General features: G+C 32.7%; 2 protein-coding genes and 2 long non-coding RNA genes across 4 annotated transcripts in view; 3 read left to right on the top strand and 1 right to left on the bottom strand.

Moving 5' to 3' along the window:
* Positions 1-966: 966 nt before the first annotated feature.
* LOC140043834 (uncharacterized) lies at positions 967-2,490 on the top strand. Its single transcript, XR_011844419.1, has 3 exons — positions 967-1,435; positions 1,770-1,935; positions 2,061-2,490. It is a non-coding gene; the product is annotated as an uncharacterized lncRNA (long non-coding RNA).
* Positions 2,491-16,647: 14,157 nt separating this feature from the next.
* On the bottom strand, positions 16,648-17,850 carry LOC140044292 (uncharacterized). Its single transcript, XM_072088770.1, has 3 exons — positions 17,598-17,850; positions 17,181-17,516; positions 16,648-17,069 (listed from the first exon to the last, which is right to left on the bottom strand). The coding sequence occupies exons 1-3, from the start codon at positions 17,848-17,850 to the stop codon at positions 16,648-16,650; spliced, it is 1,011 nt and encodes a 336-aa protein (XP_071944871.1).
* A 4,186-nt stretch (positions 17,851-22,036) lies between these two features.
* Positions 22,037-28,613, top strand: LOC140043833 (uncharacterized). The gene is made up of 3 exons (XR_011844418.1): positions 22,037-22,584; positions 23,074-23,119; positions 28,562-28,613. It is a non-coding gene; the product is annotated as an uncharacterized lncRNA (long non-coding RNA).
* A 20,833-nt stretch (positions 28,614-49,446) lies between these two features.
* LOC140043832 (carbohydrate sulfotransferase 11-like) overlaps positions 49,447-60,948 on the top strand; it is an 11,729-nt gene continuing 227 nt past the window's right edge. The window contains exons 1-3 of the mRNA XM_072088303.1: positions 49,447-49,713; positions 55,452-55,516; positions 59,749-60,948. The exon at positions 59,749-60,948 is cut by the window's right edge and continues 227 nt beyond it. Coding sequence (XP_071944404.1) covers positions 49,614-49,713; positions 55,452-55,516; positions 59,749-60,609 — 1,026 coding nt within the window. The 5' untranslated portion in view covers positions 49,447-49,613 and the 3' untranslated portion in view covers positions 60,610-60,948. The remainder of the gene's footprint in view (positions 49,714-55,451; positions 55,517-59,748) is intronic.

The following is a 60,948-nucleotide window of genomic DNA, read 5'->3' as shown; positions in this document are numbered from 1 at the left end:
GAAAAAAGCTAGTAGGCCTACAATTTATGAAAAGTCTGATAATGATGCTGCCGATAGCGATAACAACCAATCTACAACTCTTAAAACGAAGAAAAAATCAGGTATGGAACGGAAAAAATTAATAGCATAATAATATTTGGAATATTGTTCAGCACTTTTTCGAGGTTACATAGTAAGGTTAAAATACAAAACTATATATTAATATGGGCAATATTTTGCTTTTTAATCAAATTCACCACAGATCTCTTTAATTATATATTTAAATCGTTATTATCAGCAAAATAATAATAATGGATAGGGTATAGCAAATTTAGCTTCAAAGCTTATCACCATCTAATTAAAAAAATACAAGACATGCTTTCATTAAAATTAAGAATTAACAATCTTTAATTAAAACAAATGAAATAAAATTAATAAATTGATTTACGGTAACTAATTTGAAGTGTTACCTATCAAGTAAGGGTCGGTGGGGAATATCATGATTGCATTGTTGATTATTGTCTTTATTATAGTATCTTCTTCAAAAACAACTCGCAAAAGAAAGAAGCCAAAGACCTCAGAAGATACTAACTCAGGTTAAAATGTTTATCTTTAAAATAATGACACAGTTATTATATTATGTTCTAACTGTTTAAGTACGCCTACGTTTTAACTAAGTCAAAAAAAAAATTACAGTGACCTGTACTGATCACATTGTTTGTTGTAAGCATTCAGTTTTAAATAAATTGTCTATAGCAGCTGCTGCTGTGGCAAAGGGGAAGTATAATACGATCATGTTAGTATATTCAAAATGGTACAGCGACCGCGGGTAGCTAGATATGCTTATGTGTGTTCAGGGATCTATTGCTAAAACAGCAATGGATCAGATACAGACATTGCATAGTGCTGGACATTGGAGCCCAAACAATTTAACAATCACGTTTGAATTACACGAGGTTGTCCTGACAATGGTATTCCCTAAAGGCCTGTGCACACCAAACGCGAAGCCGCGAATTTCGCGTTAAAAAGTGACGCACGCGGCAGGCGACGGACGCTTCCAGTGTGAACATACAAGCGAACAGTGTACGATAGTCGAATTTCAACTTCAACGCGTTGAAAACGACAGCAGCGAAGGCTTCGCACGCGAATTTTCAAAAGTTGAACCTTGGTCAACTTTTTGAGGCGTCGCGAGCGCGGTTTGCGTTCGTCAACCAATCAGAAGTCAGGAATATCTCTCATTTCATCGACGACGACACCGACGGCAAAAAAATGGTGGCTGTCGAGCGAGGTCTTTATGGAAATACTTACCCTTCTTGTCTTTACGATAAGGGAAGTAAGTCATACACAGACAGAAACATAAGGATTAATGCATGAAGACAATAATTTCAGACAAACATCTGTGTAGAAGAATGCCAGAAAAACTAGGCCTAAAACGCGTCAGAGATCAATTTGTAAAGTGAGTTGACAAGCCTATTTCTAGCCTAGGCCTACCTAGGTTTAGGCAATAGGGCCTAGCTAGGCCTACCTAGCCTAGGCTACATATAACCTAGTAGGCTAGGCCATGCCAAGTAGTACTTATAGGCCTACATAATACTTACTAATCCCTACTAGTCTACTATGTGCTAGGCCAGGCCTAGCCTAGGTTAAGCCTACTACTAAATATGAGTACAGTACTACTATAGCCTACTTATTATTATTAATTAATATTTAGTTGATTTAGTGTTGTAAGGCTAGGATAGGCCTAGTAGTAGTAATATTAATACATAAATACTGTTGTTTTTTTTTTTTAGGTCAATTAGATGAACATTGATAAATGGAATCCTTCAGGCTATTACCAGCGTTACAAACTCCACCAATGACCAAGCTAGTAGTTTAAGCGGCCAGTATATTATTGCCATGGAATTAAGAGCAATTGCTCCTCAAAAACGTGGACTGGCAATTATGAGGCTGATACAGGTTTGTATAGACTTTTTTCAAATGGGTATGTCAGTTGGTGACATACATTGGCCAGAAAAAAATGATTTGAGCAATATGCCTTACTATAGCAATTTTTTAATACTTGTTTCATTTTTTTTTAATAGAAAATGGAAGAGATTAAGGAGGAGTTGGACTGTAACTAGTATTTATTAAGTGGTTATAGAAGGAAAGCTGAACTGAATGTCTTTTTTTAGCAATAGAGAACACATGGAAATATATGTATATGTTTTGTTATACTCCAATACTAAAAAAAATAGTCAAATTGGCTGCCAGCTAATGGAATTTTTTTCATTTTATAAGTGAAAACATAAGTTTTTTGGGGTTTTTTTTCTATGTGAGTTATTAACTTTGTTAAAACTACAAAATGTCCTATTCAAATTTGATTTTAATCATCTTCATTTTTCATGATTCTACGGGACAATACATCTTTAAGTTTAGTGTCATTTTTTGGACAAGATATATTGTCTTCCTGAAAATATAATTTAAAACATTTTTGTTGTGTGTAATACAGTATAACACTTTAGGGTTAGTTATTCACTTTTAACAATAATAATATTTCTTCAATTTTCATTTTTTTGGGGATGATACATTTTAAATTTATTATTTTGATATTATTTTGCGAAAGTATTCAGGAGTAGTAAAAAAGAAAATCTGGTTGATATTTAATGATACCTTTAAAAACAATGATTCACTATTTCAATAAGTGTATTTATGTGAAGTCATAAGTCATAAGATAATATACAGTGTAAATATGAGTTTGAGATATTTATTACATTTAATCAAATGAGAAAAAAACTGTATGTTTTGTCATGAATAATATAATATTTAATAATAATTAGAAAATGAATGTGAAAACTTTACATTAATATTAGGCCTAGGCCTATAGTTTATATTTGAAAGTGACAAACCCAGGAAGATTCCCAGTTCGTGTTTATATATGAAATGTTTTATATGGTTATAATAACCTCTGTTGAAAGATATTTGTAACACCACTAATAAATACAGTCAGCAGATCACATGTACGTGTGATCAACATGCAATAAATGCTTTAATGATTGTAACTGTATTGATATTGGATACATCTTCTTCTGTTCTTGTGATATATACATACAATCATGCACATTTCAGGCTTTGGAAAAGGATAACATTTTCCCACCAAAACCAAACACTGTGATTGGTGTAACCAGGGAAGAGTTAAATTACATTTTAATTTAACTCTTCTCTGGTTAAACTTACATAGGAAATACTTCAGTCATCTTATTTTAAATGTAGCATTGTATTGGCCAACCCACTATCTCCTAGGCCTAGCAATCGCGACGAATCAGCACATCGTGACGCGTTTAGTGGGAACCGACAAGAAAAACTAATAGACGCATGACAATTCAACTTCCAAAGCGATCCGTCAAATGACGCGTGGCGCATGACGCTTCGCTGCTTCGCGTTCGGTGTGCACAGGCCTTTACTTTCTCTCTCGCGCGTCCCATGTTATAATTTATGGTCTACTCGTCTATTTTATTTATTTATTATTATTATTTTTTTATTTATTTATTTATTTATTTATTCTTTTTAATGTATCTTAATTAATGTAACTAGTTTTAGTGGGCCTCCTATCACAAGCTCCTTAGGGTTTCTTGGAGGTCCCTTTCATCGTTTAAAACATGTTTTACTCCTCACTTGTTTTTGTTTGTTTATGAGATGAATAAAGAGATTTATGAGAGTGACCTGGATGATATTGATCAATACTTTAATAATCCTGTCAAAAAAACAATATTCAAATTGCTAGAGTATGATAGTTGAATTGAATTGAATTGAAATTTATATTTATACTGGGTAACCTCTTCAGTCAAAGACTGGTCTCCCAGAGGGCCCAGTTGGTGATCAGTGGCTGTGATGTACTAATGCACCGGGGTAACCCCCTACTCGTCACGAAAGATGTACTAGGTTCTTTAAAGTGCACACGAGCTAGATGTGTACACTGGACCTACGGTTTATAGTCCTTATCCGAGAAGACTCGTTCTACCACCAGACCCATGGAGCGAGTGAGCCTCGAATCCTTGCCGATGTTATGGCTACGTAATTACGGTTCCACTGTCTTAACCGCTCGGCCACTCACTCACTCCAGTGAGACAGCAGACAAAAAATAGAAAAGAGAATATTGAACACATTTATAGAAGAACTAAAAGAAATTGGAATCGATTGTATCACAGAAACCTCGGGTAACAAAAAACATTCATCTTCTCTGTTATTTCAAGTGTCGTTTTACTATTTCTGGGTTAATCTTTTTGGATTGAGCATAATTACTTGTGTTCATTATTTCATAGAATGAAAATATTTACCTTTAAAATGCACGATCACATTTTTCCAAAGGAGAAACATTATTTCTTTACAATTATGTGTAGTCCAATCTATTGTTCAATTTTAAAATTCCTTTACTATTGTGTACTGTCATGTTTACAGATAAATATTCTGAATGCAAATATCAAATGGCTTGTTAGAAGGCAGCTAAAACTATTTTAAAAATACTTTGCAAATATATAACAATTGAAATTAGTTATGCTTTAACATTTAGAATACAATCAGATTTTTAAAGTAAACTCTGTGGTATAATGACTGGTTTTAACATAGTTATATTCCGAATTTTTCTTTTAGAATTGACTTTAAAAAGAACATTGAACATGGAAGAGAGAAAAGGTAAAGGTTTAACATCAATATCTACTATTTTTTATGAAGATATCCTAGCAAATGGGCGGTTTAGATTTTTTTTCTGTGCTTTTGATGTTTATATCCAAAGAAAAATGGCTGAAAAAATGACAATGCTGTGGTTACCATTGGTTGGAATACATTGTTTAGAGTAATGAATGGCATCACATTCCTAATACTTTTTGAAAACGTGTTTAAAAAAAAACCAGTTATCATTAATTGCTTTGTTTGACTCAAGAGACGCCCTAACAGGCGAATAATGTTTGCTTTTAGTCAGAAATATATTTCAAAACTGCTTTCTAATGTACCACGAGACCTGATTTATTTTATTATATTTATTTATTCATTTAGCATCCAGTCAACAATACATTTCAAATGCATAAACAAAGAATAAATACAAAATGCGTACCTATCGTAAATGACTTCGAATCGAAATTGAACAGTTTAAAATTATACTATTTGAACTATAATCAAAATAAAGCGATGTCAAATAGGCCAAACTAATTGTCACAAATTTCCTCATCTTATCGTTTCAAATTAATTAATTAAATTTCACTATATCACCTGGCTGTTTGAAATTTGTTCTGTGCCTGTAATGTTTATATATAAAAAAGTATCTCTTTGGAGATTCCGATTCGTGAATAGAATACTGAAAGATGAGGGCGTACCAATGTGATCTCTGGCAGAGCCATATATATATAAAGAGTTGCGACTTTGAATGGAGTAGAAGCCATTTTTGTATCCAACTATTCCTATGTAGAGTATGGAGTTGAATCTTTTGTTTTAAAAATGTATAACGTTCAAAGGGCTTTAAATATCGAATTTAATATCAAAACAATCAATTAGTTTAAAGGTTTTTATTAAAATAATAATACAATTATAAAGTTACTGCGATTTTAAACAAAATACAAAAATAGCAATTTCGAAACGGCTGTGGATGTGCGCTTCATGCACGCTCTACGCGTGTGCGTTTAGTTTGTACAGCGATTCTCATAGTTTATGCATTGTTTTTACATTTTGTTGTTTAAAATCATGTTCGCAGTAACTTTATGATTCCGTTATTATAACAAAAGCCTTTAAACAAATTGATTGTTTTGATATTAAATTCGATATTTAAAGCCTTGTGAATGTTATTCATTTTTTAAGCAAATGACTTGACTCCATACTCTACATAGGAATAGTTTTTTTTTTCTCTTTTGTGGCGCAAACACCACTTTTATTCACATTCATATTATCTCATATTGCATAAAATCGTATTATTTAACTTGTAAATGTCGTTACAGTTCATAAGTAACATTTTTACATATATGAATTCTGTATTACTCCTTTTTTCATTAATTTTCTTATATTTTGTTATACACTTGGCAGGATCATCATTATCATCTATCCCTTTTTAAAATAGTTCACACATTTTCATTTGTTTGTTTTCATTTTACAACCCGGATTATACAATATATGTATATACATGATCTCTTGTGCGCGTGCGTACAATTGAGGAACTAGTGTTGTTCAGCCATACCACGCCGAGAATGTTAAAAGAGTTTGCTATCCAATCGAGTTTGAATAATACTCCAATGGTCTACTGAGTATATAATTATATCTCTTGTGTATGTATATATAAATCCAAAGGCAAATTACTGAAAAAAATGACAATGCTGTGGGTATCAGTGGCTGGATCTCAATGGAGATGCAAAAATGAAAAGGGAAAAGCTAAATCAAAACGATAAAGTAAACAGCCAGAAAAGATAGCAGAGCTTTCGGGCAACACTAGCCCTTCATCAGTGCAAGTGAAGGAATTTGGATAACGTCATAGTATATATGTATATGTAGATTTATATATATATATATATATATATATATATATATATATATATATATATATATATATATATATAATCAATGATGTTGCGTAGCACTGTGTAAATTATATATAAATCATACTGTAAATTATAGAAACAGTGCTCATATTCGGAACATGATCTCATAATCGCGTCGAGCATAGCTCATTGGCGAAAGTTCCGTATTTTTTAGTTGTGGCTCTTTATAACATTTAATCTCAGAGTTTATGAAAACATTTTTTTTTAAATTTTAGATCACTGGTGTAAAGTATTAATACTCGGTATTATTATCATCATAGTCAGTGTATTCTTGATAGTTAAGTTTGATAAGACAGTTAAAATAGTTGGTGGTGTCGGTCTAGTCCTTGGTTGTTTCGTAGCTCTCATTACTTTATATGAAAAAGTGTCAAAACACGTTTTTAACCATGAAATTAGCGACTAATAATTCAATCTAAATATTACATTAATATACAACAATCACTTGTTTACTAACATTAGTGCCCATATTCCGATCTTAAATAAAAATCATTACCCTATGGTAAACTTGCACCAACATTTCATTCAAGGGAATTAAGTAAAATTAAACAAAACAAGGCTTGCGGACCAGATCCGGTTCATTATAAAAATGTTTTCATGTGAGTTTAGTAAGCCACTTTTTGAAATTCTTATCTGTTTATTACTGATTTGATTTTACAGAATATTAGTTCTAAAATTGATTTTAACAAATTTGGAAATGTTAAGGGTCTGCCTCCTGCCCAATATCTGAAGCTGATAATAAGCAGAATGTTGGTACTATATTGTTCTCAATGACCATACACTGTCCTTGTTAAAAACATCATTGATATTGGTGTCAGAAGATCAATAGTTCAATGGTTGTGTGATTTTTTTTATATGAAATGTGTTAAATACAATGGTTATCTTATTCTTACTTAAAAGGCCGGTGTCCCACTTAGAACCAAATTAGGCCAGGTCATGATCAATGATGCTTGATTAAACTCTAAAACCAGATCCTGTTTTTCTAATTTCAAGACAACCTCAAATAGGATTATCATGATACTGTACTATCATTACTGAAGGTACTAGGAAGCTTTTTCTTTTACAATCATTAAGCAATTTGGCTTTGAAGAGCTTAGATCGACAATTTGTGGATTAGTGTGACATCTTGTCTTGACCAGTGATAATATTAAAGAGAAGATTTCCTAATATTAAAAGTGTGCAAAAGCGGGCCGATGCCGACATTTATTAGGTAATTGTTACTTTTCTTTCACATTGATTTTTCAAAACTTAAAACGTTGGCTCACAATAGGGTAGAGCATTGTCGGAAGTTCTCTGAGGGTCTTTCCAAAATTAAACAGACCTCTGATCATATTCCACCCACTTGGCTGTCATGGTAGGAATTAGTTATTAAAACAACTAGATTTGCTAACAGTTTAATTTCATTCTACATCAAATCAATAAGTTCATAATAATCTTCCATGCTGACTTGCAACTGCGTGTTTTACTTGATGTTTATAATGATTTGTTTTTGTATTGATGTATAAACTATTTTATAAGATGTCATTACATTTTATATCCTGTGTAGATTTTTATACATACATATTTACATATTTTATGCGATACTGTGTAGTTTCTTTGTTGACAGGTTATTTATATGCAATTGCAAACCTATTTGTATAGTACTCGAAAATGTAAACAAAGATATTCAATCAACCATTGATTAATAATTTATAGTATTTTCGCTTGTAAATAGTTTTAATAGAAAATAGAGTTAGTTTATTTTATCCCGTTTTTTCTTTTTTCCATCAATAGTTTTATGTCTATTGTAGGTCTACTATGTAATATGCTAAGACTATAGATAAAGCAGGGCTATTTTTTTATACTGTAATTAAATTGACCTGATCTTCCACCATTGTTGTTTACTCTATTGTCTATTACCGTATTGGGTATAGTCAAATGATGCATGTTCGCTGGCATCAAAACTGATTTGTAGCAGCCAGAGAATCAACAATCTATAATACTGTATGTTAGACAAGTTTTGATAGGAAGTAATTTAACGATTATAATTAAAAGATTTTAGTTTAGTATTTTTTCCAATTACTGTATCATTTTGAGTCAGATATAATTTACATTATAGTTATGTGTAGGTGTATCAAATCTTGTTTAATAGAAGAAATTGATAAAATGATTTATCCGTAGTATTAGTATTGTGTAGAGTGTTCTTATAGTAACTGTAGTGCCTTGCACTGTGTATATTAAATCTGATATTGCATGAATAAGATTGATTTCGGGGCACAAAGTGGAGAAAATGGAAAAAAGTACCAACCTGATTAGACATGAATAAAAATAATTGAAATGAACTTTCACGTTGCTTAGCTTTTCTTCCCTAGTTTAAAATGTTACTTGCTTCATGTAAACATTGATTGATGTTCCTAAATAATGCTACAGTATGTAAGGATGTACAATCTAAATACTTTTCTAAAGCGTGTTGAATTTTAATTGATTTTGACAAAATAAATTAATATAACAAAACTTTGATCAATGAAAATGTAATGTATCAGCAGTATTACAAAATGGAGAGTTTGTAATCAGCTTTTGCAGAACGAATGTTTTTCGGTCGTATCTTATCTCTTTCTCTGCGTTTCACATGAAGAGCTGGTAAAATGTTTCAGCATTTTCAATGAACCAATATGGATTCCTACGTGAAAACTGTCCAAAAGCACTACGAGAACTAGCTGGTGATAAACGAAGCCGGGGCCAAGTTTATATGGACTACTAGGCCTAGTTTTTACAAAGTGACCATTAAAAGGTTTTGAAACTTGTCGATGTTTAGTTGTATTTTTATAGAAGCAACACAAATTGTAGGAATATGTTTGATTTGGGAATGTGATATCTCTTTGGTGAAATTATAAGTTTTCATCTCACAAGGAAGAGCATGGTCAAAGTTGCAGTCAGCAGACGTTAAGCTACGGCAATGGATTACCTCACATAGCTGACGACGTCTCACAATAATATGGTCGAGTTGATGCCAGCGGCGAGAACGAAGATGCATCCAAGTTGTTTTGGTACAAAATGTACCTTCATTGTGTTGGAAACACAGAGACTGAGGTCAGCACATAATTCAAGAATACGTTGCACGTTCTCATTTACTCTACCAACCATATTATGATGTACAATCACATTATACCAATAGTTATAATCATAGCCAATTCTAGCGTTGAAGTGCTAAGTTGTCACCAGATAGAGTTTTGAGAATGGTTTCACGAAGAGTTTGATAGAAAACATCTTTTGATTAAGAATTGTCTATTATTGTTGGAGCATAAGCAGATATTATGGTGATGTAACCGTTTTCAGACACATACGCATATTCATGAGACGGGGTGATATTGCAATGGGTTGCTAAATGCAAGAAAGTCGCTTGTTATAAAAAGCAAAACCAACTCCGTGCTTAGGTCTCATGCTATCAGAATAACCACACCAGTAGAAGGTATAGTTTGCTTCCCGAATAGAGCCGTTTTCCGTAAGCCATGTTTCGTATAAACGTGACAGTTGGGATAGATAGAAGTTGCCCCGCAGTAAAACAATTTTATAACCGCCAGCCGTTGTCTAAATGAGATCATCCGCCTGTCGATTTGCTGTAGACCTACAAGCCAGAGAATAAAAAAGTAACTTCCTGCCTAAGTTACAGCTATCAACCCCTGTCGCTGAGCTGACATGTACTATTAACTCATAGGTGGACCTATTTACCCATAGGTGGGCCTACTTACTCATATGTGGGATAGGAATTAGTATACGACCAGAGCATATCCACACGCCGGTGGGCCTTGCACCAGATACCTTCTACGGGGTTCCTGTTCCTCCGTAGCCCTTTCCACATCAGTTTCACCAGTTTCAAAACTAGTTAGTCACGGCGAGTACCAACATGACGGTTGTTGAATAGGACTTCGTAAAAAGAGAGGCTATAAATTTCCAACGGACTTACAATAATATATCCGCCATATACCAGTACAGGAAAATAAGGGATTGTAAGAGAGTGAATGATGAAATGGGAACTGGTGGGAACCCAAGGCTAGGCCTCGTAACGCATAATTAAACTTCCTCATTATAAACTTGTGAAGTGAAGTAACTGATTAAACAATAGACAACAAAATATATTGACTAAACTAATGTTCACTCGTTCTTTCGTTCATTCCTTCATTTAATCTTTTATTTCGGAATTTCTGGTTCATAGAAACTACTACACAAATTAATTGTACTGACTGATTACAAGACGACGCGCTCTCAGCTCAGGTTGACATTCCACCCGGGGAGCCTTTTTGACTTATATAAGGCATTACTAAGATTATCGTTTTACATTTCACTTGAATTAAGTCTACATATCACGTCCACTACTAGCACTACAACCTTTATAACTTACAAACAACCACATTAAATAAGTTCAACTTTATGACAATTGAAAACTCAAATAAACTTAGATAACATAATACAAATCTATTATATATGGAACGAATTGGTATATAATTCAAACTAATTGTCGAACATTTTAACACCACTTGATTCAGATCTTTTAAAGCAAAGAATGAAGTTACCAAAAATAGTTCTACTGGAAATTTTAAAAGGAATAAATAGAAAATACAAAAACTAAATTTAGCTTATTACTCAGTTGTTCATATTGTATGGATCATTACATTTATTGTTGTTGACTGATAACGCTGATGCTACTGAGCTTAACGCGGTGTATCAGTTAGTTAGAGATACAGGTTTTCTAGAATTCACCATCTTGACAAAAGCAGTTTTGATGTTTTTACCAGAGAGAATTAAATAAATGCATATCGTGAGTATGCCTTATTTTACACGTTTTTATTTGACTAATACTGTATTAGGCTAAATACGGTAGTATCATGAAGTGTGTGTTAAAATAAATGAAATACAGCCGAACTAAAACTATTATGTTGTTCTGTACTGTACATCTAATTCTGTACACAATGCTAAAGTCAATAAAAGCTGTACTTCAGAATTCGATAAGAAATAATATTTAAAAAAAATTCAAAAAATAATTATTTAGACTTTCCAGTTAGAATGACGATGATGTTTACATTTATCAATAAATATTTGGTTACAGAATTAAAATGGATATCAATATCGAATTTCAAACTTTGTTGAGAAACTTTGATGGGACACTATGCTGGTAGTTGGGTCCGCTGGTTAAGAATGCTTCTATGGTATTCTACCAATTGGAGATATAGATGCTAAAGAGGAAAAATCAGCATTTAACCTACTAAATAAACTTACTAGCCATGGATTTATTTCAAAAAATAATATGAGCCTGTTGGTAGACATTGCTGATGTAACGAAACAGGTTTCAGCTATGTATTGCATAATACATGAATAGGCCTACTGTCTTAATCAGAAAAGCAGGAGGGACTAGAACAGCATATCGCAAAGCACTGTTTAAATCGCTCAAAAATGTTGGAGAAGACGACATAAAAACTGTTATTGGTTTCTACCAACTGAGTAAATACAGCTTTGACAATATTTGGGATGCCGTGTATCATATTGAGAAACAAGGACACTAGAATACAGCAAAAAAGTGTGAACAATTTGCAAAACTTCTAAACAATGTGGCACAGAGTATTTTAATAGTTATGCTACTACATGGTGCTGCAGTCCATGCAAGAATCTATTAGTATTGTGAAAATAGGATACACATATTGCCAGATAGGTTTAGTCAATGAACTACCTTTTGTTACATTATTATTTACGCAAACTTTATTTTAGTTTATTTTCCAGCAGTGTACTTTTTTCTATTGACGATTAAAATCATAGTATTTGAAAGTCATTTTATTAGTAGGCCTATGCCCTAATTATAGTCAGTTATTTACAATACAAAACAAATACAAAAAGTGAAAAAGCACTATATTAATATAACTATTATTTAAGATTGTCTTTAAGTTTATTTTTTGTAATTGTATTTTTGAAAATGTTTTGATTTATTCTATTATTTTCCTCTGTATATTTTTCGCATTCAACTTTTATTGTATTTTTAGCAACGCCCTATCAAACACCAAAAACAACGTTACCGCATTTTTCCAGCATTTATCCAGGTATGTAAAACTATATTAATGTCATAGTGCACTATGAGGTGGGGTGGAGTAAATAACTTTTTGGTAATATTTACACACATTTACCATTCTCAGCCGAAATAGATAAACCGATTATAATGAGCCAAAAAGAAATGAAAAGTACGTTGCTGATCTGTTTTTTTGTTAGTCAATAGCTGTGACAATTGAGAATACCACTAATGAGAGTAATGGCCTTTGGAGAGTTGGTGATGGTACAAGTGGCTATAGATATAACTTCTCGCTATTGGTCTTGTGTGTATATGTGACAATTCTTTTCTTCTAAGTTGCTAGTTTCTCTATAAATAGAATGTTTCCATAGAAATTAATAAATGTTTATTGATTGATTGATAATGTGTTTTTAATTTTCTAGCGGTATTAAAATCAATACACTACCGAAACAGAAAGAAGAGGAGAAGATACAGGTTATTATGAATGTTGTTAAAGTGTTTTAAAACAACAAAAGTATAAATAAAAGAATCCGGTGCTATATTGTTTTTCAAGTCAACAACCAGCTCAAAGGGGGACGGGAATGCTTGAGCCCATTATTAAGGAATTGTTACGGGCTCGCTCGTTAGGCTGAAACCAATAATAAGAACATAACAAAACACGTTGTAGTTGTCGTCCATCTTTATTCATCTCCCCTCTTTTACTCTAGAGGGCTCACTTCCGTGTGACAAACTCATCACACACCCCCACTTAAAGAAAGTTTGATATGATTAAACTTATAACTGTTTACTATAACATCTTAAATCTTTTCTTACACAGTAGTTATTTTAACAGGTCGTTGATATGAAGTTACATCAACTGCTTCTTTAAAATGTCACAAGTTCTAATGACTTTACTTTAAATCCGTGTATGCCATTAATGCATCACTCTATCACAACTAACATATTATTATTAACTAAACACTTTAAAAATTAACAAAAACTTTTAAAATCATTTCATGCATGTTTTATCTAAACTCTTGACAAAGCGTCAGCTACAACATTGTCTTTTCCTCTGATATGATGAATTTCCAGATTCATTTCTTGAACTGCTAAACTCCATCTCAACAGGCGTTGATTCATGTCCTTCATTCTTGCCAAGAACGTTAATGGGTTGTGGTCAGTCCAAACTACAATTGGAAACGGAGTAGATCCAAGATACACTTCAAAGTGCTTTAACGCTGACATCAAAGCTAATGTCTCCTTCTCAACAGTAGAATAACGCTTCTCATGCTGGTTGAATTTTCTCGAGTAGAAATACACAGGCTTGTCAACACCATTCTCGTCTGTTTGCGCCAACACAGCACCAGAACCAACATCACTGGCATCAATCATTAACGAGAACTGTTTATCAAATTGTGGAGCCATCAACACCGGTTCGTTTGATAACATCGCTTTAACTTTAATGAACGCATTATTGCATTCCTCCAACCACACAAAACTCGCATTCTTTTTCAGCAGATTCGTTAATGGAGCTACAAGTGTTGAGAAACTTCTGTAAAAACGTCGATAAAACCCAGCCATTCCCAGGAACCGCATTAACTCCTGCTTACTCTTTGGAACTGGGAAATCAGAGACTGCCTTAATCTTAGCACTTAATGGTTTCACTTTTCCGCAACCAACTTTATGACCTAAGAACACAATTTCTGCACAGGAAAACTCGCTTTTCACCAAATTTACTGTCAACTTTGCATATGTCAACCTGTCAAACAATCCCTTAATTCTCTGCACATGGACATCCCATGTATCACTATAAACAACCAAATCGTCTATATAAGCTTCACAGCCCTCCAACCCTGAAATTATACCATTAACCAATCTCTGGAACGTGGCTGGTGCATTCTTTAAACCGAAAGGCATGACTTTATACTGATAAAGACCCATAGGAGTTACAAAAGCTGACACTTCTTTCGCACGCTCTGTTAAAGGAATTTGCCAGTAACCCTTTAGAAGATCAAATTTACTGACAAACTTAGCACTACCCACACGATCAATACAGTCATCTATCCTCGGTATGGGATATGAATCTGTAGTAGATTTGGCATTAACCTTCCGATAATCAGTACAAAAACGATACGATTTATCTGGCTTCGGAACTAATATACATGGAGAACTCCAAGCACTGCAACTAGGCTCGATTATATCATTCTTAATCATGTAATCAATCTCATTTTGTAATATCTTCATTTTGAACGGATTTGCTCTATATGGATTTTGTTTTATTGGTGAACAATCAGCTGTCTTAACGTCATGCTCCACTAAGTTCGTTCGACCTGGAACATCCGAAAACAACTGCAGATTTCCAAATATCAAACTAACAATTTCAACCTTACGATCACGAGATAAATGACCAACTTTCTCTTCAATGTTTGCAAGGACATCTGAATTACTGAACTTAACACATGTATCAGGATCCCCAAACTCTTCAGAATTCTCTTCAACAACACACGTAACTGGTGTTGACGTACAGGTAATTCTATTATTTCTCGCTGTGTATGGTTTCAACATGTTTATATGACACAGTCGCTTCTTCTTACGCCTATCTGGAGTATCTAACACATAGTCAACTTCTCCTACTCTTTCTAATACTTTGTAAGGACCAGCAAATCTTGCAGATAATGGTTGACTGGGAAGAGGCAACATAACTAACACTTCATCACCTGAACTAAAGCTTCTCTTTTCTGATTTCCGATCAAACAATCTCTTCATTTTACCCTGAGCCTTCACAAGATTCTTTCTAGCCATCTCACGAGCACGATTTAATCAATCACAAAATTCAGACACATAATCTAGTATCGATACAGACTCTTCTGCATTCCCTAACAGCCTTTCTTTGACTATTTTAAGAGGGCCTCGGACCGAATGACCATACACCAACTCAAATGGGCTAAACCCTAAGGACTCTTGCACTGTTTCACGAACAGCGAATAACAATAAGGGAACTCCCTCATCCCATTCCTTTTCACATTGAAAACAATAGGTTTTATTCATATTCTTAAATGTTTGATGAAATCTCTCAAGTGCCCCTTGAGACTGTGGATGGTAAGCACTTGAACTTATATGGGCAACACCTAACTGCTCTAAGACTTGTTTAAATATCTTTGACATGAAGTTTGATCCTTGATCGGACTGAACAGCTTTAGGCAATCCTACCCATGTAAAGAATTTTACCAATGCTTTAACAACATTCTTAGCTGTAATACGCCTAAGAGGAATCGCTTCTGGAAACCTACTTGATGCACACATTATTGTTAATAGATTCTCATTTCCATTTTTAGTACGTGGTAATGGACCCACACAATCAACAATAACCCTTGAAAATGGTTCACCGAATGCAGGAATAGGCTTAAGTGGGGCTACTGGAACCTTTTGATTAGGCTTCCCCACTACCTGACACGCATGACAGGATTTACAATAGTTAGACACATCTTTTCTAAGACCTGGCCAAAAGAAGTGCCTGAGAATTTTGTCTACCGTTTTATTGACACCTAAATGACCTGAAAGAGGATCACCATGCGCAATACCAATAATATCCTGACAGTATCCACTAGGAATAACTATCTGGTGAATCTCATTCCAAACATCACTACTTGGAATATCTGGTGGCCTCCACTTACGCATAAGTATGCCATCCTTTATATAATAACAAATAGGAACAATAGACATTTCCTCTACAGAAAGAGCTTGCTGACCAAATGACACCAAATCAGGATCTTTACTCTGCTCTTCCACTAACCTGGACCGATTGAGAACTGTCGGACCGAAATCACACACTTTTGGGTGCTGTTGTTCAGCCTGGGCAGTGTGTGACTCGGGACCTGAGCAGACAGCCTCTTGGGAAACGCGATCTGTAATTTCTCCGTAAAAACTATCACATAAGTCAATACTCTCATCCTCATCTATGGTTTTATTTGCCATAGATCGCGTCACCGCACATGATGGAAACACATGTGATAATTCTTTCTCTAAACACACTGTGCTTTCGTCTTCAACAGGACTTTTGCACACAACCGGTTCTACTGTCACTCTGTCTCCGGCCAAATCATTCTCCTAAAGGAGTGTGACACCCCATACTGGAAGACTCGGAACGACACCGACAACAAAATCTCCGCTAACAATATCTGTTTCAATCCGAATTACATGAAGTGGGACTTCCTTATAACCCCCTTCAACACCTTGAATGAGCACACTTGCTCCAGCAGAAGACTCGTTTGAAAATGACAATGCCGATTCTATTATCAGGGATTGTGACGCCCCTGTGTCTCTTAAGACACGAACTTTACTCAGATTCACATCGTTGATCAATGCTACAGAACCAGTAGAGAGGAAAGGCTTAAATAGCTTTCGCACTTTTTCAGGACCTGAAGATTGGATCAACTTCTCACATTCATCAACGTCATGACTCGCTGTCACTTTCAACGAGACTGTATTTACTAACGTGTTTGGAAGTGATTGGGGTTTCTTATTATTCCCTTTAGATTTGCTTTGAAACAGTCAGCAATCTGCCTTTATATGACCCTTTTTCTTGACGTAAAAACAAGTTCTGACAAATTTACTACTACTATTAACTGTAGTTTTCTGACTTTGGACCTTAGAATCATCAACAGATTTGGAAACCGATTTGGTATCCACCACCTTGTGCGTGAGCACATAATTATCGGCAACAGAAGCCGCTTTCATTAAATTATCAACTTTCTGCTCCTCTAGATGTGTACGAACTTCAGTAGGGGAACAAGATTTAAACTCCTCAACTAACATAAGCTCACGAAGCTTTCCAAATTCACCCTTTACTCCTTCCGAACTACACCATCTATCAAAAAGAATCTGCTTCTTACGTGCAAATTTTGTAAACGTTTGATCATAAGGTTTACCTAAGTTCCTAAATTTCTGACGATACGCCTCTGGAACTAACTCATAAGCTGACAAAACAGCAGTTTTAACTGCATCATAGCTTTCACATTGATCATCAGCCAATGCTGAAAATACCTATTGGGCTTTACCCACAAGAGCAGTTTGTAACAACACAGTCCAGTGTCTAGCAGGCCACTTTAATCTATTAGCAATTTTCTCAAAAGCTAAAAAATATGTCTCTACCTCGTCCTCATTAAACTTGGGAACCCATTTAATATTCTGAGTAATCTCTGAATCATTAGGTGTAGAAACCCATGTGGTGTGACCCATTTGGTTAGCTAATTCTAATTTCCTTAACTCAAATTCATGTTTTTCTTTTTCCATTTCTCTTTGAGTTTGCATCTCTATTTTTCTTCTTTAAAAAATCAATTTTTCACGTTCCAACTCAATTCTAGCCAACTCGACCTCATTCCCCGCAGTTTTTACGGATTCATGAGTAATTAAACCAACATGATTTCCAATCACATTTATCAAGTCATATTTATTCATGGAATCAGTTATAGATGCTCCAAAACTAATACCTAGGAGTCGCAAACGCTCCTCTGATAGCTGAGCTACCACCTCAATGGACGTGCTATCCAAAAATTCCTCGTCAAAATCACTTTCTGACATAGTTTCTATTTGAAACAAACAAACAAAAACACAGGTTAAAATAACCAATATGACGATAATTAAGGCACCAGTAATGAAATACCTGCCAAGCCCACTCAGTATTAAACCTACTGTGCGCCGTGGTCTCAATAACTAGACCCCTAAAATCAAAGCCAAACCGACTTCTACTATCACAGGCAAGCCTACACAAGCCTAAAACAACAACACAGTGTACTGGCTCGACGACCGCCAAACCTCGTTCGTTATAAAACGCCTCTAAACCTAAAACCAGCTTAGAATAAGTAACTAAAATTACCATCAGTTCGATCTACAACTACAATTCCGAACTTTGTTCCCGGATGACCCCCCAATTTGTTACGGGCTCGCTTGTTAGGCTGAAACCAACAATAAGAACATAACAAAACACGTTGTAGTTGTCGTCCATCTTTATTCATCTCCCCTCTTTTACTCTAGAGGGCTGACTTCCGTGTGACAAACCCATCACAGAATGGATACACATAATTTGACTCATTTTTCTGTAACATTTACTAAACCAATCTTTTTGTTTTATATCAAACAGATTGATTGATTGAAATATATATTTATACTGGGTAACTTCTTCAGTCAAAGACTGGTCTCCCAGAGGGCCCAGTTGGTGAAAGATGCACTAGGTTCTTTAAAGTGCACACGCGCTAGATGTGTACACTAGACCTACGGTTTATAGGCCTTATCCGAGAAGAGTCGTTCTACCACCAGAACCATGGTGTGAGTGAGCCTCGAACCCCTGCTGATGTTATGGCTACGTAATTATTGGGAAAAAGTATGTTCAACCATGGAGAAATCTCCATGGTTCAACTATACATTTTTGCCAACGGTCTTTCAGGGTAATGGTATGGTGGTAACCGATCATTTCGGTCCTGGTTGAAATCATTCGTGTTTCACATCGGTCGTGGTGTTATGTTTTAGCATGGAGGTATATTTTATTTTATACCTCCATGGTTTTAGTCGCTGCACTGCTTGATTTCGTACGTAAATTAGCTGATAGTATGGAGCGCCGTTCGCCAATATAACGGCGGCCAGTGTCGCTTTATGAGTACTACAGTATTTATTACGTTCGTTATAATTAATTTGAATGTTAACTTAATGGACTTTTTCTCATTACATGACTAAGAAATACAGCAACATTTTGTAGAAAGAAGGATAATGATTAGTTTGAAATCTAATAGAACACGACTGCAGTCTATCGTATTTGTTTGATTTTGATTATTTTTTTTAAAATGTGTACGATAATAATGCATCTAAGAGACTATTGAAAACCAATGAAAAAGATTTTAATGTGTCTTTAATTATCTATATAATTTCCATCAGAAATTTTTAATTGAAAACAAATGAGAAAGACTTCAATGTGTTTTTAATCAACTATATAATTTCCATCAAAAAAAATTTGTCCAGAAATATTAATGATATATATATATGATATAATTATATTGGGTAGGCTACATTTCGTCTATTTGTTGCAATAAAAATAATGTTACTGTACCTACCTTTTTTCCCTTGCATCATGTCGGGAAAAATATACATAAGGCAGATTTGTCTTGCCACATACGCGACCGATTCGAAACGCGACGATTTTAAAAGTGACTGATTCGACACGCGATTTCAAACGCGACCGAAATGATCTGTAACCAAAATGATCATGCCTTGAAAGTATGGTGCATGTCAAGATGTATTTTGTTTCTTTATGAATTACTGAACTAATTTGAACCCACTTGTTTTATAAACAAAAAATTGAGCGATTAAGAAGAAAGGTTTATGGTATTTGTACTCTAATGTATATTAAACAATACGGTAGTGAATCAAAGATTTATAATCACATTTATTAGTTCTTGAGGCAATAGTGTAATAATAATAATAGCAAAGAGGCTGCCACTGAAAGTAGATGGTGTGAAGATGGTGTCAATATTCTTTTACAAAATGGACAATTGTTGTATGAACACAAATGTGGGGTGATGATGTAGTAGAAGTTTTTATTTTCGGTAAGATTAACTTATTAAATTCAAACATTTTACTCCTTTTTAGCCATAAAGGAATTGGAACAAGAACGATTAGCTCAAGGTATGTATGCTAATGTGTTTGTTCGTATAAAAAATGGATCAAGAACTAACTACATAAGTCCTTGAGTCAATTTAGTGATGAAAAAAAGAGGCTGCCAAAAAAAGTGATAGGGGTTATGGTTTTGAGTATAAGCAAAGAATATATATCACAAGAATGAGTATTCCGCGTGATAAATTTGTAACAGAGAGCTCCAGAAAGTGATGCCCGCCCTCATAAGGGCGGATGTATATATACTAAATAAGAATTGATTTAATAGATATTATACATGTCACATTACATAGAATTATGATAATATATTTTGCAATTGTAAACTATTTTATAATACATATTTATTAACAAACTAGTGTACATTCACTTTTAAAGACAATTATTTACTAACATGCTAAATTAGTTCACAAAAAAGGCCTAACACAGCAACACCAAAAATCATCGAATCGTTACTCAGCACGGCCTATTCTTTACCATTGCCGCGTACTACTCTACGCCCGGTAAATTAAGTATTGTTTTTATGATATAAATTAGTATAAAATACATGTTATTAATAGGATAAAATGTTAAATGTTATTGACATTTATTTGTTTTACCAGAAACAAGTTAAATATAGGAATATTATTAAACTATCCTTCGCGAAAACGCGTAAAAGCCAACACGCCCGGTCACGCTATCGTAGCGCCCGGTTGATAAAGCGAACTGTTTATACGGCAGTTTTTACTAAATTTAACATGATGTTGGCATGTAGTTGATAACATTTTTTATCATGAAAATACTACCGGTGGTTCAGCCTTTGATTAGTGAAACCGTCACACAAAAAGTTGTATACATCCCAGATACATCCTCACTCATGGCGGCGCCCTACCACATGGACAATATTACTGTTACAGGGAAAATCGCGGAACACTCATTCTTGTGATATATATTCTTTGGTATAAGAGATGGTTCATTTTATATGTAGTGCTAACTGGATGATACCGCGGTGTAAGTTGAGAAAGGGTATATGAGCGCTATATAAGAGCGAGAGCATGATGAAGGTGTTCCTTTATCTGTAAAATTTATTAAAACCAATTCAAACTCATTTTTGTAATATTTTTTTCTTTTTCTTTAATCCAAAATGGGTAGAGCAAGCAAGAAAACAAGCTCAAGGTATATATACATTTTAGTCAACAACCAAATGATTACATAAATGCTTTGGCTGAGTCTAATGAGAACGTATCGTAGCCTACACTTTTTTTTCTCTTTCTTTCTCAGGGATTGGAGTTCAATTAAAATAATGTATTCAACATTGTTATAACATTACTTTTTTTTCGATAGTGGTTAGGATAAAAAGCATGTCTAGCTGGGTAACTAAACAATCAAACGACTCTTTATGAAAATATAAAATAAAACAGTTTCATGTATTTTAAATAATTCACAGATTAGTTAAACACTAGGAGCCGTGACAGTTTTCAGGCCCTCTCTTACTATATAGGAGATTGAATCTTACAAGATTAATTGTAAATCATTATTATCTAAGATGATTTATGTTATGATTTATTTAACTCTGATATAAAATATTCTCTGGCCTACAAATAAATAGGCCTACCGCACATCAATTTTTATTTTGTAATGACTGCAAAGATACAGCCTCTTATATTTCCATAAGTTAAACTAAAGGGTTGATACAACCATGACTGTGTTAAATGGTGGCCAAGTGATCAGAAATCCTCGTACTTGTTACTCTGTTCTAAGTATTGGACATGAAGGCGTTATCGACACACGATACACTGTTAATGAATACTAATGATAATACTCAACATTTTATTTGTATATTGTTCTTATGCAGAAAAGAATTGTGATATGTTTTAAGTGTGTCGAAATGGTTTGATACAAATAAGTGTCTTGATAAGCTGATTGTGTTGTACAAAGATCATGTACGATCTTTCGGTGATCTCAAAAAAGTTAAATGCACGATGGATTTGTTCAAATTATAAGAACGGTCTGGTGTTCTTTCCACTACCAACACTAAAGCCCTAATCGACACGATTACTGTTACTGGTACTCATGGTGTTCTGAAGGTCAGTCAAGAACTGCAAGACATGATAATGATAATACAGATCATGACGTGACATCTTTCTCGTCGTATTGGCAAAAGGTGATACAATTCCGTGATGCACTTTCAGAAAGAGGTGTATCAAAGCTTGCCGATCAAAAGAGTGTTTCTAACAGACGAAGGAACAACGAATGGACTATGATACTTGATATTGAACAACGGGGTATTCTAATGGGAGATAAATTGCCATCCTTTGTCCACTCTCTAAAGAAGAATGACATAACTGTGGGTGCTGATATATTGGAAAGGAAAGATCCACCAACATTGACACCGGACCGGATCAGGTTCGTTGATTATATTTATTTAATATTAAACCGTTATTTTTAAGCACGTTTAAACATTCATAATTGTTAACTGAATCTCTATTCAATATATTTATATCTCCTGTTCTCTTTTGTTCCTATCCCACTATAATAGTAGAGGCTACGTTTAGTTTGGAGGACTACTATAGCCAGAGACTCCAGGAAACGGGTGTGCTAAAGTATAATAGTCATATGAAAGATCATAATAAACCGCCTAAATACACCTTTGCTAAAACTTTTTGATTATTACTTTCGTTACACTTCTAAATGTTATACTTTGTAGGTCTATATTGACTATCTGGATATATTTATTCTATGACATAGTACATGAACGGTTTGAAAACGCCAATGTTTTAAAAATAACATATAATGACTCTATATGGAATTTAAAAAAGACTTTCTGATAAAAAGTAATACAAAAAGAAATGAAAACAAATATAGTAATTTTATTCCTCCATTTCTAAAAAATAGGTGACATACGGAACTACAAATACCAGTTCTTTTCATGACTGTGGAGGTATGTTGTTTAATGTGTTATTTTTACTATTAATAATTTAATGAAAAGGGAATTACAGAAGATGCTTATTTCTATTTAAAATTTAAAACTAAATATTCCTGGCAGAAACCAACATAAGTGTACGTTGGCTTCTTATCCAACAGTGTTGTTAGAAATTGTGTCTAGCTAGTTATATAATTAAACAAAAACACAAAAGAGTTTTTAAATAAATTAAAATGGCTCCTACTTTCAAACAGCGTTCATTATAGTCCATGGGCCAGGTCCAGTTTTTTGAGAAAGCAGTATCAAATTGGTGGCAAATGCTACTATACATTTTTGAAAAGCTTAATATGTCTACTTTTCAGAAATCCATGATAGCAATGCCAATTGTACAGCTTAATAGTCATTTTTTAGGATTATATAACACCGCCTACGGAAAATATGCACCACAAAATTTTGGGGTAGGGTGTAACACTTTTGCTAATAACTCGGGATTTAATAAACAGATTTGCATTTTCTTGGTATCAATATGTAGTGTATAGACTGCTTAAGTGTAATATATTTTTCTAAGTAAATCCAACAATTATTGACGCCATTAGAGATCAGAAGGTCATTGAACTTTAGTAAAAAATGATTTTTTGTCTAATATTAACTTATAACTTTCAGTTTTTAACAAAAGAAATTCAATAGATGTTATGCAAACTGATGTTTTCATGAACATATAGACCCAATAAACAAGAAAATTGAAGTTAAAGATTAACAAAATATGAATATGCTGAGTATTATGAAGAAATTTGTTGTTTTTAGTAATTTGTAATCAGTTACAATTATGGGGTAGAGGGTAACATTTTTGCAAATAACTTACAATTTAGTTAACATATTTGCATTTTCTTGCTATCAGTATGTAGTGTATAGATTGCCTAATTGTAATATATTTTTTAAAATTGAATCCCGCATTTATTGACATCTTTAGAGGTCAAAAGGTCACTGACCTTTAATAAAAAATGCAATTTCTTCTAAATTAGCTTATAAAATTTCAATTTTAAACACAAAAATACAAGATATCTTATGCAAACTAATGTTTTCTTAAACCTATAGAGACAATAAATAAGAAAATTGAAGTTAACATTTTTTCAAAATTGAATATGCTGTGCATTATAAAGAAATGTTTTCGTCATTAGTTATCTTTGACAATAATGGGGTAAGGGGTAACGTTTTAACCTATAGAAAAAAATTCACCGTTTAGTATTGTTATGGGGTACGAAATAACAAACTGCATGACTTTTTGGAAGCTATACATTATTTGATTTAATATTAATTAAAATAAATGAAATTTAAATATGAGGATAATTAATAAACATATCCAGCTTCTGTGTTGTTAATTGTTTTTTATAATTTACATATTCTAAACATTCAATTGTCTATAGTAATCATAGAAATTGTTTAGATTACCAATTATATCTTTTATTTGTAACTGATAAGATATTCTAAGGTTATAATTGTTCATCTGGTTTGCAAATGCAAATGAGATAGTTTTCTAAAAAAAACTGTTATGGTTATGTAATATTACAGGACAATTACATTTTACTTCATCTTGATTTAAAGAAAACAGTTAGTTTATTCAAACTCATTAATATGTCAATTTTTTAGATTTTCATATTAGCTGCACTTCCACATCTTCCACATACGTTTGAAAGAACTGGATATCTCTATGTTTTCATATCGCAGTTTAAAGTATGTTCCATGTATCTTGGCATGGTCGAAGGTGGTTGTAAGTTTTCTCCATTTTGATCAAGGTTACCATTAATATCTATTAACCAATGTTTTAACCAAGAACACTGGTGCAGCATGTTACGGTCTTCAGTCTCTTTGTATTTTCTGGACTCCTGGAAATGACCCAAACTATTGTGTCGAGAGAGACATTGACATGGAAATTAACAATTATATTGGAGGATAACTCTGACACAACCACCTAAAGTTAGGTGAGAAGGTCCAGTCAATACAATTTACACAGGAAGGAAAAATCATATCTGGTACATCTTCAGAAGAGACTGTCATGCATACTTTACATTTTTCTCATTGCTCACAGACGCCACTGAGCCAAATAGTGTTTCTATCCATTGTTGGATGCCCTTCACATCTCTAGAGAATACAGACTGAAGACTATAACGTGCTGTACCAGTGTACTTGGTTCTAGTATTTTCGTCAGCTTTTTCATAACATTTTAAAAGATATTAACGGTAACGTTGATCAAAATCGGGAAACTTGCAAAGTATCACATTCCAAAATGTCAAGGAACATTGCACAAGATCATACTTCAGTTTGCGATAACAAAATCATGTCTTTTAAAGATTTCTATATATACCCAGTTGTTTTAAATGATGTAGGCTTTACTGGAATTTGACGATGTAATATAATAGAATTAATTTTTCGAGAAAGTGTGAATTGCTACTGAACTGCAGCTGATATGCAGATCTGAAACATTTACATATTGTTACGGAGTTCAATTTTGTAAACCAAGATACAGGAAAATGTCAGATGAACATTTATAGATAAAGAATATCTTTTAAATACAAATTTAATTGGTAGGCCCTAGTGTCATTTTTAAAATTACTATATAAGTCGATTAATTGATTTAAAGTACAATCTGTAAAATAATAACAATTTATACAGTATAGCCTAAAAACAGTAGCCGGAGGATATGTATTTAAAAAATAACCAAATACCCTATCTAAAGTAGTGGAGCTGTAGCTTGGTGGTTAACATGCTTGCCTTCCAATCCCAAGTTCCGGGGTTCAATCCTGACCTAGTGCCAGGCTTGTAACTCACGACTCTTTCAACTCCACTCCTTAAGATTTAAGTGAGACTTAGTTTATAATCACGATAAATTATAAAATAGTTTATCCACCCTGTAATTTCACGATGAAATATATGTTTTTATAAAGCTCCTATCCTCATATTAAAACAAAATCATTAATTTTTTTTTCAATACTTTATACCCTCCAACAAGTCATGCATAATGTTATTTTGTACCCCACAACAACACTAAATACTAAAATTGTGTCTACAGGCTTTAAATAAAACTACACAACCACTATTATTTGAGATCAAAATGTTGCATAATTTTTTGATATAACAATTTTTAATTAAACAGTTTATACAGTACCCTACTTATTGTTACCAAGAAATTCAAAATATGTTCAATAAATTCAAAGTTATTAGCGAAAATGTTACCCCTTACCCCATAATTTTTGAGGATTACAAATTACTAATACGGTCAAAATTCTTCATATTGTTTGTTTGTTTTATCTTTATACTGGGTGACCTCTTCAGTCAAAGACTGATCTCCCAGAGGGCCCAGTTGGTGATCAGTGGCTGTGATGTACTAATACACCGGGGTAACCCCCTACTCGTCTCGAAAGATGTACTAGGTTCTTTAAAGTACACACGAGCAAGTTGTGTACACTGGACCTACGGTTTATAGTCCTTATCCGAGAAGACTCGTTCTACCACCAGAACCATGGAGTGAGTGAGCCTCGAACCCCTGCCGATGTTATGGCTACGTGATTACGGTTCCACTGTCTTAACCGCTCGGCCACTCACTCACTGGGCCTATACATGTTTATTTGTGTTTAATCTTTAACTTTAATTTGTATTTGTACATTGTCTTTATAGGTTTAAAAAAAAAAACCAGTTTGTAATAGATGTGTTGTATTTTTGTGTTTAAAATTGAAACTTTATTAATGTTAAATTTGGACGAAATTGTATTTTTTGTTAATGTTCAATGATCCTTTGACCTACAATGATGTCAATATGTTACGTTTTACTTTTTCAACATGAATATAACAATTAGGCAACCTACACAGTACATTATTAATACAAAAAAATGCAAATTTGATCACTAAATACAAAGTTATTAGAAAAAATGTTACCCCTTACCCTATAATTGTTAATAACAAATTATTAGTAACGGACAAAATTTCTTCATAAATTCATAGAATATTTGTTTGTTTAATTTCAATTTTCTTATTCATTGTGTCTATATGTTTAGGAAAACATCACCATAAAGATCTTTTGTAAGTTTGTGTTTAAAATTGAAATGTATAAGTTAATTTAGAAGAAATTGCATTTTTGATTGAAGGTTATTGACCTTTTGACCTCTAAAGACGTCAATAGATGCTGGATTCATTTAAAAAAAGTATATTACAATAATGAAATCCATACACTACATAATGATAACATGAAAATGTAAATCTGTTCACTAAATCTTAAGTTATTTGCAAAAACGTTACCCCCTACCCCATAATTGTCACAAATTACTAATGACGAACAAGTTTCTTTATAATGCACAGCATATTCAATTTAGAAAAAATGTTAAATTCAATTTTCTTATTTATTGTGTCTATAGGTTTAAGAAAACATTAGTTTGCATAAGATTTCCTGTATTTTTGTGTTTAAAATTGAAATTTATAAGCTAATTTAGAAGAAATTGCATTTTTTATTAAAGGTCAGTGACCTTTTGACCTCTAAAGATGTCAACAAATGCGGGATTCATTTTTAAAAAGAAGTATATTAGAATTAGGCAATCTATACACTACATATTGATAGCAAGAAAATGCAAATTTGTTAACTAAATTGTAAGTTATTCGCAAAAATGTTACCCCCTACCCCATAATTGTAAACGATTACAAATTACTAAAAACAACAAATTTCTTCATAATACACAGCATATTCATATTTTGTTAATCTTTAACTTCAATTTTCTTGTTTATTGGGTCTATATGTTCATGAAAACATCAGTTTGCATAACATCTATTGTATTTTTTTTGTTAAAAACTAAAAGTTATAAGTTAATATTAGACAAAAAATAATTTTTTATTAAAGTTCAATGACCTTCTGACCTCTAATGGCGTCAATAATTGTTGGATTTACACTTAAGCTGTCTATACACTACATATTGATACCAAGAAAATGCAAATTTGTTAATTAAATCCCGAGTTATTAGCAAAAGTGTTACTCCCTACCCCAAAATTTTGTGGTGCATATTTTCCGTAGGCGGTGTTATATAATCCTCAAAAATGACTATTAAGCTGTACAATTGGCATTGCTATCATGGATTTCTGAAAAGTAGACATATTAAGCTTTCCAAAAATGTATGGTAGCATTTGCCACCAATTTGATACCGAAAAAATGTCTGGCCCATGGACTATTATTTGGTATGATTAAAATAAAATGGTCCATAAAACCCGTGGTTATGCTGTATCGTACTCAGATTCCCGTCACCTTCGAAATACTCTCTAATTTGGTTCTCCTCTACTATTCGCCTAAGAAAGCGTGACGCACATTTATTGGAGTACTCTATAATACATACTGTAGGCCTATATGAGGAGTATATAAGCCTAACACAGTATAATAAAAATCCAATCGTAATAATCAATATTCTTTCCATGTTCTCTTTTTAAGCAAAAGGATATCAGAATATGTTGGTAGACATTTCGAAATGGTTTGATACTAGATGACTGTGTTTTACAAAGACAAGGTGCCATCTTTCGGTAAACTACAAGCAGTTACATGTACGATGGATTTGTTCAGGTTATTAGAGCGCTCTGGTGATATGTCACCTACCAACATTAAAATTCTTATCGACACAATTAATGTCATTAATGTTCGTGGTGTTCTTGGGGTAAGCAAACAGCTGCAAGATACGTATGATAACACAGAAGACCATCGTGTAACATCTTTCTCGCCATATGTACAGAAAGTGATAGCATTCGGCAATTCACTTTCCGACCGCGACTTAACAAAGCTTGCTGATCTAAAGAATGTTTCTAACAGACGAAGGAAAAATGTGTGGACTGTGATACTAGATCTTGAACAAAGGGGTATCCTAACGGAACATAAATTGCCTTCATTTACCGACTATCTGAAGGAGAATGAGATAATTGTGGGTGCTGAAATATTGGAAAGGCAAGATTCGATAAAAAGAGAAAAGAGGAAGAGAGGAGAAGAGAAAGAGGAGAAAAGGGGGAAAAGAAGGAAAACAAATCCGATAGCATTGACACCAAACATTACCATAAATACATTCGTTTGAGAGATAATGAATACGTTTTTAGAGTAAACCACCATTTGACCGTCATTCAAGTTTGTTAAATGTTTATTATCTCTATTTTACTGTTGTGATGTTTCTACCCTACATATATCCTAAAGTACATTGTTACTGCGTTTGAAGACAGTCTTAACCGTAAATTGAATACAGAAACATTAATGAAAACATACACAATACAATAAGTGTATGAAAAGAACGTGAGAAACGTACTAATTTTAATTTAATTCTTTCTAGGCCTTTATGTTCATTCTATAATCACAACTTGAAAAAATATTTCAATTTATGCTAAAAATGTCAAGAACTGTTTCTGTGACAAAAATTATAATTGATTGTAAACATATTTTTCTCATAAGTTTGAATGATTAAAGTAAGTAAGTCCTATTAAAAAAGAAAAAGAAGTTAAATTAATTTTTAACAATCAGTATTTGATTATTATAAATAAGAAAATATATAATAGATTTTAATAATCATTAACCTGTTATCTATTTTCTTGCTTTGAGGGAGATAATATACTATTGAATTGAACTGAATAAGAATATTAAAATATGATAGTGGTAGTTTATGTGTAATTTTTATTTAAAATGTTGAAGATTAAAGATGTATTGTCCCTTGAAACAAAAACAAAATGAAGGTCAAAATATTCTAAATTTAAATTGGCCATATCAAAGTAATATTAAAGTTATTCACTTTAAGTCGAAAATTCGAGCCAAAAACAAAAATGTTACGTAATTAACATCTAAATTAATTTGATTACATTTCGTCTGGAAAATCGTCGCGAGCGAAAGTAAACAAAGATTAAAAACCATGAGTATATATTATGCATGATGCTAATTAGGATTGTTTACAACTCGTCACGGTTGAGAAGGTGTTTTCACACAGGTCGCGAGGAAGTTTTATGATTATGCATACAGAGTAGCCAATTATGAGATATGTTTTGATCGTAAGTTAAGTCAAAGTTATTTTTTGAACCAAACGTCTGTATTTCAGTTAAATGATTTTTTTTCGACTAATTTTTGTTGAAAGTTAATAACTATTATGATACTTCAAAATGACCCACTTTTTTCCGAAATCTTTTTTTTTTTAATTTGACAAAGGGACAATAAATCTTTAAGTAAATTTCTCTTTTATTTCTGTAAAGTAATGCTATTTAACATTGTTACTTATAAATTCCAAAGCAACTATGGATATTATTATAATTATCATCAGTACATTTTTTATGCTTTGATAATGGTTAATACAATCAGTATAGTAGATTAATTTTGATCATAATATTACGGAAGCATATAAGTGCCTTGATAATATTGTTTGTTTTAAAATTACAATAGTTGTTATCGTTTGGTTTGTATTTTGACCAGTAGGCCGGACCAGTATTATATCTTCGAAGTACTTCATTTAGCTTTTATGGATGATGATAATATTTCTTTTTTGAACAAGCTATAATGAAAAACCTGTACTTGTATTAATTAACGTTTCATATCTCTATCTTTTTCAAATGACTGCTTGTTGTGACAAGAAGCCTGGTCATGACGTCATCACAGAAAATAGATGACGTCATATTTTATATTAAGATATTGACTACAATATAGTTCTGCGGTGCTAACGTCATGACGGTAGGTGCCGCTGCGTGGGTGCTAGCCAACCAAAAAAATGCGTTCAACCTGACTCTCAGGTCACCAATGATTTCTTATTGAAGTAGTCATTTTAAAACTAAACTTAATAATTTTCAATAAAAACAAACTAAAATTTCAAAGATCACTAAATATTTGTTTTTAATAATGTATTTATTCTTCAACTACAGTTTAAGTTAAAAATATCAAGCTAAGATACATAATTTGATAGAAAACAGATCTATACAGTTTATAAACCGCATAGTAGCGTTGAACGCATTTTTTGGTTGGATGCAGCGCCCTCTATCGTTGTGACGTCAAGCCGCAGAACTGTATAGTCTGTATAAAATTACAAGTTCTAAATAATCAATTTAATAAATTCTGAATTGATTGAGACTACAAACATTTAATTAGTAAATTAGTATAAAGTTGTATTTTATTATATAATTAGTTATTTTTGTACAAACAACACATCATGAAATGTATGTTCTTTTTGTAGAATTTTCTAATTGTGACTTATCACATCAAATCAAATAAAAAAATATATTACAAAAAACACGGGGTTTATTTTATAAATCATCCTGTAGGCCTACCGTACATCTTCTGAATAGCATTTTTTTTTGTAACCGGCCATGGCCTTGTATATACAATCATCTCCTCCCTCCACACACAATCCGGCTGCATATAGACCCACAATACCCGTAGTGTAGATTGACATATTTATTAAAATTGTATTAAATTGTACAATAGGCCTACTATACATTTGATTTGGAATTTGATTTAATATGATAAAACATTTTTTGTGTACGGTAATTGCTTTTTAACAAGTTTTATAACGTTATCCTTGTAATATTGTAGTTTAACAGCTATATACAAATCAAATACTATAACAGTTTGTATATATGTAAAAATGGTTATTAAACTTACATCGGTAATAATATGATGTTTCAAAACAATAAACAAAAATCAGTCAACATAGTTATTCCTACCTCTATTATGAATGGTTTGATGCAGTGTTGGATTACAGTACTATTATGTACATAATAGAAATAGAAATAATGTTTCTACCTTGCTGCTTTCTGTTCTCCTCAAGGCATTTGTATTCATTGTAAATAACTAATAACAATAGACTAAAGAAAATAGGTCTATGCTGAACTCAGGTCAACTTCATATTATAATACACTCACAATACGTAGTTCCAGAGAGCCCACTAATAAATGGTATGTATATAGGCTAAGATAACAAACTCCGAAAAAAGTAAGACAAGCCATTATGATTCTATATATATTTCTAACTTTATTTGTTTAATCTTCATGTATTTGATAATAAACACACACGATAACTTTACACCACGGCCATATTAGGTAATGTTTATCGGTTTCTACCTTTCTGCTTTCTATACATCTTTCTGTAGCAAACACGTACCTGTTTTTGTAGCATAGTAAAGGATCAATCATGTTGTGAACGAATAATTCATTGAATCTCCAAGGAATTTTCATTCATTCAAGTCAATAACTAATGACAATATGTATAATTCCAGAGGGTCCACTAATACATTTGATATAAGTAAAAACAAACTCCGAAAAAAGTAAAGCAAGCCATTACGATTATATATATTTCGAACTTTATTTGTTCATCTTCAGGTATTTGCTAATATAAAACAAACCTCAGAAAAAGTAAGGCACGCTATTATGTATATTTCCAACATTATGTAATCATCTCCAGGTAGGCCTATTTAATAATATAAAACAAACCCCTGGAAAAATAAGGCAAGCCATTATGATTCTATAATTATTTCCAACATTATTTGATAATCTTCATGTAATAACCATTTGACAATATTACAATATAAAACAAACCCCATGAAAAGTAAGGCAGGCCATTATTATTCAATATTTCGAACTATATATTGTTTATCTTCAGTAAGCCTTATAAGTACCTCGACTTTACAACTTAATAACAAACTAGACATGAACTCAACACTTTAACGAGTTAGTTATCCGTACGACAAATGCCCTACGTCGCGTGTGCACGTCATACGTTAGAATATTGCTCACAGAACAAAGATTCAGCCATTATAAACTGAGGTGTGCTCTCTATTTTGTATCCAAGTATAGACCTACAGTATACACTATATATTGTGTACATACTACATACAGTGTAGAATAATTGAAAATATGGGACCCGCCTTTAATTATAATGTTTTTAATTTTAATGACGTCATCAATATGATGATTAAACCTGTTAGTGGCGGTTTCATCGCTGTTGGTTGTAAACTGAATAAAATAAATAAAATAAATAAATAAAATGAAAGACGAAGATACCAATTTAGAATGAAAATTGTCTGAGCAACAACATATTAACAACATATTAACGTGTTGAAGAAATGTGATACAATATAGATGCGCGCTCTTTTAAATGTTATGAATTGTGACGCAAAATAAAAATACGACTTTTATAAATCAACTGGCCATATGATGACGTCACAACATCCGATGCGCAAAATTCGTATCTGCAATTCAACAGCTTCCAGAAAACGTTTTAATCATGAGTTTCACTTTTCATTCTTAGGAGCTATTGAAATTTATTGTAATGGTGAAAATAAATGACTCAAGTTATTCACGCTTTTGAACATGACACGTTATCAAAATTTTAAAAATGGTAAATCATGCGAAAGATAATTGATTGAAATTGAGGTACAGATAAGCAGAGATGCGCTTTTTAAAAAATGTGATGAGCGATGAAAAAAAAGAGACAATAATCCTATATGTTATATTCGGGTGGCCATACAAGGACGTCACAATGTTCAGTTAGCCATATTGATGCATGATCCGAAATCTACAACATCGCCTTCCAGAATATGTAATACAAATAACTTTCACTGTTTATTTTAGAAATTATCACTGAAAAAACATAATTTTGACGATTTTTTCAACTTTTTCATAAAAAACGCGCAAGAATTGTGTAATTTGACATGCTCGTATGACATGATTTTAGGTCAAAATGGTTTCAAATTTTGAAAATTACTAGAAAAGGATGGATATACATAATTCACGCCAAAAATGTTGATTTTAACGCTACGTGCGCACCGCTATGTTTCGCGTAAAAATTTGATTAGAAATATATTTTGCACATTTTAAAATTTTAAATGCGCGTATGCGCGCGCGTAACTTTGTGTGAAACTTTTTTACTCTTCATGTTAGCGCACTCATGTGTGGCTGGTTAAAAAGAATTATGAATGATGATGGTGCTAAATAGAAAAGTATTCCAATGTATTATATTAAAACAATATGTGATGTTATTGTTTTACTTAATATGTCATGTTATAGTATTATTGATGTTAATTCAGATAACATTCCACTGTTTTACAAAAATATGATTAAAGCTTACATAAATTATAACAGAATCTCTAAAAAAAACATGAAACTTATAACGATATAATAAATGAGCAACTGTGGGAAAACCACTACGTTAAACTAGCGGCATTATTCGTATTAAAGACATTGTTAATAAGACACCTTTTAACACACGGTACAATGTACAACCATAGGCAGGTTTTCGTACTGCCATGCAAGAATGGATAGGTGTTTTCCGCCGCTTTTAGGCCTTCTAGTCAATTATTGTTATTATTATACGAATTACGTAATTAGTCTAGTAGCTCATCTACCTTTTTAGCAGGGCATAATGAATAATGTAGCTAGGCTAGGCCTACTAGTCTAGCGGGAAATCAACCAATTATTTGGTTGGATACGAGTTTAGGGTAGGAAGTAAAGTACGAGTTGGCATGGGTACGAGTCGACCAGGGGTGAATCGACCAGAGTACACCAGGCCGCCCTACTAGAGCATAGGCTACAAGCCTGCAGGAATGGAAAATCTGTCCTAGCTATAGGCATAGGCCTACATTGGGACGCCCAAAAAAGCCATCCTATGAGCATAAAAAGGCCTAGTAGAGCCAGACATGTTAACATATACTACACAGTACTAGTACGTCTACCATTTATTATAGTTCCATGGTACTACGGATCACTACTATCTAGGTCTAGTAGGCTAGGGTAGGGTTCCAGTAATTTCGGTCGCGTTTTTTCAGGAGGGCATGTGAGAGGTGAGGTAGGTTAGCCCAGCTAGGCTAAACTAACATGTAAGTAGTATTCTACCATGGGATGGGAACGAGTCGGCATGGGGGTACGGGTTGATCTTTATCCGTATTCTAGGGTGTTGGTCAACCCGTAACGTACCCATGTCAACTCGTACCAAACTTGGCTAACTCGTACCCAAATAATTGGTCAACTCGTACCAATAGCTTTATAGCTTTATTGATAGCAGGGTTCAAATCTAGGTTGGGACGGTTTTTTCTCATTCTAAAACAGATTTCCTTATAATAATAAAATAATATCGACCTATGAATTTAACTGTAATATTGTATTGTATACATAATATTAGTAGTAATAGTAATTCCCATTGCATTTATTATTATAATATGTTTTACGGTTACCCCTTAATTATACTATACTAGTATAACTTACTTGTTATATTTTACAATATTTTCTTCATAATTCAACTAATTATCAAACTGAATCATCACACACCAAATCTCATGAAATCTCTAGTGTATTTCTCCAAGCTAATCCAGCTACATGGTATTGCCTTGAGGCTAAACTACACTGTATACTGGGCACTACCATCATTCCTGGCCCGTCAACCTGGACCACATTATGGTCCAACACAGTCGTGTACTACTGATTCCAAATAGGGAATTACATCCTGTGGTCAAGGATTTATTTGCACTTATGCTTATTTCCTCCAACATATAGAGTACGTAGGGCTTTTAATTTGCTTTTATACCTGTTAATTAAAAAATCGTTTATGCCTATTGTTGCATAAAGATCAATTAATTTAGACTGTAAATACTGGGATGATCACCCTAAATTTTCTTTTTCATTTAACAATTTTATATTTCACAGCCAGATAAAAGCATACAGAGTTTTTTTTTATTGATAACTGTTGAATTACATCCCAATACATGGTACATATTGGTATTATATCTATAAATAAAAAGTACTCTCTTATAAATAGATGTATCTCTCCAAACTACTCCAACTACCTAATCTAATAATAGTACTATTAGCATACTACTGTACACTTTGTAGACAAGAAATAAGTTGTATCCACCTAGAGGACTTATGGTAGTACTGTACAGTCGATCGTCCTCTCACTGGCCTGGTCAACATAATCTATGCCTAGATTATTACAGTAATTAAAAAGTACATTATTACAAAGATTTTTGTTTTGTTTTGCAGAAATCAAAGTTATGTGTATAGAAACAGTACTCGTATTAAAAACTAAGCAGGTTGTACTGAACGCAAACTGGCAGGATATTTTGAATATTTTTTGTTCATTTTCCACGAACTGGAGACAAAGACATATTACGACCCTTTTATTTAACTTTATTTGGATAGACCTCCATGTAAATTCATTAAAGGCTATATGATTGTTTTATATTTTAATAATGTGATAGTAGAAAACCATTGTGCATAATGAGGACTATGAATCTAATATTTACTTGCATTCTCATCTTTTTAACATTTTATTTATAATGCTGGTAATGAATTTACTATTGAAAAAGTCATGTTTCCACTTATCTCAAATGTTGGCACCCACCTCTAACCTTGGTAGAACTGACTGTGTTCTACATGAGTACATATAGTAGTGTTTCCACCAGACTACTTCAACCTGGTAATTGAATAAATTTCATTGGGGTAACATTTAAACTAATTATCACCTTTAACATAAAGTATCCTCCTGAAACATGTATTTGTATTGTACTTCATCTAATATCCATTACTTAATACTAATTTATGTGATTTATGTCTAACTTCAGGAATGATCTGAGGCTAGAAGAACGAATTTCTGTACACATATAAAAAATAAACCAATGTTTTCCTAATAATTTAACCCCTAGGTTGATAACTAACAAAGAAATTATTGAAATTATGTTCTCACAATATATAGGTGTACTGTATCTACATATGCATGCTGCTGTACTTGTTTTTAACCGCATAATGGCATTGAAAACAAGAATGTTTTATAATTATTATAGGTTATTTCCAAATATTAAAGGTCTGAAACAGAAACTAAATGTTACCAAACTATGTTTTTGAAAATCTCTATGATATAATATAATAATATGAACATAATATTAAATTATATTGATAATCATGTCCTTATAAATTCATTTATATTTCTTTTGTGTAATATAGTTCATATATTATGTATTAAATAAATTGGTAAGGCCCTATACTGTTTATATTTAAGGAAAGTTTATATACACTATTATTTTATGCCTACCAATATTAGTATTAATTGTTTATGTAACTATTTTGTCTAATTGCATTGATTTTTTGTATAGGCCAATGGCATTAATGTTTTTCTCAAAGCAAATTAGCCTAATAATGCCATATTTAGACACATAATTCATTGATTTCTGATATTCTGTACTTGTGTATGCATTACTAAAATAGTAGTTATTTTATTTCATTTATAATGTATGTATAAACATTTATTCAGTTTTTAGTCGCGTGGAAGCGACTCTATAGTTCACTATGTCGGTCGGTTGGTCGGTCTGTCTGTCGGTCTGTCTGTCTGTCTGTCGGTCCGGTATCACTATGCGTTTTATCGCTTTCTGACCTTATCTTGATATCAGTTTAATCTAGCTAGGTCAATTTTTCACAGTATATTCCTTATGGCCAGGAATCAATGTGGTTATGTTTTCACGGTGCGCAATAAAAAAAAAAAAAATTACGCGGTCTACGCACGATTTAACGAAATCACATTTGTAATCATATCTTCACAACCATGAATCACAATTAAATAAAATTTGGTACTCATAAATTTCAGGGCATAAATTATCATATGCCAATACAATTACGTGCGTAGCGCATGTAACGCATGCGTACGCGCGCTTAACATTTTCAAAATTTATTTTCGATTAAATAAGAGTACATTTCAGGCAATTTTAAGCGTTTACAAAATTGCCATGAGTGCGCATATTTTTGCGCGCGCACTGCGCGTTAAATGTTATTGCGCACTCTTTTTGCCCGATTTCTGTTTTCTTACTTTTCAACTCGAAATTACGTTATACGAGCACGTCGAAAGTGACAGGCTACGCACGTGTAAATTAAAAAAATATAAATGTTTTTAAACATTTCAACATTTTTGAACATGTTCAGTAATTTCGGTCAGTATAGTTCACTATGTCAGTCTGATTTGATTATCAGAAAAGGAAATATTGTGATACGAGTTACAGGTGGTACTGATCTACTATGTTTTTTTATTTCGTTTTATCTTGTATATACATACATTGTATAATCCGAGTTGTAAAATAAATAGAAACAAATGAAAATGAAAAACTCACGAATTCTTTATGTAAAATATTTTAAAACAAGATAGATGATAATGATGACCATTGTTAAGTGTATAGAAAAATATAAGAAAAATAATGAACAAAGGAGGTTATACGGAAATTAATAAATGTAAACATGTTACTAATTCATTGTAACGACATTTAGAATTAACAAAAATGTGTTAAATAATATGTTTTTATGTAATGACATTAGATAATATGAATGTGAATAAAAGTGGTGTTTGCGCCACAAAAGAGAAAAAAAACATTTTGTGAAACATGACATTTTTAATTCACATAAAGTTGACCCTTGAAATGAATTAAATTTAAAAAAAGTGTCAATACAAAATGACTTTTGTTTTTAAGTTATGATCAATCATTGAAATTCGTAAAATCACGCGTAAGTAATGTTGCCATAAATCCTACTATACTCCATTCAAAATATTTTATTTATTCTTGTAGAAGCCGTAAGGTGATTCGAAGTATTGTAAACTTCAAAAATGTTCTAAAATTCGAAAAATGTATTGAACAACCTATTGCTTTTAAGAACAATAAGATTGACTCGTGGAACAACAAGGCCATATAGATGGCTGCAGTCGCGTGCTCATTAGTGTTTACCGACCGACCGACCAACCTACCAACTGACCAAAATTACTGAACATGTTTAAAAATGTTGAAATGTTTAAAAACATTTATATTTTTTTAATTTACACGTGCGTAGCCTGTCACTTTTGACGTGCTCGTATAACATAATTTCGAGTTGAAAAGTAAGTCAAGAAAACAGAAATGATTCATGGTTGTGAAGATATGATTACAAACGTGATTTCGTTAAATCGTGCGTACACCGCGTAATTTTTTATTGCGCACCGTGAAAACGTAACCACATCGATTCCTGGCCATAAGGGAATATACTGTGAAAAATTGACTTAGCTAAATTAAACTGATATCAAGATAAGGTCAGAAAGCGATAAGACGCATAGTGATACCAGACCGACCGACCGACCGACCGACATAGTGAACTATAGAGTCGCGTCCACTCGACTAAAAATGGAACTTCTTAAATCTTGATTAGTAATCATATTAAATTTGAATTGACAGAGTGGTTTTATTTGTTTGATTTATTATACATTTTGTAATTTGGGGGAAGGGGTTTTTATGTTAATTTTGAAATGACATTTATGTATTGTCTTGTTATAGAAGTATTAAATAAAAAACAAAAAACAAGGAGTTATCCGCCGAGTGCGGATAACTAAAACGTTTACTCTAATAATACTTGTGTATAGGCTTACTAATTGAATAAAACTTCACCCTTCATCGGCGACTCACGCTCGGTACTGTATATTCCTTCAGTATCCAGGAATAGAGCATCACAAGTGTTTGACATGTACCACCTAGTGTCATAGACCATAATCTTACCCTTAACCAAACCTTACACGATACATACAAACCGTTCGTTATAGGTAATGTTTATAGACCACCAAATTTGTGTACTGGATTTGTTGATATAATGCATGATCAAATATCTTTTATACTAGATAGTATAAGAGAGATTATTGTTGTTGGTGACTTAAATTGGAATATATTTGATAAACAGCATTCTCGGAACATTAAAACCCTCCACCAAATTTTCCAATTAAACCAGTATATTAAACTCCAACGCGCGTAACGGAAAACAGTAGTAGTTGTATTGATTTAATTTTTTCAAATAGGGATGACTTTATAAGCAAAACTGGAGTTGTACCAATTGGAATTAGCGATCACTCATTGATATATGCAATACGTAAAAAAATTAAAATAAAATTGCCCCCGCGTATTTTACATACGAGAACCTTCCGGAAATTTAACGAAGATTTGTTTATTTCTGATCTTGCATCTGCTCCGTGGAGTATTTGTGAGGCGTCCGAGGATGCTGACGAGGCTTGGGACATTTGGAAACACATTTTTACTGATATTTGTGATATTCATGCTCCTATGGTGACGGTCAGGAGGAAGGGAACTGATATTCCATGGCTTACAGACGAATTTGTTTCCCTTTCTCGTAACCGTGATTATTTAAAACAAAAAGCCGAAAAAACTAAGAACATAGATGATTGGAATTCTTACAAAAAGGCAAGAAATAAATTAAATAATTTGTCTAAATCACTAAAACGCGACTATATAAATAATACATTAAAGGATAATGTTAATGACACTAAAACATTATGGAAAACCATAAAAGACTTTTTACCCAATAAAAAGAAACAAACTAAAACAACTCTCAATGTAAACGGTAATGAAATAAACAATCCAACTGATATTGCTAATCATTTTAATAAATATTTTTGTTCAATTTCTAATGAACTTGCATCCCATTTTAATGACAACCAAAACGATATTACCGTTGAATCGTTATCACAATTTCAACAACGTTTCAACTTTAAAGATATTAATGGAAATGAAATTGAAGCTTTGTTGGAAAAGTTAGAAATTGGAAAAGCTACTGGAATTGATGGGATTTCCGCTAGGTTACTTAAAATTGCATCTTCACAAATTTCTCAAAGTCTTGCCTTTTTGTTTAACTGGTCATTAAGAACTGGTGTTATTCCAAGTGAATGGAAATGTGCTAAGGTTACTCCGCTTTATAAAGGAGGATGTAAACATGAACTTAACAACTACCGTCCAATATCTGTTATACCTATTGTTATGAAAGTTTTTGAAAGATGCATCCATAATCAAGTTATGAATCATATAAATGAGTTTAATTTATTATGTAAAAATCAATCTGGTTTTAGGTCGTTACATTCAACTTCTACTACACTGATAGATGTATGCAATTATATATATAAAAATATTGATAATGGCTTGGTAACTGGAGCAATTTTTCTTGACCTAAAAAAGGCGTTTGATACGGTAGACCACGATATTTTATTACGTAAATTATGCACCTTTGGAATGATAAACACTGAGCTTGCATGGTTCAGTAATTATTTAAAAAATCGCAAACAATTTGTTAATTTTAATGGAAAAAAATCTGAAATTTTAAATGTCAACTATGGGGTACCACAAGGCTTAATTCTTGGCCCTTTGTTGTTTATTTTATACATAAATGACTTACATGATAGTGTTGATGGGATTTGTAAAACCGTCCTCTATGCAGACGACACTGCGCTTTTTTATGCATGTAAATCAAATGAAGAGCTTACAACAGTTTTAACTGAACAGTTGGAAAATGTAAAACAATGGTTAGATAAACATAAATTAACTCTAAACATTGATAAAACCAAATACATGCTTTTTGGTACTCATGCACGTGTTAATAAAACAACAGATGAAACAGTAATTTTTGATAACATTCCGATTGAGAAAGTTGAAACGTTTAAATATTTGGGACTTACATTTGATGAACAACTCTCATGGAAAGTATATATTGATTCTATATGTGCAAAACTATCAAAAATTATATATCTATTTTATAGATTGAAAAGTTTTACATCTCCTAAAATTATTAAAAGATTATACAATGCTCTATTTTTATCACATATTGACTATTGTTCAACAGTCTGGGGTACTGGTTAAAACGCCCATATTTTAAAATTGCAAAGGGTACAAAATAGAGCTGCACGATTAATACTAGGTGCTGATATTCGAACTCCTGTTAGACAAATGCATTATGATTTAGGTTGGCTAACAATTAAGACAAGAATTGAATATCATACAATTTGTACAATATTTAGATGTTTACAAGAATCTGTACCTTCATACTTATGTGATGTTTTGCAATATTTTAGTAGTGTACACAATATTCAAACCAGAAACTATGAAAATAATCTGTTGTATTTGCCCAGATGTAACCTCGAAATATACAAACGTAGTTTTGTTTATTATGGAAGTTCACTCTGGAATGGCCTACCTTATGAATTAAGAAAACAAAACAATTATAACCGTTTTAAATCACTTCTTAAGATTCATTTATTGTTGCCGGTGGTCTAGGATGGTTCCAGTGAAATATATTTAAATATGGTATAAAAGTTATAATAATAATGAGAACATGCATTGAAGTTTAGTTTTAGTTTAAGTTTTAGTTTAAGTTTAGTTTAAGTTGTTTTCAAATTTTGTTTAAATGTGCCGTAGGGCCCCTCGGAAGAGCAGTTTATTTTATTACTGAGAGGGCTACCCTACTGAAAGAAAACGAAATAAAATAAAATAAAAAAATACATCTTATCATACTGGGCAAATATTGTTGTATGTGGAGACAGTACTGAGAATGGTGCTTCATAAAAGCATACAAACAGTGTATTCTTAGTAAACTTAAATTAAATCAACCCAATAAGAAATATAACAGGGGTTGAATTATGTCTTGAAGGAATTAGAATAACATTCAATCTTGTAGACCTTTGTTATATGGACCGAAGTTGGCCGCCGCTTGACGTACAAAGTCCTAAATAGTAAAACTCGCTCTAAATAGTAAAACTCGTCCTAAATAATAATAAATAAAGCTAATCCTAAATATAAATGCTCTATTGTTTGCCTGTCGCGGTACGTACCGTCACTGTACGTATAGCCAGTCCCTATGTGGAATTAAGCTTACTTACAAGTTCTATTCTTCTTCTTGTAATACCTTCAACTTGGCTATCGCCATTCAGCTTGAGAAGCGGTCGAAGATTAGGGGGTTGAACCGGATGTAGTTCTTAAAAAATTGGTATATTGCCTATGCGGATTAGCTTTGGTGCAATATTACTTGTGTTATTAGGGAGGTTTCGCAATCTTACGAATACGATAACGATAACGAAAACGGATATGTCACGCACAATTATTCGTTTTTCGTAAGCCAGTAAAAATTTATTTCGCATGGCAACGAAATACTAAGTGCGCCATCCAAAATATGACTGCGGTAAATTTGAGCGAAGTGCAGGAGGTACGCGTAGCTAGCTTGGTGCTTGGCTGCCTAGGCCTAGCGTAACATCAATACTCTAGTAGCTAGATCAACTTTCGTATGCACTTTGAAGTCCAGAGAATTTGACTTCAGAAATTGGTTTAGGGTGGTCAAACAATCATATTTGGCTTGGTTACACATTTTGAAAATGTGGCGAAAGGTCAAAAGGTCAAGGTGAAAGGTCATAAGACCAAACATAAATATGTCCTTAAATCTCAACAACCACTGGTCACAACGAGGTAATTTTAGTCTTAAATTAATCAGAAGGTATACATTTATATTCAGTCTAATGGGACATTTTAGTAAAAAATGACCGGAAATGCCATTTCTGACCTTTGACCCACAACCCAGGGCATGTATGTATCCCCATAACTACTGGTCGTAGACACTTTAATTTGGTTTTAAATTGTTCGAAATATATATTTTGTTATTTGTTACATATTTTGAAAAATGTTACAAAAGGTCAAAGGGTCAAGGTCAAGGGTTATTTGAACAAATAAAAAAAAGGTACTTGTATCTCGCTAACCACTGGTCGCAGCAAGTCAATTTTGGTCTCAAAATGTTCAGAAAGGATGCATTTATATTCCATCTAATGGGGCATTTTAGTCAAAAATGGTCAGAAATGGCATTTGACCCACATACCAGGGCATCTTCATATCTCTGTAAGTACAGGTCGTAGAAACTTAAATTTGGTATCAAATTGTTCGAAATATACATATTTACATTCATTGTAATAGAAAATGTGGTTAAAAGATGAACAAAAATACTATTACTAATGTTTCAAACAAAAAACATATCTACACAACTTATCCTTAGACAGTAATGTTATGCAATAACCGATACTTTAAATTGTTTTAACTAGATGGTACGCTCGCTTCGCTCGCGTACCATCTAGGTCGTGCCCACAGATGGTTCTCGAATATACAGTAATTTCAGCGTAGCAAAACTGGCGTATTCAAATGTACGTACCGCAGGACTATAATACATTGTCGTTTACAGAAACGAATAAATAGACACGATGATTTATGTAGTCAACTAAAATTAGCACCCTGGGAATTACTTCCGAAGGAGAAACTTATCACAAAATGAGTCCACATATTTTATTTGGACTCATTTAAAGAAACCCAATTTGTGTTTTGTATGTAACATTAGGGTTGAGGGATGGGAAAGCGGATAGGTACAAAGAGGAACAATTTTTAAATATATTCTTTATCCACTCAGTAACGAAATATTTTGTTCATGTTTTATAAGCCTATACATAATATACCTCTAAATACAGTAAAACATTTGCGATTTAATACTTTGTTAAAACTGTCACTGTCATAATCGATTGAAATATTAAAGTACATACCACGATACACCACTACGACGTTTATATTTTTGGTAATTATTAATTAATACAAACGTTGAGAAGGAACTGTCAGTATAAAGTTTATTTGTATATAATAATGTGTTTATATATCTAACAGTAGAGCCTATCCACAATGTCAGTACAGTTTATTATTATCTAACAGGACGAACATTCACAGTAAGAAATGTTCGATTCAAATGAGAACCAAATAGTTAATAGATATTTACAGTATTGTCAAAGTATTGCAAGTTTATTCTCAAAGGGCCCATATATTTACCTACCGTAGTTGGGTTCATCATAGTGGGGTTGACATGGAACTATGTCTACTTAGGGCGAGATAGTACTGATCTAGTTAAATTTTACGAGAGCGGTAATTCGATTAAATTAATTAAATTGCGTTCGACGGCTCATGTTAGGGCGAGATAACTTAAGCATCACGTGCTCGCGACCCCGCCGACACGAATAGGAAGTACAGTTGAACAGGTTAGGGCACTTTATTGTGGGCTATTCCTTGTGTGTATACGCACCCATTCTACCACCTTCTTCTTCTTTTTCGAGTACTGCTTAACGATCCGTCGACACAATGTTTCCTCAGTTATTATTATTATCGGGGTTTTTACCTATATTTTTACAAATGATTAATGACGACACTGAACTAGAAGAAGGTACTGCTTTGCTGCTGTTTGCGTTAGTTGAGTTCGTTTCTAGCTGCATGGAATCCCAGCGAATGATGCGACAACAACGACGGCTCAGATACCTACGATATGCCGAGGAACAGCGCGAACTTGGGGAGATCATGTTTCTTTTACATACAAGCCTAGATGTAAAATTTTTTGTCTTCGCTTTTACTTTTTCGGACATGATGAATGCGGTACAGATGTATTAAAATAAGTTTTAAAATAGTAATATGACAGATCGTCGCTCTCGGTTAACATGTGGTTCAGAAATAAAGCTAATTTGTTGATGTTTATATGTCAAAGTTGAAATTTGCTTTAATCTGATTGGTGTATTGGTGACCTCCAATTCTGAATGCCTCATGCTGTGTTAATTACCTTAATCGTTTTCTAGCTTTACCAGTGGATTTACTATTCCGTCGAGGCGATGGCCTTGACTGACCGTAGTCGAGGAAATTCCTTCATCTCGCCCTAATAATTCGTTCACGTCGAAGTTATGGCGACATCATCTCGTTAATCTAGTAAATTTATCTCGCCTTAAGTTCGATATGAACGGGCCTGCCAGGCATGTGTTAAACCAAGGGCTCATAAATTTACCGACTTGTGTTAAATCAAACTCTGGAAGACTGAGAGATTGGGATGTAACATTCATCGCAAATCAATACATTTGTATAATCGTATATTAAATCTATCAAAATAGTATTTTTTAAAGAAAATTGGCCTGTCTTCAACATTATGATGGTGTACTCTAGCTGTTCAACCGGTTTTCAGCTATTAAAAACAATTATCGTAGGAGGAGATAGGAAAATGCGAAGCCTCCTCGCATTTTTGTGGCGGGTATTTTTTAAGATGGACATCCATTAGACAGTGTATACCACGATCGGAAAACACCCCTATTTGGGGCAAATCGTTGAACCTAAATTCGTTTTAATCGTCAATAACTAATTATCTAACTTAATTTAATTAGTAAACAGGGTTACATCAGGCGGTTAAAATCAGTACCGAAAGTACGAACCAACTTTACATACCATCGAGTAAAAATTCTAGAAGTAAGGCGCGATTTACCGAATTTTGCCCTTACGTAAATTTAGGCCCTATATATAGATTTCAAGTACTAGTTATTGCTGTCCCCGAGGACATTTTGATAGAAACGTTAAGCTCAACAGTTTTTTTTCAGAATGCTAGAAGTAACTTGCCATATGTATCCGATTAAACGCCCCAGGCATTTATTGTTCAAAAGGGTTTTTAGGGGGAAAGGAGACATCTTTATTTAGGGTATAATATGGTAACATGTATAATCAAATAAATACCACCTAGATGTAAAACAATACTGCACAATTAATATCAAAAAGTGATACAATTATGTCAAAATGCTTGGTAAATTGTAGATTATGGTAGTTAATGAAATGTGTTGACGTGTAAATGTATGTGGCGGGGCGTTTATTCCACATGGTGTTCTATTGGAGGGAATGGTGGCGTTTATTTGAAGGAATACTCTAATTTTAATAATTGTATTTCGTTTCTCAACTGATAAAAGGTACTTTACATGATTCGTTTTCCTCCTTATGCTTTTTAACGAAATGTTTCTGTCTTTTAAAATAAAAGTGATAGATTCCATTAAATGGATCTTCTCCTCCAGGTGGCAGTATAATGATATAAAACAATGACACATCATTATCCTGACACGGTTGCACTCATAATGGATCTTCATTCTATCATCTATTTGTTTGTAACTACAATTTGACAACAATCTTTTGCATAGTTTTAAATGCCAATACATAGTTTCATTACTATTCTACAATATGTCCAGCTTTCCTGAAAACACCTTTGTGTACTGTAGTACAGTGTTGTAGTATGATTTTATCATGATAAACTTCTGATGCTTTTATTGTCAATGCATTCAGTACCTAAAACATGTCAAAGTTTCTAGTGTTATTGATAATAAATCTCCAGAAATATATATTGTTTTATTATCTACACTGGGAACAGACGTGTATATGTATAAGTTTGTCGTTGACATTCAAAACTATTATGCAACAGTGTTACGTAATAATGACAATGACTTGGTCTATTATTGTGGTCTCCGATTCCTTTTATTACATGATTGTACTTCCACCAGGATAGAATGAGGTTTAATCTCGTTATTATTCTTATTATATATATATTTTATATATATATATATATATCTGGGGTGTATTTATTTGATTATACATGTTACCATTATTACACCCAACAAAATAAACGCCTTCCCTGAATAAATAAATGCCCGAGGCTTTTATTCGGGTAACTACAGTAAATTACTTCTAGCATTCTCAAAATGTTTGAACGTTCGGAGGTCAACAATACTTTCTAGCATTATTAATTATAAGCAAAAGTACAATTATTACAAACAGTAAAGGATTTGTTTTAATTCCTATAATGAAATTATTAAGCATCAATTATTGCATAACATTACTGTCTAATGATAAGTTGGGTAGATATGTTTTTCATTTAAAAGATTAGTAATTAATAGTATTTCTGATCATCTTTTATCCAAATTTTCTGTTAGAATGAATGTAAATATGTGTATTTCTAACAATTTGATACTAAATTTAAGTTTCTACGACCTGTACTTACAGAGATAAGAAGATGCCCTGGTATGTATGTGAAAGGTCAGAAATGTCATTTTCGGTCATTTTTTACTAAAATGTTTCATTAGACTGAATATGAATGTATACCTTCTGAACATTTTGAGACCAAAATTTACTCGCTGTGACCAGTGGTTGCCGAGATACAAATACCTATTTGTGTTTATTCATATAACCCCTGGCCTTGACCTTTTGACCTTTTGTAACATTGTTCAAAAAGTATAACAAATAACTAAATTTATATTTCGAACAATTTGAGCCCAAATTCAAGTCTCTACGGCCAATAGTTACGGAGATACAGACATGCCCTGGTTTATGGGTCAAAGGTCAGAAATGGCATTTCCGGTCATTTTCGACTAAAATGTTTCATTAGACTGAATATGAATGTATACCTTCTGATCAATTTGAGACCAAAATTACCTCGCTGTGACCAGTGTTTGACGATATTTAAGGACATAATGGTGTTTGATCTTATAACCTTTGACCCTGACCTTTTGACCTTTCGCCACATTTTCAAAATGTGTAACCAAGCCAAACATGATTGTTTGACCACCCTAAACCAATTTCTGAAGTCAAATTCTCTGAACCTCAAAGTGCATACGAAAGTTGATCTAGCTACTAGAGTACAAAGCGAGTGAGGACTTTAAAAACTGCTATTTATCAAAATTGACCTGGCATTTTAGTAAATTACTTTAGTATATTACTTTCAATAAATCTATAATTATATTATAATCATGAATCATTCCTGATTCAAATGCAAAATGTGCAAAATAGTTCAAAAACTATACTCGTTTTGTAGTTACGAATATGACTGGTGATATTCGTCAACACCAAAGAATATAATATATCACAAGAATGAGTAATCCGCAATTTTTCCTGTAACAGTAATATTGTCCATGTGTGGTAGGGCGCCGCCATAAGTGAGGATGTATCTGGGATGTATACAACTTTTTGTGACGGTTTCACTAATCAAAGGCTGGACCACCGGTAGTATTTTCATGCCAATTTCATGTTAAATGCTATTTGGATATTTAATTGTTCGTTTTATGCAATTTATTTAGTAAAAACTGCCGTATAAACAGTTCGCTTTATCAACCGGGCGCTACGATAGCGTGACCGGGCGTGTTGGTGTTTACGCGTTTTCACAAAGGATAGTTTAATAATATTCCTATATTTAACTTGTTTCTGGTAGAACAAATAAATGTTAATGACATTTAACAATTTATCCTATTAATACAATGTATTTTATACTAATTTATAACATAAAAGCAATACTTAATTTACCGGGCGTAGAGTAGTACGCGGCAATGGTAAAGAATAGGCCGTGTTAAGTAACGATTCGTTGATTTTTGGTGTTGCTGTGTTAGGCCTTTTTTGTGAACTAATTTAGCATGTTAGTAAATAATTGTCTGTAAAAGTGAATTTACACTAGTTTGTTAATAAATATATATTATAAAATAGTTTACAATTGCAAAATATATTATCATAATTCTATGTAATGTGACATGTATAATATCTATTAAATCAAGTCTTATTTAGTATGTATACATCCTGCCTTATGGGGGCGGGCATCACTCTCTGGAGCTCTCTGTTACAAATTTCTCATGCAAAAATCGCGGAATACTCATTCTTGTGATATAATAATATTCTTTGTCAACACGAATACGCTTTACGAATATGAAATGGGGATCAGCTCAAAAGTTTCACAAATGTGTGACGTATCCGTTTTCGTTAGCGTATTGGTAAGGTTGCGAAACCTCCCTATTGATAGATTAACAGACGGATATTTGTTGTATAGTCGATGAACAGGGGAATCGGATTGACGGAAATTTGCTCAGAATGGCTTGGTCTAGGTTAAACGTGAGAATGTTATTCATGTTTGTTTTCATCTGTGCCGGATTTATGTTTCTTTTTCTTTTCATGGATATTGATGCTTATGGTATGTAGTATTATTTACAGGCAATTGATAACAACATGATTGTAAAATGCTAATAACTTGTTTGAGGAAACCGTACATTATTTTAGACATTGTGATAGGAACAAAACGTGAAAATGTCAATGAATTAATATCAGTGTTCACCGTTTGTAATTATAAAACATATATTTTTAAATCATTCAAGAAGAACATTCAAAAATAAAATCAACAGTCGTCTAGATGTAAACTTGAAAATTTCACTAGAGAATCAATATATGCTTGTAATATAAATAAAACAAGACTGAAAAGAAATTGGGTCACATGAAAGAAAAAACAAATAATTAATGTGTATTTCTAAAAATCAAATCGTATTCATTTTTAACTGTAGTATTAATATTATTGTATTTTGTCAAGTATAATCATATATGGTTATACCCTTTCTTAGTTACGCATAGAAAGAGTTGCTAAAATACACTACAGGTAAAATGTTGATGTCAATTGACCTCAATAATGTAATTATATTTTTTTCATGAACCCCCATATTTTATTTTATTTTTAATTATCCTTAGTTATATATAGAAACAGGTTTTAAGATAACACTAAAGTTCAATGTTTTACCTTTATTTAGATTTGTCAAGACTTTTTTCTGAGATTATTATGATTCAGTATTTAAAGTAAATTTGGGAAAAAGTAGAAATGTAAAACTAAGTAGTATTTATGAAAACCCCTTATTTTAAAAATATTTTCGCATAGAAACAGTTACTATGGTAAAATGTTGACCTCATTTGACCTCAAAATGAATGAATTTCCAAGATCAAGTTTGTCATCACTTTATGATTATTAGAATGCAGTAGAAGTAAAATTGAGAAAAAGTACAAATGCAATTTAATTCTTTGTATTCATAAACACGTCATTTCTTAAACGTTTTTTTTTAATTTCTTTCCTTAGTTACACATAGAAATGGTTGCTAAGGTAAAACTATAGTTAAAAAATTAAATTAAAATTAAATTATCTTGTAAATTTTGATAAAACATTAATATTTGAACTAAAGTGGGGACCTGTCCTGTTTTGCATTCTGACCTCAAATATCCTATTTACAAGTACAGATTTTTTGGGACGTCTTTCTGTATCTCTTTACAAAAAATAGATGTCAAAATTTAAAAAAAAAACCTGGAGGCAATTATTTCAAAGTTTAACATTAGTTTCCATCAACTAAATATTTCAATGCAAAATACTGTTTTTCTGGCAATTAATTGAAATAAACCTGGCAACACATTCTCGTATTTTATCTAAACTATTCGTATGACTCTAGTAGCATTATGACAAGCCAAATATATATTTTATTATTGGATTAGCCATATTTCAATTTTGATTCATGTGTTTTGTTTATTGTCATTTTGTTTGTATTTTTTTGTATTTTCTGTATTTTCCTGGCAACACAAAATCTATGTACAGAATTTACCCCAGTTTTCTTTTCGTGATTATTGTTGAAAAACCTATTGACTATCAAATTACAAAACTTCATTGATATAAAAACACCACTTTAGAAGTTATAGGTACGTTTATGAGGTATACTTTTATAAAAAAATATATTTTAAAAACACCTCTTTTTAAAATAATGGTATCAACCAAACTCCATTTTGTAATTTTTTTTTTCTAAATTGAATGGAACTCAATACTTAGTTGTTTACACTGATATAAACAAAAACAAAAAGTGTACTGTAAGTATTTTTGGTTAAAACAAGTATACAATTTGTACTTTTTCACTATAGAAAATCTGTGAAAAATGGCAAAAACATCAACATTTGGATAATTGACCATTGTCATGGCAACGAAGGCTAAAAATTAAAATGAATGTTGTAGATATGCTTTTTATTGAAGTGTCTATTCATGGTAAAAATTTGAGAGAAATCCATTTTTTTATATCTGCCACCAAATCTTTGATTTTTACAGACAATGGCTCTTAAATAACAAACAAAAAACAAGGAGTTATCCGCCGAGTGCGGATAACTAAAACGTTTACTCTAATAATAATTGTGTATAGGCTTAATAATTGATTGACACTTCACCCTTCATCGGCGACACGCGCTCGGTACTGTAGATTCCTTCAGTATCCAGGAATAGAGCATCACAAGTGTTTGACATGTACCACCAAGTGGTGCTTTTTTGTCCAGTATAACCATCACTGTATATGGGGTGTGTGTGGTGTACGTATAGTAAACATTTGTTAATGTGGGCCCCACATTTATATAATGTATATGTACAGTATGTGTATAAATATAACATTTAAATTACATTTTAAAGAAATGTACTGACAGGAATCAAAATTATATCGGGTCTCATTAAAACTCAAGAGTTAAATAGCAAAACAAGTATCTTAATATTGATGTGTACATTTTTTTAAAGACCTTTTTTAAGAGAGAAAATTGTAAATTATATTTTACAGATCTGCTATACATTCTTTTAATTTTTAATTTAACATTCAAAACTGAAAGATGTACTCTATGAAGTAAAAGTGGGTTGCTCCTACGAAGGAGAGAAAAAAGAATAAAATTAATATTTTTCTAGAAACACAATACAATGGCAGTAATAGGTCTACCTATGGAACGTTTGCGCCACAGCGTTTCATATCTTATTTTTTCGTTTTTGTGGCGTAAACACCACTTAAGGCTGGTTTCCTGTCGACGTAAGAGTCCGTTTTTCTAACGTCAGTTACGATTGTTACGTCGATTTTACGTAAGAAACCAACATTTGACAGGAAACCGCTTACGACAATATTTTGGTGAAATCGACGTAAACGCAAGAAAAATAGACGATCAACAGGAAACCGGGGTATCGAATCTCCGTCTGATACGTCGATTTATCGCGAATTTACAGGAAACCGGGATTTTATTGCTTACGATCACTTGCGTTGCGTTATTAACGATTCTTACGTAAAGTTGACTTGGAGTCAACTTTACGTAAGCGTAAGAGTCGTAAGCGCAAGATATACAATGGAAAAGGATAGGCCTATTTTTAATAGATACGAAAATACGAATTTCATTAATAAAAGCAGCTTTTTTACAACACCTCTTTACCAAAAAAGGATAAAAATTAGCCCTATATTAAAAACGTACAATTATATTCAAGTTCTTTCTATTCACACTTTTCTTTATTTTATTGACATATTCTTTTATTAGGAGAAATGATTCGATGTTTTTAAACAATTTAAACCGGCACTATTTGCTCCATCTGAGTTTTTCTAATCAATGTTTTTGTTGTTTGTGTTGTAATAAGAAGCATGCTATTAGACTCTGATGCAGTAGATGTAATATTAAATACAGAAGGTAAGATATTTAATAACAATTAATAATAATGATAATAATAACACTAATAATAAAGTTATTAAATAATATTGCCATTCAATATCCCTCCACACTTAATAATAAGAAGCATACAGTAAATACTTGTTAAATAAATTTATTTACAAATACATTCTGCACAATACTATTTTATGGATGTAATATTAAATACAGAAGGTAAGATATTTAATAACAATTAATAATAATGAAAATAATAGTAATAATAATAATAAAGTTATTAAATAATATTGCCATTCAATATCCCTCCACACTTAATAATAAGAAGCATACAGTAAATACTTGTTAAATAAATTTATTTACAAATACATTCTGCACAAAACTATTTTATGGATTAGGCCATTTATATAAATTCTCAAAAATAATAGATGCATACACCATGGCATACAGAATATATAATACCGACAATCAAACCTTTACCTAAATACTATAATTACTTACTTATTAACTAAATACATTTTTAAAAAGCAAACACAAACACTTTTACTGATTACCTTAAGTGATATACAGTAACTTTTTTTGCATACACTGTGTCACACAATGATACAGGAAATTAAACCTTTAAATAAATCTAAAAAGTTGAGTACTAAAACTATAAACATATTTTTAAACTCTGAAACTGTGGTACACTGTACTGTAATTTCTCTCTTTCAGATGGGGCTGAATTAAGGACACAGTCAAGTTGATTCAATCTTTCTGGTGTCATTCTTGTATATCTATTTAATAAAGCAAAACAATTTGTAAATGCAACACATACACTTTCAATGTTGTTGATACATTATCAATGTTAATATCAATGTTTTGTTTAATTTTCAGTGGTACTAGAAGCAGACTTTCTGTTCACATGTAAAATTGTTAATAATAAATAAGTGTGATATTTCCTATGTACTGGGCAGTATTTACTTTGGAATCATTATAGGCCTCATTTTGTGTTTAAAATTTGCTCTGTAAAAATATTTAACATTTTAAAACTAGTGTGTTGAAGCTTTTCAATAATTATTTTAAATCAAAGAAAAATAATTAAACATATTTAAAGTGTTTTTCACTTGTTTTTCTTAAGTTAATGACTACAAATTTTAATTTTATAGCATTTTCCTATTAAGCAGCTGAACTACTGTTATTATTTATAATTATGTGTACAGTATGATAAGATTTTTAGTTACAAACATTTAGTTTTTAAACACATTCCAACCAAAGGGCATGTAAAAGAAGAGTTTCACTGTAGATCATTTTTGTTGCAGTTTAGAAGTTGGAATTATTGTGTATAGTGTGTAGATCCAATACATTAAAATGTTAAAATGTTTTTTTTTAATTTGGCCTATCATATAAAATAAAGTCACACTAAAAAAAAAGAGAGATTTATGCCTAATTCCAAAGCTAGCCTAGGCCTACAGATGGTGGTCCACTTAATTGGGATAGGCCTAGTACTTGTTTGTAGGGCCTAGCCTAGTAGGCTAGTATAGGAGGCCTACTACTACTAAGTACTAGGGGCCTAGGCTATATAATAGTAGGTAGGCCTAAAAAAGGCTTTTAGTAGTAGGCTAGCCAAGGCCTAGTATTACTATGTAGGCCTAGGCTAGGCCTACAAGAAGGCTACGGTCTAGGACATTTTTAGTACAGGCCTCTTGCCTATATTACAGTAAAATAGTAGTGGTTATGATGTAGGACTGGGCCTGGGCCTAGACATGTTCCGTTTTATGTAGCTAGGCCTATGTACAGTATATGCCACACAGCATGTATGCCTTTCTATTAAGCCTAGGCGGCCTACCTGAAAAACAATTGCCTTACATGGGCAACCATCGATCGAGCAAACACAGAAGCGTAAGAAAAAATTTCAGAACGATCAAAACGACGTTCACTTTTGTTCAACTTAACGGAAGAGACGTAACAAACGCAACAATCGTAACAAACGTTAGCATTTCCAAATCTTACGTCGACAGGAAACCAGGCTTTATATTCACATGCATTATTATCTTTCATGTCATTACATAAAATCATTTTATTTATTACATTTTTTACAAATTTTAAATGTCGCTACAATTCGACAAAACTTCACCAGTAACATTTTTAAATTTTTGAATTCCGTAATACCTCTTTTTTCATTAATGTTCTTATATTTTTCTATACACTTACAAAAAGGTTTAAAAAGTAAATACAAGGACGTTTGGTCTAAATAACCCTTATGTTTTTAAATATCGTTATAGCATATTTTCGTTTATTATGCATCCATGAATAATATTATCAACTATCTCGTTTTAAAATATTTTACACAGAAAAATTTTCCATTTGTAAGTTTTTCATTAATTTTTTTTCCATATCTACCTAATTCCTCTATGATTAAGTTCATCCATGAGTAATAAAAAATACGAATTAATCATAAAAACAATTGTACTGTTTATATAGATTTGGCGATTACCAGGAAAACGAAACTCAAACACCTACACTTAAGTAACAACACTCAATTAGTGGTAAGTAAACAATTAAACTGACAATTTAATTGGATTCAACTATTTACAGACATAATATTAAAATAGACCCTATGAAATACTATATAATTATCAATTCAAGATTCATCCTATATGTTTTTGTTCTCCGTCACCAGAATAGTTCACTAACATCGCAAACCGCACGTTTGGTAAGCCTGGACCTTTGTTGCATTACGTACGCAATGCAAGAAAGGACGTGTGACTGTAACGCAAGCGGATACCAATCACAATGGGTGGATAATCCATCGCCTTTATTGGTCAATGCGTTGCGTCTTAGAGTGAAAACCAAGCTTACCGGGTTGGTACGTGGTTCTTACCCACCAAACCAACTTACGTTTACCGTACCCGAGTGCATTATTTTTCCCATATTGGGTTAAGGGAGAAACTATAGAGGGAGGGGTGTCTCGAAAACAGAGACCTCGAAAACAGAGACCAGAGACCCGAGACCCAGGGTCTCTGTTTTTGAGAAAATCTCGAAAACAGAGACCCCCACTAAAACGTATCAATATTACGTAATATAGGGGGGTCTCTGTTTTCGAGTTTTTCTCGAAAACAGAGACCCCCTATAAAACGTAATATTGACTTAATATTGAGACATTTTAGTGGGGGTCTCTGTTTTTGAGTTTTTCTCGAAAACAGAGACCCCCACTAAAATGTCTCAATATTAAGTCAATATTACGTTTTATAGGGGGTCTCTGTTTTCGAGATTTTCTCGAAAACAGAGACCCTGTGTCTCGGGTCTCTGGTCTCTGTTTTCGAGGTCTCTGTTTTCAAGACACCCATAGAGGGAGTGCATATATATCATGAATATTCATGATGCATGCCTGAGCTCATGACGTCATACTTGCAAAACACACTGGCTGATGCACGTTCGCATTCGCAGTGCGCAGAACGCAGTAATTGTACTTAGTACAGGAAAACTATGAAATATGGTTGAAAAAATTGCAACATTACACCACAATGCATTTCTATAAGGTGCTTATATGAACATACGGTACTAAAATCTAGAAAAATCCAGGTAGGGGAAATAGGTTTTTTTAACAAAATGGCCGCCATATGGCTATGAAAAATAGTCGGAGGTGCATCCTACAGAATTAAAAAAATTATAATCAATTGTTTTATCAAGAATAATATTACTTTAATCGAGTATGATATATTTCTATCCTGTTCAAAATTTGTTGGTGTATTCTCAGGCCTCGAAAGGTAGTACATTTTCTAGCTGTGAGCGTGGTTTCGGCGACGCGAGACACGTATGTCAGTACATAGAGATATTATAGTAATAACTCTATGGTGGTCAGTATAGGCGATAACGAGACGTGTGTTGTACCATGAAGGAAATATCCATGGTTTTGTAAACTGTGTTGATGCTGATCCGATAGTCGTTAAGTTGTACTGTACGAATATCATTGGTCCTGGCCGGCCCAGCCTGGAACGGTGATTTGATCACCCCAAACAAATACTTTTTAATCAGTATTATTATTATTTTATTTTTCATTTATTATTTGATTTATTAAGCTAAATATAGATGCCTAGCTAGGCTAGTAGTAGGCCTAGATTATATAAATAATAATGGTAAATACTTTAATTTAAATAATAAAATACAGCCCCCTTTTATTTTTTAGGCCATCATATAATATATAATAATAATATCATAATTATATAATACAACCAGACATTAAAAATATTTGTTAAATAAAATTTATTAATTTTGTTGACACTTTCAGAAATCATTGTGACTTCAAATTGAGAGTGAAGTGAATAAAAAGATGATACCCAAACTATACTTTAATAATTTAAAACAAAATGTTGAATTACAAAATAATAATGTAGCCAATGTTGCAGAGAATTCATGATAGGCGAATTACAATACAAATGTTTTATGTTGAATGCAAACCTACTACACTATACGTTGTAAATTATGTTATTGTCATGTGGTAGACCATAGGTTCACTATAATTATCTCTATGGGTAGACCTTAAAAATTGAATATTTATTGTTAGGCCTATATTATATTTTATAAATACTGTATTACTATTAATTATTATACAGTAGTTTGTTACTTTGGTACATTATTATGTTTTTACCCAAACAAAATTTAAAATAATTTGTTATTCAAATTAATTGCTTGTTTGTTCATCATTAACAAAAAATTGTAAGCAAGTATATTACAACAGTTCTTGTTAGCCGTTTATTTCAGTTCATATTATTGATATTAGCTAGTCCCGACGCGCCCGATCACGATGTCACTAAGTGACTTTGCGCCCCTGGAACAATCGCTCGCTAAATAGGGCTAGGCCTCGGACTCGTATACAAGCTATTATAATAGTTATGATAAATATTCCTCAACTAAAATTTATATTGTCATAAATAAACAAGTAATAAAATACTTTGTAATGGAATGTATTTTTTTATATAAATACTTATACGCGGACAATAATAAACATCGCGTATATCGTTCGCTATAAATAAATTAATTCATAAACACGATGACAATTGTTTACAAAATGGCGGTTTCGCTAGTTTTCGATGGAACAAATAGGGAGGTACCTTTAGTTTGAATAGTCGGAGCTGCATCCCACTTACCGAATTTTGTATCTTAATATCGATCGTATTCTGTAGATTTAATATTTCTACCAGGGATTTAAAATTCAGGACTGTTCAATTTTGCTAAATATTTTATTTTAACGATTTTCTAGGGTACAATTTCGGAAAAAAGACATTGGTTGATTTTTCCGTTAAATTACAGATTATTGTTTGGTTCAAAGACATTTAATTTTACATGACAATGTACTAAAATCATTTATGAATTTATTTCACTAATAATATTTTTCCGTTAATCAGTTAATTTTACAAATATTGTGTTTTTCCCAAAACCCTAAAATTTTGCAATTTTGAACTAAATTTCAAAAGTAGGGTGCCCTCTCCAATACTGCAGTAGTACGGTGTGCTTACAATCTCTGTAAAACTAAACGTCTAAAAACAAATCATCGCATCAGATGAATTGGCATTGGTAGCACTTTAGACAACCTAAGGTTCTGTGAGAAAGGAGCAAAAAGCAAAATAAAATCTATTCCCCCAACATATGCTGCAAAATATCATTCCTTGCATGTCTATTACCAGGTACAGCAGTGAATAGAAAATACTCTTCAACCAAATGGCATGTGTCCATTGATGAAAAATTTACCACCAGTAATGTCAAGGCATCAGCACATGCTCAATTCCTTCTAATATACTATAGACGGAGGATTGTCCTGATAATGATACATTATAATTACGTTGTTTATTATTATAACTGTGGTGATATCTTGATACTTAGGCCTAAAGTACAAGTATCTTTATACATTTTTTAAAAATTAGTTTGATTACCTTATTGTTTATTACTATGATACCTGTTATCATTGTTGCACATAACTTGTACTATTTTTGAAGTGTGAACAATTGAATAAAAGAAAAGGAAGACAACATCTAGAAAATGTTGCGGCCATTTTCTAATAGCGCTTAAATTAATATGTATATTAATTGTATTGCAGTTGAAATGTTTGACACTAAAGAAATATAAAAAGCATTGTAAAAACTGCTATAGGCCTAAAGCGGTAATTAGATCTACTATTTATGTTTTTTGGTCAATTTTTAGACATTTTCGCCATTGGCGGCCATTTTGTGTACCTGGATTTTTGTAGACTTTTAGTATGTTCATATAGGGACCTTATAGAAATGCACTGTGGTGAAAAAATTCAGTTTTTCTTTTATTTTTTTCAACCTTTTACTAATTCTGAGCACATCTGGCAGCAGCTACCATCGCAGTGCGACGAGAGATAATTTTCGGTACCGCGTGAGAACTATTTCCAGTGTTTGACGTCACATCATGAATATTTATGTGAGAATTCAGGCCCTCTATAGTTTCTGCCTTAACGCAATAGGAAAAAAAGTAATGCTACCCGGGTAAAACTTAAGACTGGTGATACTGTAGGCGGGGGACTGCATGTCTATCTTACCGTACCACCGCATCAGGGACGCGTGCATACGCAACACAAGGTCGTAAGGGCATGAACGTCAGTAAATTGACAAAATCATGAGTCGATTATGAATCATCCATGTCGTGATTGGTCAAATTACTTGCGTTGCGCGTAAATACGGACTTGCGTTGCGCTGTAAATACTATAGGCACCAAGCTTAAACCTTTATTTTAACGTAAATTTTATTTTGATCATCAGGCTAATTCAACAGAACAACTAGAAAGTATTGAGGAGTTCATGAAGAGATATTCGTTAATTCATGTAAAACGAACGAAGCATACCAACGAAATGTGTTTACGGCATGGAAAACGTCTGGCTGGAAAACCTCTTAGTAAACTCTTAGTAAATGAGAAACACAAGCTTGTCTTCTGTCAAACTCCGAAAGTCGGAAGTGTAAGTTGGTGTCGAATAATGTTGGTGCTATCGGAATATATGAACTACACACAAGTGATGAAACTTACCGCAGCCCAGGTTAGCCGTGCGTGGAAGAAACATGTACCCCGTCTAGGTGCATTCCCATTGAGTAAACAGAAACACATTTTGGCTAACTACACTAAATTTATGTTCGTTAGACACCCGTTCACACGACTTTTATCAGCATTTAATGACAAAATGAAGAAGAAAGATGGAAAATACCAACGAGGTACTGAGTATTATGTAAACAAAATTAAGGGTCACTATAGATGGGATAGAAATGCAACTGAAGACGTGGAATTTGTTGATTTTATTAATATGGTAGTCTCTAACGTAGGCAACGTCCATTGGAGCGAGATGTATAAGGTCTGCGGTTCGTGCGATATCCATTATGACGTCATTGGACATTTTGAGGATATGACAAACGATGCTAAATATATTTTAACACTTTCAAATGTGACAAGTGTAGGTTTTCCAGAACCTTCCAAATCGCATGCTACGTATAGCTCAGATAATGATAAGATATTTAAAGCCTTTTCCACTTTACCGGTATCAATGTTAGCTGATTTATATTACAAATTCAAATATGATTTTACACTTTTTGACTATAAAATACCATTTCGCATCAATCAAAATAGAAAATAAGTAAAGTTTTCTCGATATTTTTTAACGATTATATGATAATAACAATTAGTTAGTGCCTATAGTCAGCACACGAAAAATCCACATTGCCGACAATAATAAAATTATGAAAAATCATACTTTAATCAATGGTTTCTATTACCTAAGATACCTTGGTGTTTTGCAATGTCTTTTTCATACTAAAAAAACGAAAAAATCACGCACGAACCTCAGTCAGTGATCGCTAGGCCTAGCTGGCTAAACTATACAGCCCAGCGAACTCACACACGTAGTGCCGTGCGTCACGGTGAAGGTCGATCGTATTAATTTATGGCCCCGCCAAAGACATGTTAATTATTTTTA

Source organism: Antedon mediterranea, chromosome 3, assembly GCF_964355755.1.
Source record: "Antedon mediterranea chromosome 3, ecAntMedi1.1, whole genome shotgun sequence".
NCBI lineage: Eukaryota > Metazoa > Echinodermata > Crinoidea > Comatulida > Antedonidae > Antedon > Antedon mediterranea.
This window is presented reverse-complemented; position numbering and strand designations above follow the sequence as displayed.

Excerpts from the sequence above, each read along its gene's own strand:
- LOC140044292 (XM_072088770.1), bottom strand. The coding sequence starts at position 17,850 with ATGCAAACTCAAAGAGAAATGGAAAAAGAAAAACATGAATTTGAGTTA. Across the intron at positions 17,517-17,597 it reads GTTACAAACTGCTCTTGTGG|CTTATGAGTTAGTTCCAGAG; the intron begins GTAAAGCCCAAT and ends CTGTTTTGTCAG. Across the intron at positions 17,070-17,180 it reads TGATGATTCTAAGGTCCAAA|GGAATAATAAGAAACCCCAA; the intron begins GTCAGAAAACTA and ends GCAAATCTAAAG.